The sequence below is a fragment of the Lissotriton vulgaris genome, unplaced genomic scaffold, assembly GCF_964263255.1.
Source record: "Lissotriton vulgaris unplaced genomic scaffold, aLisVul1.2 SCAFFOLD_3193, whole genome shotgun sequence".
NCBI classification, from domain to species: domain Eukaryota; kingdom Metazoa; phylum Chordata; class Amphibia; order Caudata; family Salamandridae; genus Lissotriton; species Lissotriton vulgaris.
In genome coordinates, this window is record NW_028254210.1 from 38,782 (window position 1) to 110,870 (window position 72,089).

Genomic DNA, 72,089 nt, shown 5'->3' on the forward strand with positions numbered 1-72,089 from the left:
TCGATCCTACCGAGGGATAAGATGGCGGCCGCTCAGGACTGTTTAGAATGTTGACAGACACCGGGGAGCCAATCAGCTTCGCATCGCAAAGTTCCGTTTCGCGAAAAGTAAGCGGACCGGAGCGCAGCCCGGAGCGCTGTTACAGATATATATCTTGTTTTGAACGTTAATTTCTCAAAATCCACTGGAGCACATATATTGAGACCTAGCAAAGGCACATCGGGCTAACAGTCCCTACAATTTTGCCAAGTTTCGTGCAAATCCATTCAGCCGTTCGAGCTAAAAGTGAAATTAACATGGGAAATATATGGAAATTAACATGGGAAAACATGGGAAAAACATATGGAAATTAACATGGGAAAAACGCGTTTTGGGACCCCCCTTTTTTCTCGGCCCCCCCTTGACGAAACCCCCCCAAATTTTCAGGGGCTGCTCAGAAACAAAATGTGCCATTTTCCTGAAAATTTCAGCCGATTCCGTCCACAAACGCCAAAGTTATCAGACATAGAATTTTCAAAAGTCCCATAGACAAAAAATCCTAACTATATATACCTACTGGCGAGACGCCAGTAGGTAATAAATAAATATATATATATATATATATATATATATATATATATATATATATATATATATATATATATATATATATATATATATATATATATATATATATATATATATATATGTATAAAATTTCTATGGCAAAATGAAACCCCTCATTTTGGTCCTTTTCAAATTAAATGTATTAAGTGTTACCATTTCATTACAATCAAGATGACTTCAGGTGTGCCATACTTTTGTCATAAGTAAGACTGTTAGCGTTCTAATTGTTCTTTAGAACACTCTGGGACATTCTGTCATTGGGCTATAGTTGGGCTACATCTGGCTGATATTTGGGCTACATTTGGGCTCTTTTGTCTCTGGTGGCCATCTTGGGAGACTGCATATCAGAATTTTTTTAATGAAATATAAGAGGATTTGAGAAGTCACTCAAAATGTGCCCTAATTTTTCTTTTTTCAGCACTAATCATAATCTCTATGGCAAAATGAACCCCCTCATTTTGTTCCTTTGCAAATTAAATGTTTTAAGTGTTAACACTTTATTCCAATCAAGATGACTTCAGGTGTGCCATACTTTTGTCATAAGTAAGACTGTTAGCGCTCTAGTTGTTCTTTAGAACACTCTGGGACATTCTGTCATTGGGCTATAGTTGGGCTACATCTGGATGATATTTGGGCTACATTTGTTTTTTTTGTCTCTGGTGGCCATCTTTGGGCTACATTGGGCTACATTTGGGCTCTAACATATATATAGCCCAATGTAGCCCAATATATATTTTTTCAAACTTAATTTTCACAAAAACCACTGGAGCATATATCTTGAGACATAGCAAAGGCACATCGGGGTAGCAGTCCCTACAAGTTTGCCAAGTTTGGTGGAAATTCATTCAGCCGTTCTGGCTAAAAGTGAGTCCAACCGCCCTATAAAAATTAACATGGGGAAAACACATTTTGGGACCCCCTTTTATCTCAGCCCCCGCTTGACGAATCCCCCCCACATTTTCAGGGAAGGAGCGGAGTGGAGCGGGCCATCTTCTTTGAGAAATTCGCGAAGATTCGTCCACCGGCGCCAAAGTTATTCCCAATAGAATGTTGCTGATTTCCTATGGAAAGTAGATCCTAACTATAACTACCTACTGGCGACCGCCAGTAGGTAATATATATATATATATATATGTATATATATATAAATATATATATATATATATATATATATATTTATTGATATATATAGAACATCATATGCAAAAATAAAAATATTTACAGTTTATCGCAGTTTATCATTTCTTTGATTCAACAGGAGGAAACAGATTTATCGAAGACATAGAGATGATGATTGGAAAAAAACATTGGATTTTCTGGCTGTGGTGGAGAGCGTGTTGGTTTGTCATTTCTCCTTTGCTTTTAACTGTAAGTTATGTACAGACTGGTAGAATTTCTTGGTAATGATAATGTACTTTTTTACAATGTACAGGCACAGACATAACAAGAAAGGATCTCACACCTTTGGAATAATCAAATCTGACAGTTAAACTATTAAATGTACGAAATGATGAAATGATATTTCATAGAATAGAACGTATATATATATTCAATGTTGACATTACTTCGTCGTTCTTTATGAAGAACAGTATATTTTATCATTTTTCCTTTCATGTGCTTTCAAGCAATAAAACCATATCAAGGGCTTGTGACTATAGTATTATTGAATTGTTGTTTTCTTATTCATTTTGTAAACTGTGTCGGTAGACAAATCACAAATTTGCTAATTAAATGCCAACCACCATTATTGTAAATAGTTTTTGCCACTGTGGTCCCAATTAACCCCCCTTTCGCCTATTATGTTTTTGGCCCTTCCTCCCTTCGCTGACAGTTTCAGTGGTAAAATGATTATATTTTCTCTTTTGTCCGAAAGCAAGACGATGTTTAAGAGTCGTGTGTTCATTGTTCCTGAACAGGGAGAAAGTTCTCCTATAGTTGTCACATTAAATACAACCTGGAAATATTGGGAAATGTTGTATAGGGATGACACTGTATGGCACGTCTAGTGAGACTATCACATTTTATTTAAGCTGTTTATTTCAATGTTTAAATAGCTTGGACCAGACCCGAAGCGTATCAGAGCTCTTCACACTAGAACAGTTTCATGCACACATTTTGTTTCGTTTTGTTTCAGTTTAGTTTATAGAAGCCACAGGAGGGTCTTCGGGCAATATTTGTAGCCTTCCTGAAGACTGCGGGAGGCAGGCCCATTCCTTAAATAGTCTCACCGAGTCTCGTGAGATTTCATTCAAGATCACACCACACAACAGCTGCGTCTTCTGCATTGTAATTTACTGATGAACAATTTATGTCTAAAATTGTGCAATTTTTCCATATTCTGAAGAAGCTTCTTGAAGAATCGTCAAGGAAGAAATCTCGTAGTAAAATGCAATATAAAATACACACAAATAGGTAAAAGAGTTTAAAAGGCGAGGGATGCCAATAGGAATAAATGTTTGTAAGAATAGGGTCTGGTTAAGTTTCGTGGTTAAATTGAGGCTCTACTTTTTCACCCCTTGCTTTGCTGGATGAGGCATGTTAGACTAGACTGCAAGAGAGAATATCAGCACCCTCAATGGGGTTTCCTGTACTGTGCTACAGGTGCAGGGGTGGTACAGTTTAGTAGAATGTTGCCTCTCAAACAAAAGGGGAAGCACGTTAATGTGGCTCTTAAAAAAGTCGATACATACTTCTGAAAAGCTTTGATAAATAAAAGCTGCAGAATGTCACATTTGTTTTTTGCAGCAGCAAACGTGTTTGTCATGATTATGTTAAAAATGCACTGCATTGAAACCCTCAACGCAAGTATGTTGCCCTGTGACCTTTTACAGTGGTTTGGAACCTGCTGCCTATTAGCTAGTTTTGTGCTACACATGTACCAAATACCTATATGATTACAAATTATATTGAACTCTGCCAAGTAAAAAAAAAGAAGTGCCTCGTATGTGGCCCTCCTTTTTTATGGACAGCAACTTGTATAAGCAGTTGTTACTTGCTTGTGATAATTTTGGATTAATCAATGGAAAGAATGTGGACTCCCTATAAACTACTGCTGTGAGCCATCGGAATCTGCATTAACGGACATCACAACATATCTTAACTTGCTACTGCCTTCATGTTAATTTGAATGTACCTTTTTGGTTGCAACCGTCCAACGGTGTCCTCTGTATAGACAGCAACTATAATATTGCATAGCAGATTCAAGATCAGTATCATAGTGCCATATTTTTCAGTTTAACCTCACGATTAAGGCACTTGATGCCCAAAGGCACCACATTTGCAGATTGAAGCAAATATTATTTTACCAATAAAGAAATTGATTATGGAGTGGACACTCCTAATCTTGCTGCTTGCATCTATGGTTTTTAAATTAGGTTATTGAAAGTTACCTCAGCACTGTCTTTCAGCATGTGTGAAACTGAAGTCTCACCTAATAAGTTTCAGGCCTAACGTGAGTCTGAATGGCTCTTGTGGGATGGAATTACATGGCTTAAACAATTTCTGCTGCCCATTTGAATATCTATCCTCATTTGGCTTACCCTTTCATTTTTTCGCCATAAAAAAAGTCTGGAATTCATCTGACTATCTCGAGCATTGTTTGTCATACTACCATATTGAATGTTAAACAGTAGTAACCCATATACTATCCAAGCTGTTTTTATTTGCAGACACAAAAAAAGGGAGCCACCCCACTAGCCAAGAGACAGGGTACCACAGGTAAAAGAAAGAGAAGACTCTCTTGGGATTAATATTAATCGCCGATAAACTCAAACTTTGAGTTTATCGTCGATTAATAATAATCCCAAGAAAGTCTTCTCTTTCCTTTATTTGCAGACAGACTAAAAGAAAAATGAAGAGCTATGGACCGCCGAACCTATGGTGGCGGTAGGACCACCACCACGCTGTGGGACCGCCTGCTGTATTTTGAGTGTGGCCGTCAGACCGCTACGAGACCGCCATCTCTGCCAGGATCAAGAATCCTGTGCAGCGAGGTGGTGCAGACAGTGGCAGCAATATGCAAGCAGTGCAGCTGCAGCAGCTCCGAGCATATTTCAGCTAATGCTGTTGATTTATCTGAAACCGTGCTTGGAAGCCCTACCCTTTCCAGATATGGCACACACACCTCTCTGTGGAACAAGCAGTATAGACGGCTACCACCTATTCCATGGCTCAACCCAGACTGTCCACCTGGGTGGGGGAGAAAAACCAACGCCCCGGGCCTGGAAAACCCGAAAAGAAATTCACTAGAATCCTGATAGACAGTTCAAAATTACGCTCTCCAAAAGCTGAACCCTTACCAATAAAGGGACCACAGTGCTTTGACTGTGGTCACATAGCCCACTTTTGTCCCCAGAAAAGAAAACAGAAGAACCAATGGATGTAAGCTACCTCCCCAGACAAGTGCTGTATACAGAGGAATTGGGCACCGGTTTTTATGTAAGTTTAGTCCTCGAAGGGATTTACGTTAAAACACTCCTGGATTCTGGTTGTAGGCAGTCAGAAATTAAAAGTTCCCTAGTCAGACCTGAAGCCATATTAGTACACAGACAAATATCCATCAGGTGCTTACATGGGAATGTCAGGACATACCCAGCAGCCCAAGTAGGAAGATTACCCAATGGGAGGGTCCGACAGGTCACCGTAGGGATATTGCCAAAACTACCCGAGAGCATGGCAGGGCGATGTCAACTTCCGTTATGCCCAGAAAAATAACCCTACTCTTCAAGTAGCATGGCCAACATGCCCCAAACAGTTACTTGTACCTCAGAGCTTCAGAGACCAGGTCATGTTCTTTGCACACAGCCATCTACTGGCCGGCCATACTGGGGCCCAAAAAAACAGCCAGACTATTCCTGAACATTTCTATTGGCCTGGTATACATGCATACATTGCTAAGTACTGTCAAGAGTGTGAAGTGTGCCAAAAGAAGAATCCACTACCCTCCCCCTACTCTGCTCTTACAACCCCTACCGATCATCGGGAAGCCATTTGATTGTGTAGGTATGGACCTCATAGGACCCTTACCTTGATCCCGAAATGTTAATCAATACGCCCTTGTCCTTATCGACTATGCCACTAGATACCCGGAAGCTTTTCCCTTGCAGACCTTAAATACCTTTACCATCTGTGAGAAACTAATGGAACTCTTCTCACTTGTGGGGTTCCCCCGGGAGATCCTCAAGGATCAGGGCACACCATTCATTTCATGTCTAATGGGTCAGGTGTGTAAGTCGTTAGACATTACACAAAGAAGAACATCAGTATACCACCCCCAAACAGATGGGTTGTGCACACGGTATAACCGCACTATCAAACTGATCCTCAAAAAGATGATGACAGCAGAAGGCGTAAACTGGGATGCGTTACTACCCTTGGCCTTATTTGTCATCCGCTGTCAAAAACAGAGCAGTCTGGGTTGTTCCCCATTCGAACTCCTGTACAGGAGACAGCCACGTGCTCTCTTGGAGATGACCAAGGAAGCTTGGGAAAAAGAGAAACCTGAGGAGAACCGAACCTTCCTTGACTATTCTCAGAGACTAAAATCCCGGTTGTCCAAGTTACAAGAGTCTGCCCGTGACAACCTTGAGAAGGCTCAGATGCAACAGCAGGTGCTTTACGACAAGGACAAGAGGTGGCGACATCTCCAGGTGCATGATTGGGTGCTAGTCCTTTTACTATCCTCCCTTCCCAAAACCAGAACAGAGTGGAAAGGCCCTTATGAGGTGATTGACAAAATTGGCCTAACGACAAACCTTCTCCGCCTCAGTAAAAATAAAACACAGATTTTTCACAATAACCTGCTAAAAAAAATGGATAGGACCATCCCCAAATCCACCCTGATCTTAAACACAGAGCCTGACAAGACGTTATCTACACTTCCCCAACTGGACATAAATGAAACCCTTCACGGGACACATAGGGAGTCATTAGAGGTCTTGCTCTCCTCTTTTTCTTCTATATTCTCTGATAATCCAGGACGAACCACCCTGATAGAGCATGCCATCCCTTCTATACTGGTAAAGGGATTATGCTCGCCTCGGGGATAATACGACCCTCCAAAAGTGATTGGTCCTCACCTGTGGTCCTTGAGCCACAACCAGACGGGTCTGTGAGATTTTGCATAGACTTCAGAGCTGTGAATTCTATCACCCAGTTTGATTCCTATCCCCTACCTCGTGTAGACGAGCTAATTGGACAGCTAGGTGAAGCCCAATTTATAACTACCTTGGTTCTTACCAAAGGATATTGCCAGGTTCCCCACAAGATCAACCAAAAACATCCTTTTCCACTCCCTCTGGCCTGTACGAAATTCACTGTTGTTCCCTTTGGCCTTCATGGTGCACCGGCTACTTTTCAACACCTCATGGACGTAGTACTGGAGAACATAGGGGATACTCATATGCGTGCCTCGATGACATCATAATATACAGTCCGGACTGGGAACAACATTTTTCCCATTGTCATAAGGTATTCCAGGCCCTACAAGAGGCAGGTTTACATATCAATCCCAAAAAATCCAGGGTGGCCTACCATGAAGTCTGCTACTTGGGGTACCTCTTGGGGAATAGCATAATAGAACCCCAACACGACAAAATAAAAGCCAACACTCCGTTCCCCATGACCAACAGGGGAGTCAGAGCATTCTAGGGGTTACTTGGGTACTACCGCAGATTCATTCCCCATTACTCCCGGATAGCCTCTTCTCTGACCGATCTCCTACAGAAAGTCATAGGGAAAAAGACCTCCCATCACCTCCCTTGCCTGCCCTACATGCTTTTCATAATCTAAAGCAGTCTATTACATCCAGTCCTGTTTTAATATTCCATGACTTCAGAAAGCCTTTCATCCTCCAGACCGACGCTTCTGACACAGGTCTGGGTGCTGTCCTCTCCCAACTAACTTAGGATGATGTTGAACAACCTATAGCCTTTATCAGTCGCAAGCTGTTCCCCCACGAGAGAAACTACCCTGTCATCGAAAAGGAATGTCTGGTGGTTAAATGGGCTATGGAAAAAATGCGATATTACCTTGAGGGTTCCCCTTTTCTCCTGTATACTGACCACGCTCCCCTTTGTTGTGTTGTTGGAGTAACTCACTCGAAGACTGGTAGGTGCTTATCTCTTTCTTTATTTGTTGCGTATCTCTGCTCCCACATGCACGTCCGTGCCCTCTGCAATCGTGTCGAGTAATGTCCTCCCAACTCCCTGACCAAAAGTGGTGTCCGGTCTCTGTCCCCTCCCCTTGGTTGAGTGAGTGCTGGGTCCTAGTGCCCCTGACCCAGGTCACTACAACTCCCCCTTTGTCACGAGAAAGAATGTGATGAGAGAGAGATCTATCTATGTGTCGAGAAGAAAAGAGAAATAGAGAGAGAGAGAGAGAGAGAGCGAGAGAGAGAGAGAGATCTATATATAGAGGAAATGGGAAGAATGGAGAGACATGTATTCATCCCCATCACTACATTTCTTTGATCAGTCTTTTTGCCCTTTTGCTCACTATTCTTGGACAAGTCCCTTCTTTTTCTTCCTGTGATCTCTCTTCTTGTCCTTCACTCTTGTCCATACCTCTTCCTTCATTGTCTATTGCTCTGTTTCTCTCCTGTGCACTGATGTTATCTGCTACAGTGTCCTCTCTGTCTTTATCTATGTTTTTCTCTCCTTTGAAGTGAGAACTGTTTCTTGTTCTTCCGTAGGGGCCCAACTCCGCCGTGATTATTTGTTAGCTGATCCTTTGAAAATGGACTGTCAGACTATCTCTGTTGTCGCTGATGCACCACCACTTCGTCTCCTTGCTTGAGGTGTACCAGGGTGGCATGTCACCTGGTGTACGCATACGCTTTCATTTTCTCCTTTGCCTGCTGTTCCTTGACAGCAATGCTGCTGCGGTCTGGTGTCCTCTTCACCTCTAACTGTGGTAGCCTCATCCTGCTGTCCTCCTCTGCACTAATACAGCTGGACATCGTTCTGTGGAGCTATGGGGGTTGTTCCTATAGTCCTTTAGTACTTGACAGAGTGTCTGTCCTATGGAAATCTGTGCCAGCTTTGCTCTTTGGACTGCCTTTTTCATGTAACCATGTACCTTTCCACCATGCCATTCGCTTGTGGCCACAGAGGCGTTATCTTCCTGTGATGAATGCCTAAGTAGGTCATGATTTCTTTGAACTCCTCTCTTGAAACCGGAGGGCCGTTATCTGTCTTTAGTGTCTCAGGTGATCCCCAGGCTGCAAATGTGTCATCCACTATTGGCAATGTCGCAGATGCTGATGTCGAGGATATGTGGCATACCATGGGAAACTGTGAGTGTTCATCAATGATCACAAGCAGGTAGTTATCCGTGCCTAGCAGCCCATAGAAGTCTGCTGCCAACATTGTCCACACTGTGTTTGGAAGTTCTGAAATTTGTAATGGTACCGGCTTTGCTGGCCATCCTGTCGTTGGGCAGTTGTGACAGCTCAAGATTGTGTCTTCCAACATTCTGTCTAGGCCTGGGAACCATACTTTCTCCTGTAGCATCTTCTTTGTTGCGACCATGTCTCTGTGTGACTCATGTGCTAAACTATCAGTCCATCAACATAAGCCACTTGATATTAATATCCTTGTTCCTCGCATTAGTCTACCATTTTCAGTCTCTGATAGTTCTTCATGTAGCTTTTTGAATGCTATCATTTCCTCCTTATTTACTGCGTCTCCCATTGCGCAGTTGCTTTTGATGTGTATCCATCTCTGCTGTCTTGTTGTTGCTTTCACCGCTTGCATTGTGTCATCCTGTGCTGCCTCCTGCTCTAGTTCAGCCAGTGTTAATGGTGCTGGCGTGTTCTGTCGTAGCACAAAGTTGAGATATTCTTCTGCCATTCACTCCTGCCATTCACTCCTGAGGCACAGCCGGGAGCTTTTTTAAAAATTGTCTGTACTTCTTAAAATACTTTGTTTCACTTGAGAGTCACGAGTTAATTGTGTGGTGTTGATTTTAAAAACACTCACGAGCTCTCCTGACGGTCGCTGGCACACCGCGCTGCGGACCCTAGCGCAGCTGCGGCCCTTCGACAAACAACCCTCAGCTACCACCATCACAGGCGTGCAAACCGGCCACGCTCCCCTGACCTATATATAGCGCTGACACACGAGCGCTTAGGCAGAACCTTCACTTCACTCCTGAGGCACAGCCGGGAGCTTTTTTTAAAATTGTCTGTACTTCTTAAAATACTTTGTTTCACTTGAGAGTCACGAGTTAATTGTGTGGTGTTGATTTTAAAAACACTCACGAGCTCTCCTGACGGTCGCTGGCACACCGCGCTGCGGACCCTAGCGCAGCTGCTGCCCTTCGACAAACTACCCTCAGCTGCCGCCATCACCGGCGTGCCAACCGGCCACGCCCCCAGCGAGGCCACGCCCCCTGACCTATATATAGCGCTGACACACGAGCGCTTAGGCAGAGCCTTCACTTCACTCCTGAGGCACAGCCGGGAGCTTTTTTAAAATTGTCTGTACTTCTTAAAATACTTTGTTTCACTTGAGAGTCACGAGTTAATTGTGTGGTGTTGATTTTAAAAACACTCACGAGCTCTCCTGACGGTCGCTGGCACACCGCGCTGTGGACCCTAGCGCAGCTGTGGCCCTTCGACAAACAACCCTCAGCTGCCGCCATCACCGGCGTGCAAACCGGCCACGCCCCCAGCGAGGCCACGCCCCCCTGACCTTTATATAGCGCTGACACACGAGTGCTTAGGCAGAACCTTCTCTTCACTCCTGAGGCACAGCCGGGAGCTTTTTTTAAAATTGTCTGTACTTCTTAAAATACTTTGTTTCACTTGAGAGTCACGAGTTAATTGTGTGGTGTTGATTTTAAAAACACTCACGAGCTCTCCTGACGGTCGCTGGCACACCGCGCTGCGGACCCTAGCGCAGCTGCGGCCCTTCGACAAACAACCCTCAGCTGCCGCCATCTCCGGCCTGCAAACCGGCCACGCCCCCAGCGAGGCCACGCCCCCCTGACATATATATAGCGCTGACACACGAGCGCTTAGGCAGAACCTTCTCTTCACTCCTGAGGCACAGCCGGGAGCTTTTTTTAAAATTGTCTGTACTTCTTAAAATACTTTGTTTCACTTGAGAGTCACAAGTTAATTGTGTGGTGTTGATTTTAAAAACACTCACAAGCTCTCCTGACGGTCGCTGGCACACCGCGCTGCGGACCCTAGCGCAGCTGCGGCCCTTCGACAAACAACCTTCAGCTGCCGCCATCACCGGTGTGCAAACCGGCCACGCCCCCAGCGAGGCCACACCCCCCTAACATTCCCCTTATCCAATAAATCATGTGCATGTGGAGGAAGCGCAGCGGACGAGCGCAGCGGACGAGCGCAGCGGGCGCGCCAATTGCGCGCCGAAGGCACGCTTAAGGCAAGCTCGTCTGCGCTCGTCCGCGCCGAGTCCGGGCCTAGGGCCACCCCCCCTACGCCCCAGACCACACTACCCAGGCAGTACAGCTCCGCTAACCTCCAAGAACGTAGGCTCCTTCAAAAGAAGTGTAGCCAACTTCCGTTCCATGCAGAAAACCTTCCACACACATGCAACATGTGTAAATCGATCCTCAAACCCCAGCCACCCGCAGACCAATGCCACGAGTACTGCATGTTCATGCTAAATTGCAGATCCCTGCCCAAACATAAGGACGAATTTGCACTCCTGATGGAGGAACGCATGCCTGACATCGTTTTCCTGACGGAAACGTGGCTCACCTCAGACTCTGACCCGGCCCTGGTCACAGCCCTTCCACCTGGCTTTCTAATCCTCCGCCAAGACCGGCCTAAAGGTAGAGGAGGAGGACTAGCAATCATCTACAAAGAGCAGTTTCTTTGCCGAGTCATCCCAGAAACCATCCCGGACTGTGAAAGCCTAGCCTTTAGCATCAAGCTCTCGCCGAATAACTGTTTTTCAGGGACCCTCATCTACCGACCCCCCGGCCCCCCAAAACAATTTCACAACCAACTAGCACGGATCGTGGCCGAACGAGTCAGCACCTCCGCTAACTTCACTCTGCTAGGTGATCTTAATTTTCACTTCGACTCTAAAGCAGATCACACGGCAACCCTTATTGTAGACGATCTTGCGGCGTTGCAATTACACCAATTGGTCAGCTCTCATACCCACACTCAAGGCCATTTGCTGGATCCAGTTTTCAGCAACTGTTCTAACCTGAAAACCGGTGTACCACACCCCCTCCCATGGACTGACCATCTACTGGTCCCCCTCTCTTGGTCTACTCCGAAACCCCCAGCCGCTACACCCACGGTAAGAATATGCAGACCTTAGTCTCGCCTGTCAACTGAGAAATGGACCACTAAATTGGCCAGCAACCCACCTCCTCATAATGAGGACCCATGCCGCGCAAACCTGACATACGAAGAATGGATCACCCACTCACTCGACCACTCCCTACCTAAAAGGAAAACCACTACAAAACGTCCCCACAAATCTGCTCCCTGGTATTCAGAATCCCTTAGGACAAAGAAACGCCAGTGCAGGCAAGCTGAAAGGAAATGGCGCCTGGATCCCTCACCAGAAACCAAAACGCAATATCGTAAGCTACTTAAGGAGTATAAAGAACAAATCAAGGCCAGTCAAACAGCATATTTTTTGAAAGAAATCATCGCCGCCAAATCCAAACCTAGAGAAATCTTTCACATTGTGAAAAGCCTCACCAAACTACCACCCAGCCTTGGTGAAACCAAGTCCACAGAACACTGCAACAAGATGGCAGACTTCTTCCTTCAAAAAATCACTAACATCTATGAATCCTTCCCTCCCGTGCTCAGCACCCTGCCCACCCTGAGCGACTCAGGCCCGACACCCCCTCCTCTCAGCCTCCCCCCACATTGGACCTTTTCACCCCCCTCAACCTCACGACTCTGGAGTCCACGGCACGGAAAGTTAAATCTGGGTCTCCTGACGACCCAGCTCCGCCAGACATCATTATGTCAGCTTCCGAAATCACCCTCCCCATCATAATGAACCTCCTTAACTCTTCCATCACCACCAGCATAGTCCCGCCGAAATGGAAACAAGCGTTGGTTCGAGCTTTATTAAAGAAGCCAAGCCTAGATCCCTAAGACCTCAGTAACTATCAGCCAATCTCCCTACTACCCTGGCTGAGCAAAATCCTGGAGAAACACATCAACAGCCAGCTGGTCAATTACCTAGAAAACCACCACCTACTGGATCCCACTCAAACAGGCTTCAGACCAAAACATGGCACCGAAATCGCGCTCCTCATGGTCACCGAGGAATCCAGGACCATCCTGGATCAAGGAGGATCAGTGGCAGTGATTCTCCTTGATTTAAGCGCGGCTTTCGACACAGTTAGCCACAACATACTGCTGAACCACATGGCGGACATCGGCATAAAAGACAAAGCATGGTCCTGGTTTGATTCGTTCCTGAAGGACAGATCCTTCCGGGTATTTGATGGAGAATCATCATCAACCAGCAGACCATTAAGATGCGGAGTTCCACAAGGCTCCTCATGAAGCCCAGCGCTCTTTAGCATCTATATGAGGCCCCTGGCTGAGGTTGTTCGTCAGTTTGGAGTTAAAATCATATCCTACGCTGACGACACTCAGCTGGTGGTCTCATTAGCGCAGGAAGCCAACCTGCCTACTAGGGGAGGGCTCAAGAAATGCCTAGAGGAGGTCAAAAGTTGGATGTCCGCCTCCTCGCTCAAAATGAATGGGGATAAAACAGAACTAATGCTCCTGGGCCCTGCCAACCCTACCTCCCTCAACACCCTATGGCCACCCTGCCTGGGCTTACCCCCAGCCCCCAAGGACAACATCAAGAGCCTTGGGGTATGGCTGGACAGATCTCTGTCTTTTAGCACCCAAGCCACCAAACTTGCAGCCACCTGCTTCGGCCTCCTTAGGTTGTTAAGGAAAGTTCTCCATCTCCTACCGATGGAGGCAAAACAGGTTGCCATCCAGGGCCTTATCCAGTCTCGACTGGATTTTAACAACGCCCTGTACCTTGCTGCCCCAGAATATACGCTGCGGAGACTACAAATAGTACAGAACTGCGCCGCCCGCACACTACTCCAGATCCCCCGAAGTCAATCAGCCAAAACTGGGCTGACCAAACTACATTGGCTACCCATCCGCCAAAGAATACAATTCAAGGCCCTATGCATCGCCCACCAGGCCTTCTGGAAAACGGGCCCCCTTATTACCCTCAACCTAGTCTCGCACTACCAACCTACTAGGAACCTCAGATCAACCCAGACGTATATGGCCACAACACCTAGAATAAAGAAATCAAGAACCGGCGGTAGGACCTTTGCTCACAACGCCTCCAAGCTATGGAAAACTCTCCCCCTCCATCTGAGAGCTAACCCTAATCTCTCCTCATTCAGAAAACAGTTTAAACATTCCTCTTCAACCTCCCTCAATAACCTCCCCGGTCACCCCTCTGGATATGATGACGGTTCTCAGTGCTTGGACGCCCCCGGGCAGCAACCGCGCTCTACAAATCGACATACAATACAATACAATACAATTGAGGTCTTCTCTGGTGTCTGTGGTAAGGGGTGTCGATACATGTAGTCAGCCGTGTTGTGTTCTTTGACTGGCTTGTGCACTATCTTGAAGTTGTAGTCCATCAGTCTTATGCCCCAGCGCTCAATGCGGGGCGGCATCTTTGCATTCAGATTGCCATATATTGTCACCAGGGTCTGATGGTCAGTTACGATAGTAAATTGTTTTTCATAAATAAACATGTGATAGTCTTCACACGCCCATACCACTGCTAAACTCTCCTTTTCTAGTTGGGAGTATGCCCTTTTGATGTCCGACAGACTTTTGCTTGAGTATGTAATAATTTGTCTTGGTGAGTCTCTACCTGGCAAGTGCTGTGCTAGGATTGCCCCTAGTCCGACCGGGCTGTCATCTACGGTCAGCTCGGTGCATAGCGACAGATCGAAATAGGCAAGATGATCTACGGCCATCACAGCATTTCTGATGGCCTCAAATGCCCAACTGCACTTTTGTGACCAGATCAACTTCTGACCCTGTTTTGTTAGATTACGCAGTGCTGTGCTCACCATGACGAAACCCTTTATGTAGCGGCACAGTAGCTGGCAAGACCAAGAAATTACTTCACTTCTGCAACATCCATTGGAGGACTCACCTTTTTCAAGGTTTCTACTTTGCTGGGGTCCGGCCTCATTCCTTTATTGGAGAAGATGTGCCCAAAGAATACCAGTTCACTTCTTCCCTGCTCACAGTTGTCAGCGTTCAGTGTTAGTCCTGCTTGTTCCAGCTGCAGGTGTACTTCACGTAGGGCACTGTCATGTGCTTCATCAGCCGACCAAACACCAGGATGTTGTTGCTATACTTTAAACTGTTCTTCAACAACCTTATTACCTGCCTTATTGTTTACTGAAATATCTCCGCAGCAGACGATATGCCGAAACTCAGACGCTTGTAGCGGAACAGGCCCTTGTGCATGGAGAATGTGGTAATGAGGAATACAACTATTAAGGAAGGGTCTAGGGGACAATGTTTACCGACCTGTCAAGTTCATACCCCTAATGAACTACATTACAACAACAAAAAAACTTGAAGGCCTACAAAGTTGAGAAAAAGAAGTGGCCACAAGAAAATCTCACACACCACTATCACGACTAACGGTGAAGGACCATCAGTTGTAAAGAAGTCCTATCAGCCCACCCATATGGCGGAACATCGTCATCTAGGACTTTTATCAGCAGGTTCTTATATGGCCAAGCCTGAATGTTAGTGCTTGGTGCCAATAGATCCAGAGCTGAAAGAAGATGTGTCCTCACTGAGAGTGGTACTGATAGGGTGCAGTGCTCAAAGAGATAAGTGAGTGATTAAAATGACGGTCAGGGTAGAAAACATTTTTTTTTATTGATATCCCCCTGGACATCAGGTAAAAAAAGTGTGATGACAGTGTAAAAATATCACTGTACAGTGAGCATATAGAATCTAGGCCTAGATCTAGTGGCACCAAGCACTAACATTCAGGCTTGGCCATATAAGAACCTGCTGATAAAAGTCCTAGATGACGATGTTCCGCCATATGGGTGGGCTGATAGGACTTCTTTACAACTGATGGTCCTTCACCGTTTGTCGTGATAGTGGTGTGTGAGATTTTCTTGTGGCCACTTCTTTTTCTCAACTTTGTAGACCTTCAAGTTTTTTTGTTGTTGGAATGTGGTAATGAACCTTGATTTCTCGTCGAACTCTAGTTGATGGTACCTTTTGTACAGGTCCAGCTTCGAAAATCGGCAGGCACAAGTGAGACAGCTTATCATGTCATTTAGGTGTGGCCCAGGGTGTACCTTTAACTCAATGGCTGTATTTGGTATCCTCATGTCCACGCATATGCGAATCTTTGAGGTGTTCTTCTTTGGGAACGCCACTATTGGAGACACCCAGGGAGTCGGTCTTTCTGCAGGCTCAATGATGTCCTGTGGCAGTAGACTTTGTATTTGCTATTGAACCTGAGGTTGTAGGTGTATGGGCACTCATTGGTGATGCTAAGCCACAGGTTTGATTGCCTCGTTGATGTGCAATGTAATTTGTTTCCCTTTCAGTTTCCCTTGGCCTTGCAGTATTGCTGGATGTTCTTGTAAAATGTTCAGTTTCTCTGACATGTGGTAGCTCATTGCCAGGAGGCCCATTACCTGCTCTGTGCATTGCTCAGCAGGCATGGTGCTGGGATGTCTCCCTGCTGCACATGTATCTCTTCTCGGCATGACCTGTCCCTGTACATCAGTGTCTCTGTGAACTTCCCCATGTTTTCCACTGGCTTCTTTGAGCCCCAGGTGAAAACATCGACTGTAGATGGTGATATTGGCGGTCTTATCTTCATCTTCTAGAACTCCGACGTGCACATTATGTTGCACGTGGCCCCACTATCAAGCACAAAATGTGTACTGTGGCATCCTACTTAAATCTCCACTGTTGTTGTTGTGTTCTTGATGTGATGCTTCTCCATAGTCTTAATGTGCTCTGGCCTTCGTTCTTCCGTTCGTGTAGCCAACATCAGATACAGTCGTTTTGCCCTTTCTGATGCGACTTTTCCTTCGGATTCATTTGAGGAGCTGTGATTTGCTGTTTCCATGTGCCTGGCATATCTGCTCGGTACTGCTCGTGGTCTTGAGAGTCTTCCTCAGTCACATTTGAACTGTCTACTCATGCAAGCACTTGCAAAGTGATTGTCTCTGTTGCACTTCCTGCATTTCTGGCCCATTGCAGGGCATGCACCGACGTGTGGGAATTCAAGGCTGCACCTGTAGCACGTTCTTTCCTGCCTTTTCATTGATGGTGACGGTGTGCTGTCCTTCTTCTGATTGTTTCCTGTTACGCGGTGCGCTTGTTCCGCCCTTCTATCTTTACCTAGCTCCATCTGTTTGGCATGCATTGTTGCTCTTGCTTCTGCTTGGGCCATTGTCAGTATTTTCTCCAGCGTCGTTGGCTCCTTCAAGATACGTGCGCTGAACTCCACAGACTGGCAGCCTTCAATAATGCGCAGTAGTATCGCTTATTCATTGTCAAACTTGTCAAACCCGCAATATGTTACTAGTTTTCGCAGTCTTGTTGTGAATTCGTCAAGGGACTCCTCTGCTCGTTGATACGCTGTGTTGAATGCGTACCTCTCGAAGTCGATGTTTCTTTGCGGGTCAAACTTCTCCGTGAGGCCCTGTATCAGTCCCTTGTACGTCGCTAATTGATCGCTGGGGAATGTTGTGAACATGTCCTCCACTTCATCCCTCATGAAATCTAAAGAGAGCAACATGATTGGCCTCAGCGATGTCAGTGGCACGCATGTAGCGTTCGAATTGCCAACTCCAGCATTCCCACCAGATGCCTGTTTGTGGTTTCGATAGGCTGGATGGTAGTGGTCTGCAAAATATTGCCTCTGCACTGGTCTTGTCACCTTTGTTGGCCATCTTCCTTCTTTCCTTCATGTTTCCGTCTTCTTCTTGTTGTATTTTGTTCCTTATTTCCTCTTTGTGTTGCAATGTCCCTTTATTTCTTTATTTTCTTCTTTTCCTATGGCTTTTTGTTGATGCCTGACTTAAAAATGGCCACCTGGCCCTCTCCAGCTTCTCATTGGCTGTCCTGCCTGACTAAGATGGCCACCAATACTTCTTTGGGCGAGATTTGCTACCTGCTGACTTGCCTGACTTTAAAATGGTCGTCGGGACCTTCCTCAGCTCCCCATTGGCTGTCCCGCCTGACTCCAAGATGGCCGCCGAGGTCTCGCAAGATTTCGGGTTCAATCTCAAATGCGGGACGCTCAGGGCTCTCCTTCAGTCAGCGGGCGGCTTTCTCCACGATCGGTTGCTTTTTTTTGTATTTCCCTCACCTCACTCTCCTCGATGCGGCCGGGGTGGGGTCCCAATGTCGCTGTCGACGCTGCACACGGAGCAGGTTGGGCTCCTGGCTCTGTCTATCTCACGATCAGGGTGGGCTCCCGATTTCGCGTCTTCTTTATTTGTGGCCCGATGGACCAGGGTAGGCTCCTGTTTTTGTCGTCTTCTGTGGTCTGTTGTACTCCTGACGTTGTCTCGTCAATTGGCGGACCAGGGTGGGCTCCTGGCTCTGTGTGGACCTAATGGGTGAGGCACGCGCTTCGTCGCTTCTGGTGGTGACTCCTGATCTCACCTGCTCGTCGCCAGTTGTCTTGTTGTTGGAGTAACTCACTCGGAGACTGGTAGGTGCTTATCTCTTTCTTTATTTGTTATGTATCTCTGTGCCCACATGCACGTCTGTGCCCTCCTCCCTCATGTCTAGTAATGCCCTCCCCACTCCCTGACCAGAAGTGGTGTCTAGTCTCTGTCCCCTCCCCTTGGTCGAGTGAGTGCAGTGTCCTAATGTCCCTGACCCAGGTCACTACACCCTTCAGTTGTTAAGTCGCATCAAGGGGAATAACACCAGTGTCCTGAGGTGGTTCTTATCCCAGCTAACCCACAGCTACAGACAGCTAACCTGATACCTCCAAGAAAACAGAATCCTGGACCTTTCCCAGTCAGAGTTCCGCAGCAACCACAGCACCGAGACTGCCCACCTCGCCGCCACCGACAACATCAGGACCCTGCTGGACAACGGTAAGACCGCAGCACTCATCCTCCTAGACCCCTCCGCCGCCTTCGACACCGTCTGCCACTGCACTCTACGCTCACGCCTCCATGCCGCAGGGATCCAAGACAAGGCTCTGGAATGGACCACTTCCTTCCTCTCCGGTAGAACCCAGAGCGTCTGCCTCCCCTCATTCCGTTCCAAAGCCTCCGAGATCATCTGCGGCGTACCCCAGGGATCCTCCCTCAGCCCGACACTGTTCAACATTTACATGGCCCGCTCGCACACGTCGCCCGACAGCACAACCTCACATAATCTCCTATGCCGACGACACTCAACTGATCCTCTCCCTCACCAGGAACCCCATCACCGCTAAAGCCAACCTCCACGAAGGAATAAAGGCCGTCCCCAACTGGATAAGCCGTCTGGAGCTGAACTCGGACAACACGTAGGTCCTCATCCTCAGGTCCAACCCTTCAGCCTGGGACGACTTCTGGTGGCCGACGGCACTGGGAGCAGCCCCGACACCCACCGACCACGCACGCAACCTGGGAATCATCCTCGACTCAACACTCTCAATGACCAAGCAAGTCAACGCCGTCTCCTCCTCCTGCTTCAACACCCTCCGCATGTTCTGCAAGATCTACAGATGGATCCCAACAGATACAAGAAAGACAATCACCCAGGCCCTCGTCAGCAGCAGACTGGTCTATGGAAACGCCCTCTACACTGGGAGCCCCGACCAAGCTCATAAAACCACTACAGCGCATCCAAAACGCCTCGGCATGACTGTTCCCTGATGTACCCCGACACAGCCACATCACCCTCCACTTAAGAAACCTGCACTGGCTCCCTGTCATCAAGAGGACAGCCTTCAAGCTCCTCATCCATGCATACAAAGCACTCCACAAGACCGGCCCAGCCTACCTCAACAGACAGCTCTCCTTCTACATCCCCAACTGCCAGCTACGCTCCGCCAACCTCTCACTCACCACCGTTCCGCACATCTGAAGAACAACCAGAGGCAGAAGATCATTCTCCCACCTTGCCACCAAGATATGGAACACCCTCCCACTGAGCCTACGACAGACCCAAGACCTGCTGACCTTCAGGAGGATACTCAAGTCCTGGCTGTTTGATCAGCAGCGTCCCCCCCCCCATCCCCAGCGCCTTGAAACTGTTGCGGGTATGTAGTGTGCTTTACAAATGATTGCTTGATTTATTGATTGATTGATCCCTCCAACCCTTTACCTTTGAAGACCGACACCGGAAGGGCAAGCTCAATGCCAACGCTGACTTCCTATCCAGTGTCAGTCAGTTCCCCGATCATGAACTGTCTAGAGGGGAGATATGTCAGAATGTGTCTATCTGGGACTGGGAGGAACAGGACTCTACTGACCAGTTACCTCCTTATGTTTCTCCTGTCCTTTGTTTTCAGTCGCCGTGGGAATATTCTGTGCAGGACTGTCACGTCCCCTTTAACTGTGCTCGATTCCAGGAAAACCCGAACCATGTGACTCCGTCACATGTTCCAATGGGGAGTCCGTATGGTGAGGAGGCGGCCCATTTAACCGTAGTAATGGAGAAGAGGAGAGTCGTCACCTCGGAACACAGAAGTGAAGCCTCCTCAAGAAACCTGGTAACCTTCCGTCAAGCTCCAGACCGGCAGGACAAGTGGCCATCGTCCCTGTAGGATCGGAGGGGAAGAGAACCACAGACTTGCACCGGAGAAGCTGTCAGGATCCTCGTGAACGGGAGCCGGACCCCATCCGGTACTATGAACAAGCCAGTCACGCTCCTGGAGTAACGTCGCTACCAGAGGTACGGTATACACCTGTTACAACGCATTCGTTACTCCGCACTACCATTACAACGCAACTTTTACAACGCATACCATTACAACGCATTGCGCTGGGGGGCGCTCTAGGATAGGGAATAAGTATAATTTACTATCCAACACCTTCCCTAGGGTCCACGGGGACTGGAGTTAGAATAGTAAATTATACTTACCACTATCCAGCACCTCAAAGCGCTATGCGTTGTAATGGTATGCGTTGTAATGGTCGCGTTGTAACGGTAGGTAGTTGTAATAGTATGCGTTGTAACATGGTACATCCAGAGGTACGTGCCCACCTACGAGGTTGGTTCTCAAAAGGGGGCTCGCCCGCCGACAAACCACTTTGTAAACCTGGGGAGGAAGGAGGGACCTAAAGGGCTGACCCCGTTATTAGGAGAGTCCCGGCAGGTGCTCCTGACCACTTGGTGATGGGCAGGGTGTTCTTTCCTCACACCTTTCCCTAACACCCTCACCTGTCCCAGAGAGAGAGCAGGAATATCCAGTAACGGACTGTACCCTACCTCTCATGTCAAGACGGAAAGGGGACCTCATCACATTACAACTGGTTTAATAATGGATTGTCTCTGAATAAAACTCCTTGTTTCGCTACTCGAGTATCTTGGCCTCTTACTGGTTATTCACACCATAGTTAAAGGTCTTGCTCATGAAACGTTCTCTGCTGAGTTGAAGATAGGAGCAGCCATCAGTTACTTAACTCAACTTCAACTCCTGCTGTGTTCAAAAGTCAACAAGACTACACCTTTACAGTGAGCTTATAATGATAAATAATTGACAATAATAAGTAAGTAATGTGACTTACCACTGCCCGCCACTGCCACTGGCACACCCCCTTCTGCTGCCGCATCTGCAGACTTGCTGGCCCCAGCCCTAGCCCTAGAGATTGCTCATTTCTTAGATGCCATATACACCTCCCCGTAATAATTGTTTCATAGCAAAATTAAAAAAAACACCACACATATCATTCACTACAATTCGGATACATTACAGACAGTATCTTCTATCAAAAATATCAGGTTGGGCATTTTGTTGGTGGAAATGTTTTAAAAAGCCTAAAGTCAAGACAAGAGACAAGCTGTTAAGGAGTAGCTGGAGCTATTGATTGATGAATCTGATGATTTGAGAAAAAAATTGCATTTGGCCTTGGTTGGCAAATGCAATGGGGCCGTCATTCTCGTACTTCCTCCCAGACATGGTGCACAGTCTTCAGTTAACCACCTGCTGCTAATAATTCTAGGCCTAGATAATAAGAAGACTTTTGGGGTGTCCAACATAACCATTGCCACTCTCTTGTTCTAGTGATTAAGCCTTCTCATCTATTACATACGTAGAATACCTTACTTGGGCAATGGGCATGCAATCGGCACGACATAGGAGTAGTAGTACTATGTGACCAATGGGTTCTCTGAGTATTAGAGTACCACCACTAGGCAGTCTACAAAAGAAAAGAGGGAAAGCAGACTGAAAAAGCAGATGAAAGGAAGCTACAGACAGACTAGTAACCAGAGACAGTTTGACATAAAGTAGAGAAACATGAAATATAGAAAATAAGTAAATAGGATAATGCAGGGATAACAAGAATTTAGAAATGGATACATTGAAGAGGATTTAGAAAAAATATATAAAACGATGAACTTCACATTATTTAAAAAGGAGCAGAAACATTAGGGGAATAACTGTATTTCTGTTAACACCAGGAGGACTTACAGGGGCTAGCAGAGCCATTGGTTGGGGCACTCTGGGAGGCACCTCCAGCCACGGCTCCCGGATCCTCACCTGCCTCAGCCCACTTCTTGCCCCTGGATGCTAATGTAAAACATAAAGACAAAAAAAGATTAGTGGTATTAAATTATATCTTCCCAAAATATATTTGAGAGGTGAGAGAGGGGAAGTGGAGGCCCTTTTTGAGCCCCCTTCAAGGTTGTGGCCACGTTCACTGTGATCTGGAGAACCGTCTCAATCAGGCACTGATAAAGGAGGAACAATAAAGTGAGATGACGATGTTCCACGTTGGAGTGGCACTTTTATTTTCACAAAACACATGTATATCAATAAGGCATATTGCTAAATAACACTCTTTAAGAAAAACCTGGCTTCACTCTGCCAGGAGTATATGCAAGATATCAATTGTTTCTAAAATACTGCGATGCAAACAGAAGTGGCTATCTACTAAAAATATAAGTTTAGTTTAAATTGAAGCTTTAAGAAGGCATTAAAACCTGTTCAAGAAAATACTTTGTCTTCACACAACTTTCCTGAAGAGAACCATCATTGCAGGATTAAGCGCTTAGGCAAGACGAAAATATCACAGGCTAAGATCCTTAAAAGGCACAATTGAATTTTAGCTGGATTATACAGAATACATTTTTATCAGGCCTAGTGCTTTAAAGCATCTACCTAGGGAGAAGAACCCTAGAGGATCTAATGCTAAAAAGGATATTTAAAAATGCAATTAATTAGGTATGGATGAAAAAAAAGCACGTGGGAAAGTCTAGATAGTTAAGAGAGTTTAAGATGCTATCTTATTCGGGAGGGCATCACCTGATAGAGTAGGCTTTGGCAGTCCCAAATCAGATAGTCGGTCGACCGGAGAACCACCAAAAGACAGCTTGGAGAGTTCTGCCTTCTGATTGTGTTGCTGAATCTTTTATACCTGAAATTGCAGAACTGACACTGTCCTGACGTATTTTCTGACGCAGGTGGCTTGACCGCATTGTCCTAGGACAGTGGGGGCGGTCAGGTGTCCTAACAGTTGGTTGGCCATGCTTGACCGCAGAACATAAACAAAGAACATCTTGTCCAGTACATATTTCTAAAAATGTATGTGAGAGCGGAACTTACGCCAGGTGCTAGTATTGCAAGAAGTTGCGGCTTCTTTTTCGGCAAGCTAAGTTTCAAAACAATATTTCAGTAAAAAGTCTCAAGATGTGCCAACTTGTACCAGCTGGGTCTTGTGTACGCGTGTGTGGGCGTTGGTCTTGATGCTGTGGAAAATTACTGTACTTCATGTCAGGCCAATTTACCACGTTGTTTTTCAGTGCAACAGAAATGCATGTTTAACATTATTGTGGGCCTAGTGCATTTTGTTAGCCTAAGGCATGTCTTTTTGGCCTTTGTCTTGGGTCTATAACCCCAGGATTCAGGTAATTTGTGGGATTTTAATTTGCTGATCATACATAGCAAAATGTGAGGGTTTTAAAGCATTTTTTCCGGATTGTCTCGGGTGGTGCCATGTGGGTCCTTTGTGCTCCCAAGGTAGATAAGAAGTGCTCTTTTTAGTGATCAGATGGTAGAGCCTGATTTTAACCCTTCATCATCTCCCCGCTCTTGTTCATTTATGAACACACTCTTAACTGAGTATCTCGGTGACCCTTCATCCAGTTAGGGTTTCCAGGGCATGTCGTTAACATAACACTTAAAGCTGCCTTCGAACTGCTCTTTTTTCTTCGCTCTTTCTCCATCTGGCCTGGCAATTATGTCGGCATATTCTGCACCTGATTCTTTAAGCAGATGCTCGTATTGGGCTGCTGCAGGGCTCTTGCCCAGGATGTCTCTACCTGTTGGAAGTGGGGGAGCTGTGGGTATGCCATAGTGAGTGACAGGTGCTGCTACCTCGCTCATTTCTAATTGTACTCCAGTCCCATCCCCAGGAACCCGATCCATGTCTTCATACTTCGCTACCTGGTAGATCCCTGTGCTAGCATAGTTCTTCCCTACAGCTTTGGTACTTAACCTTTTAATACATTGACTCCCTATCTGAAAGGCGCAACACAGAATTATCATAATCCCAACTATGGGTATCATTAATTTCAAGATTGCTGTGAGCCATGAAGGCATCCAGTCAAGATTGAACCAGTCTGTCGGAATAATGTCCGCAGGGGCACCTCCTTCGTTGGTCATTTCTCTTCCGAAGTTAGTCAACTCCTCAATGGCCCTTGCTATTGATCCGTTATCCTCATCGTTTCCTGGTATGAAAGTGCAGCAGGATTTTCCGATTTGATGGCGCAAACCACCATCTTTGGCAGTAGGCATGTCAAGGAAGTAGCGATGTTCCAGAACCATTAGTCTCAATGGGCGCAGTTCTTCCCTAATTGCATTCAGTCCGTCCCTAGTGCTGTTGATGGCTTTCGTGACCTCATAGCGCGTCACTTCCAGCCAGCGAGCATTAGCCTGAGTTTGGAACATTAGAACTGCCCCTCCGAAGAAAAGCTGGGCCTCGTTGAAGAGGCGGAATTCTTCTGGAACTTTACCAAGGGCCTCAGCTGCGAAGTACTCTGCTGTTCGCCGGTGTCGGTGGAGGAATGTCACGTCACCTGTCATTGGGTGTGACAGTATGTGGGAAGCATTCGATGCCGGCACAACCAGATGTACTTCATGCAGAGTCACCAAAGAACACAGTCCGAGCCACTGAGGAGGTAGTTGGAGATAGAGGTGTTCTCCGCAAGCCCAATAGTAGTCCATCAGGGTGGAGGTGCCGTACTGCATATGGAAATTAAAGATATTCGAATTGCAGTCTGTGTTACGCCCAACAGAGACAGAGCCATTACCTATGAAACAAAGAGAAGGATTTTTTAGTTTAAATGTTTTTTTTATGTTTGTACATTCTTTCCCCACCCTAGGTGTATCTGCTTCCTGCCTCATTCCAAACTTGATCGCAGTTATCCTCAACATCCCAGTCAATGTTTTCTTCCCATTCAGTTTCACCTGCCCAGGGGGGACCTAGAGATGCTGCTTTGCAATATACGTAGTCAGGTTTATGCCACTCATTGTTGTAGTAGGCTCGTGCCCACAGCTGTAGGAGTGTTCTATTTTGGCATGCGCACTCACTGGGGGAATGACCATTGCTCGTCTTCTTCTGTATTAAAAGAATTGCCAATGCCAGGTAGGGGCTCATATTGGCAATTGAAGTCCCCAGCAATGATCAATTGACTATTTCCAGAAACTGTGGGAATAAAGGTATCGAGCAAGGCCAGTGTTATAGATTCTTTCCCAAAGACTGACAGGGTGGGAATATACATTAACAAAGGTTACCCTAAGATTGGTCTGGAACTTAAGTATGACACATAGCAGATCTACAGATGGGGTGGGCACTTTGTCACCGTGCAGCCCAGGTGTGATGCTACCAATATAGATAGGCCCCCATATGGTCTGCCCCTTTCCCCCATTGTTGCCAGATGATTGAATGAAGCAAAACCTAGTCTTAGTGTTTCCTCCCTGGCCCATGTCTCCTGAAACAGGCATATATCGTACTGATCTATGAAAGACCCCCAATCGGGGAAGGCAATTTTGTTGTTAAGACCTGCCACGTTCCAGGACAGTATTCTAATTTTATCCAGCTGCGTAGTTACCCCCTACCCCCCCCCCCGAAGAATCTATGGTACCATGGGCTAGATGGTCAGGAATAGATATAGAGTAGCCACCAGATTCACATAACCGCTTATGTGGTGAGGGATCCTGATTCCGTGACTCCATACCCGCCTCCATAAAGTCTGTGGACTGTCCCTGGGCCTGAGTAGCATCGGATGCGGTCACTGAAGCCTGCGTTCCTGATTTATAATTAATAAAAGCTTCCGGACCTCTCAGTCAATCTACGCCCTCTAAGGGGGCGTACTTATTGGCCACCGGGATATTGAATATGGATGTAACATTAGTGGGCACCAAATAAGGATCCATGCGCCACCTAGCACAGTCCCGGGGGAGGTAGACTTCACCAGCACTTCGTGGGGCAGGGTAAAAAAAATCCAAAGAGAGAGTTCTGATGGCAGATCGATGGTCCAAAGGGTAGGAAGGATAGGTCATCAATCTGTGGACCGCTTCAGGGTACTTTAAAGTAATATTCACACAGTCTTCCGAGATTGTTTTTTTTGTGGCCACCCTACGCACCATCAAAATCTCACCAGCCCTGGTATATGGAAAATGCTTGTGCCTGGCCAACCCAAACAGTATCTTATTTCTAAGATCTAATTGTGACTCATTTACGTTGTCTTTAAGTGAGGGAATGCCTGCCCAGATAACAACATAAGGTGCTGCAGCTGGAGGTAAGTTGATGGTAGGGAGGGGCGATCTTGAAATGAACTGAAAAAGTAACTTATATTGCGCAACTAAAACCCGAAGACATCAAGGCGCCTATCAAGAAAATTTCAAAAAGGCAAAACAAAACTACAGGTAGGCTTTAGCAAATAGCCGAGTCTTCAGAACCTTTCTAAAGGACTGCATAGTGGGGAGGGACTTAATTTTAACAGGTAGAGCGTTCCACATTTTCGGAGCTAGGCTAGAGAAGGCTCTGCCACCCCATTTGGCTCTGCGGACGCGGGGTACAGATAGCAGCGATTTATTAGTGGAGCGCAGATTTCTGGTGGGGGTGTAAGGAGCCAAAGGATCTCTTATCCCACCTGACCTATTTCTTGCTAAGGCCCCATAGGTCAGACACATTATTTTAAAGGAAATCCTGTCCTCAATCGGGAGCCAGTGTAAAGATTTCCGTGCAGAGGTGGCTGACGCACGTTTGGGTAAATCTAACACAAACTTGGCCGCCGCATTCTGGACCATTTGTAAGCGCTGGAGCAGCCCCTTGTTGAGTCCTGCATACAGCGCATTACAATAGTCAAGTTGGTAGCCTATGAGTGCGACCACGACTTGCTTTCTCGCCTGCTGAGATAAATAGTGCTTAATCTTCCTCAGGATGTAGATTAAGCCCCAGCAGGTAGAGATTGTTCTATTCACCTGCTGACGCATACTGAGGGTAGGGTCGATCAGGACTCCCAAATTTTTAGCTATTTCCCTATGTAAGGGGAGTTCCTCCCTATATCCACTCGTGGCTGTATTCGCCAAGTCCCCATTATAAGTTGGATTTGCCCCCAGTCGATGGGTTTGCCCTGAATCCTCCCTCCATACTTTGGGGCAGGACTCTGCCAGGGCTTGCCCAGCCAATTGGGGGGTAACCTTGTCTGCCTTATCAGTAATGGAAGATGCATCTTTAGGGTTTATAGGAACCAGGGCTCTGGCTATTCTGTTCATTGATGGATTGACTGAGCCCCGGTGGGTATCCGGTGGATCTCAGCCCTTGCTTGCTGCCTGGGTAATGGATTTGTATTGTAGCTCTGTTGCTTACTAGCTTGTGTTTTACCCGCGCTAGCCACAAAATTTTGTACCTGTGCATAGAGGGGGGCAATCTCTTACTTTACAATGGCGCTGCATTTGGTGAAAAGATCTGATAGTAGTGCCTGGGCCCAAGGTGGATAAGGTTGTGGCGCCAAGGGCGCATTATTGCTACCACAGGAATTCTCTAGGCTGGGACCATTAGAGTTGCCCTCCGCATTGCCCTCTCCTGCTTTTTTCCCCTTAGGTCCCCTTGATTGCCCTGTTTTCGTTTCTTATCTCTCTTTGTATTTTTTGGTATTTTAACAGGGACAGGGGTAGGTTCTAAATAAGAAGAGGATATTATCCCTGAGTCACACAAGGGGAGACTTTCAATGACAGATGAATCACAGGGGTTTACAGAGTTAATTGAAGTTGTCGTTAAAAGGGGAGGAAAATCGGGGGTAACAGATAAGCGTCTTTCCGTAAGTTCAATTTCCGTAGTGACTACCCCGGTCGCCTTTTGCAACATTAGGTCAATAGCTGTGGGCAGAGTTACTGGGGGAGAATCTGGATTGTTGTGGGACCCTCTTTCTGTACATGCACGCTTCCTTTGGATTCGCACAGGAGCATTGGTTAAAGGCATCATGCAGACAGTTCTGTTACCTTAGTCCCAGGAGCAGGAATCAAGGGGGTTGGCCCAGCCCAGCCACTGCCTTCCCCTGACTGCCACAGATGGCCCACCCTTGTCCCGAGCATCTCCCGGGCGCCGTCCGCGCGCGTCCCGCGTTGCGTGGGGTGGGCGCACTTTTCAAGTGCCGCTCGTCGCGGTAGTGGCGTTGATGCCCTGCGCCTCGCAGGGTCTTCCGGGGGTTGTAGTGCCAGGAGCCGTTCCCCTCACGGTGTCAGGGAGCATCATTAGGCTGCCTCGCTGTCCGGTCATTTCCTCAGCACAGGATTAGCCGTTTCCCTCACGGCAGAAAGGGCAAGGCAAGAGCCCTAGGTAAGCGCGTCCCGCATTGCGTGGGGCGGGCACGTTTTTCAAGTCCTGGTCGTTTTGGTAGTGGCGTTGATGCCATGCGCCTCACAGGGTCTTCTGGGGGTTGTAGTGCCAGGTTTTTTAAATGGGATCACAAAGAAGGAAATCCTGTCCTCTGTGTGTCGATAGCATTTGTAGCCGTGCGTGAGAAGCTGAAGGTGAATTTTTGGTTGATCGTGAGCCAGTGAGTGTACACTAATTAAGCAAGATAGCCACAGCACGTTAAAACATTTGGAAAACTGAAGATGCATTCTTATTTTTTGACATATGTCTTCAGTTTTATTATTTTTGTAAGCACAAGTCAGGCGATTGCTTTCCCTGCTTTATTCTCTTATGTATGTGCACTGTAATGTTCAATGTCAATCCTAACACACACTCCAGGTACCAGTACCAGGAGTGATGATTATTACATTAAACAACAAACAAAATAAATTACAGGGTGTGAAATTGCACAAAGGCACCAGCGACTAATTTAAGTATTTACTGTGTAAACTGCTGTTGTACAATTTTTTCCCACGGCATAGCATTATCTTTCTGTTTACCTTATTGATACCTAGATATTGTGGGGTAATTTGGGCACCTGGTGGCATGAACCAGGATAAATCTTTTGCCTGAAGCAATCTGGGGATCAATAGGCCCAGTAATGGCAATGTCTACTCTCTCAAAGGGTGTTCCAGTGACAGACAAGGAGTGATTAAGGGGTGCTGTCAGCCTCCGCCCTATCTTCCCACTGGCCTGGCAGGTCACACAAGTCCTATAGAACACATCTGAGGAAGTCTTGATCTTAGGCCAAGAAAAGTGGGGAAGAAGCATTTCAAGGGTCTTGTCTTGGCTCAGTTGTCCTGCCAGTGGGATTGTGTGAGCCTGCTCCAGTAGGAAGGTCCTGTAGTATTGGGGGAGCACCAGGGCCCTTACTGTTCCATGCACAGTAGCCGAAGGCTCACCATAAAGGAGTTTGGCATTCCAGTAAATGTGTTGAGTTTCAGAGCCTGCTACTTACCGTTCATCCAGTTGCCTCATGCCCTGACATTTTGTGCACACTCTTTGTGGCCTATAGAACTCTTCCTTGGTGGGTACTCCTTTCACATGCCATCCAACAGGGTCTGGTAGGTCATCAATGGGAGCAATGCCCTCCACAGTGGGCTCTGTGGCGGCCACTGCAGGTGCCCCAACCACCTCACTAGGAATGCATTCAGTGGCTGGATTCCCACGCCTTCTCTCTTTCCCATTCTAAGCAACTGGCTTGGCCTTTTTCCAGGCTGCAGCCCTATTCGACTCGCATCCTGGGCAGCCCTGGACATTTTGGATACAGATATTCTTAGGTAACCCTAACATTTCCAGGTGTACCTTGAGCTCCACTTCCTTCCAGGTAGGGTCTAAAAGGTCCTCACCTAACATAGTCCACAGGCATGACAGGGCTCACTGCAACTTTCAGAAGACCTGAACACCCCCCCATGGAACAAAAGCCACTGGATAGTGACCCTCCCTGTTCTCAGCCACTATACCCTGGTGGAATTGGGTATCACATGCTCTGGGTACATCAGCTGACTCCCTACCATACTCGTGCTGGCAGCTGTATCCCTTGGAACCTCAACACCTTGCCATTGATGGTAACCCATTACCTATACTTTGTATTTTTTAATGGCACATGGAATTTAGGAACCATCTCACTGTCACCCAGGGACAGTAGGGTAACCCCACTAAACTCACCTCAGTCCTAATGCCAACAAAAATAATCAATAAAAAAGGAGGTAAGCAGGCAAACCTTTTGGGGGAAGACCACCCTAAGGCTGACAGGTCTAACACACTGTAAGCCAAGTTAAGAAATCTATCATTGGGTATAAACTTGAGAAAGCATGGAAAAAATCCTGGGCTCCTTCTCCTTACCATGTTCCCAAAACAGGACTCCAGACAAGCTTAAACCAGCACTTACTATAGAAGATGAGAGTCTTTCATAGAAAAAGAGAAGCTTGAAGCTCACATCTAGAAGAGAACACATACATGAAAGCAATTAAGCCTTTTTTTATAGAAAGTTTCATCAACAAACATAGGACCTTTACTTCCTTGTGCAATTGAAGCCGAAAGGGTTCACAACCTCAACCGTAAATGCCAGCACATCTCCAGCGAGGTTGCAAACTCCCCTGGGATCTCCTCTGTGTTCCTGAAAAGCCAAGATGGAGGGCACAGGAAGTGCCCATATTCATACTGGGGGTGTCATAGTCCCCCATGAACTCTCACAGAGGAAGTCTTACAATGCCCTCGTCTGGCAATGTCTGTGGAAACATGCTAGAGACAGATCTGCAAGGTATATGCGTGATGTAAGTAAGTGAATGAACATAAAATGTGTGCATCATATGCACCTTATTATATTGCAATGAACATTAGTTATTTTTAAAATAAGTTTTATATGTGGCAGATTGTATATAATATACATAAACGTACAAGAGTGTGTGTGACATAATCATAACCTGAGATATACAATTTAATAAATATGTATTCATATTAGGGATGTGCAATGCTTCCTAATCCGCTATTGAATTTGTGTTATAATTCCAAACCACATTTTTTATAGTATGTGAAGTTTGCAGATGGTCTCCAACTTTAATCGCAATTACCTGTTCGAGATGTATAACACATGAGAGAAAACATTTTGAGAGAATTTTCCAACAAACCCTTATTCTGGAAAACGGTTACACTAAAAGTTGAGGGGCATATTTATGAAAAAGTCATGAAGTGCAGCAAATCTCCTTGGTGCACTGTGGGATAGGGAAAGGGCAGATATGTGCCATACTTGACAATAGATGGTGCATTCCTGTCTTTTCCCTGCATTGGCGCACAATGTGCTGCCTAGCACCAATGCAGGAACTACTGCACCATGGTGCAATGGTGCCTGCATTGTAAGCAGGATTGTTTATGTGCAGATGCGTGCAGGAAGGGGCACTTTCCTGCACAAAAACAATCCCCTGAGGCATTTTCCTCTTTCTATGTGTGCTGCAGAATGCAGCACACATAGAACATGCCAGAAAGGCAGAGCTCAATTTTTGTATCTTTCCCTATGCCATGAACAAGTTTTAAGTGTTCCATTCACTTCACTCAGGAAGGGCAGTTACTCCAACCCTTTGCTTGAGTGCAACTCCAACCATTACTACAGTGGAAAATAGTTGAATCAGAATTTGTGCTTGGCGAAAGCTCCTAAGTTTGTCGACATTACATGTGCAAGCCAAATTATGCCTTGTGCCATCTACTCCCAGCCCCTTGTGCAGGGCTGGGAGTAGTTGAAAATAATATCAGCAATATACATCGTAAATTCACTGTTCTTCTCTTTTTGACAGGCGATTCTAGTGTGGTCTCTGATAACATTTGATACACCAATGTATGGTTCCATTAAATATCCTGTCTGGGGGATTATGACAGGATGGTGCATTCTCGCGTTCTGCCTCCTCCCAATCCCACTATTTGCTATCATGACAGTCGCTACAACTGATGGAAACCTGTGTCAGGTGGGTGTGGAAAATAATAACAGGTTGTTTTATGAAAACTAGATTTTTTGAAGGAAGAACTATTTACGTCCAGGCTTCTAGGTTTAAAGTGACCCGAGAGGACAATAATGGCTTCTTTGTGTGATATTGGTTTTTAGCTGAACAACAACTTGTAATGCTGTCTTCAGAGCAGCTTTGATGATGACTGACTTTAATGACTCTTTATTAAAAATGATTGCAATACATAAGCAAAACTTTCAATATCCTTTTCCATGCATCGGAAGGCCCTGGTCGTCCAACGTCACAGTGGGCGTATGCGTTGGGCAGCCCGGACAGTCCGAACTGCATATGTGTCATTATTTTCCGCACCGCGGCGGAATATCCGCCGCGGCGAAGAGGTTAACGAGTGGAATTTAAAACTAATAAAATCTTGCCAGTGACATAAAGTACATTATGTAGTCATTACAAATATTAGACAATGAAAGCCAGAGTAACAGTCGCTGCCCAAATACAAATATAAGAAAGCCAACAAACATAAGCACCAGGCGGTAACCTTTGACTATCCCATGCCAATGCTTGTCTTCTATTGAAAGGCTATGAAAGCAATAACTTCTTTATTCTTTATTAACTTACCAACGGAACTCTACAGTGCAAAACACGGAACTCCAAATCAGGAAGATGCTGGGATTCTGAGGTCCTACTTTTGATGATGCACTGTTTCACAAATTAGAATCCCTCTAGCCTTAATAAATAGAAATACCAACGTAAGACAATTCGCAAGGAGCCTCATGTTTAGACAATAAATGCTCCTAAAAATGAGCACAGCTGAGTACATGACTTGTATTGCAAATAAGACATGTTTACATCACACAGATGTGTTACACGTTTTTTGGCTCAGGGAGATTAGGTGATTTGCCCTGAAGCCCAAGGCACAGAGGTAAGGTTGGGATTAGAGCCTGGTTACCCAACTGCAAAGTCAACACCTGTAGCTGCAAGCCATGTCTGCTTCCTCTGACAGTTATATGGCTATTTTATAACAAGATCCTCAATGAAAAATCTGACTTGAGCTCAACCGACTTACTCTCAATATAGTTCATTCCTCCCCTAAACTCCTCGATGCCAAGGCTACCAAGGCCACATGTATAACAACTACAGTTGCCCAGAAAGTACCAGCAGAACACCGTATCTTTAAAGCCTGGGGAATTAACACCACCCCTCACCAAACCCCAGGATACCCGTCACCTCTACTCGCCCTCATAGAACCGTATCTACACAGGTGCACCAATTCAGTGCTCAGAGGGGCCCTGAGACATTCACAGCAACAGAGGGCAAATTAGATGGTGGATCAACAAAGATAGATCTTAAGCAAGACCACCACCTTGTAGTAGACCTTGAGGCCTTGGGTCAATCACCAGAACCTTAATCACCCTCTCTGAAGCACAATGACTATTCATACAGCAGGAAGGCAGCATAAGATCCAATGATATCGCACTTTGCCTATGCTCATGGAATGTTAATGGCCTTTCAACAAAAATATGGGATCCGGAATTCCAAGGGTATCTCAACTTATTTGACATAATCATGGTGCAGGAAAGATGGCTTGCTGACCCACACCATCTACAAGGCTTCATGTGCTTCGCCACATCGGCTGTAAAGGCCGGCAAAGTCGGCCACCCCTTAGGAGGGCTGGCAACCTACGTATCCACGACCAGCATAGCATCAGCAGCATTAGTTGGCTCTTCTTCAGCAGCCGCCACAGCAGTCAAGGTCACCATCTCTCTCCCGGGAGGACAAGATGAGGTATTAGTCAACACATATATCCATCCAAAACATAAAGCCAAAGACTCGGAAAAGCTAATAGGCCAAATAACAAGCTACATAACTGAGATGGAAACCCAAAACTTTTCTGGGGATCCTAAACCAATACCTCTTTGGCACGTCATGGGGTAAGGAAGCCCGCATCCAAACCGTATCCTGTAACATCCCGACTCAATGTGCACCGTCACATGGAAGCAAGAGCTGCAAGGACTGTCATCTCCTGGAAGACTTTGAACATCTTTGCTTTAGGGCTCTCAATGGAAGTTTCCCTGGAGACTAACCCCTGTGCCTTCATACTACTCCTCTTCCACATTCTCAACATTAGACTATACTTGTGCAAGCCTCTCGCTGTTTCCCTGTATCCTTGTGTTCAGAAGTTTGGACAAGGAGAACAGCGATCACTGACCACAAGAAACTTTGGGGCATGTAAATGAAGCCTTTTTCGCGTTCACAAACAGGCCGATCTTCAGAATCAGCCCGTTTGCGAACAGGAAAAAGCCTTTTGGGATGTATGATCCCAAAAGGCCCTCGCAGAATAGGTAATCGCGAAATTTGCGGTTCCCTATTCTGCAAATGCATTTAAGGTATCACAAATTGCGATTCCTTAAGTGCAATTCTGGAAGCACCCAAGTTGTGCGATTTTGCCTTTAGAAATCACAAATTACCACCCACTTTAAGAGGGTGGTACTTTCCGATTCCTTTGAAAAATGCCCTTTTTTCATTTTTCAAAGTGCCATGTGGCGCACATACCTGCCCTTAGGGCATATATGTGCACAACATGTGCACAAATGCCTATTTCAGGGGTGCAATAGTGTGTCCTTTTGACATCCTTGAAATTGCATTCGCATTTTCTGAGTACCTAATGGGTATTCGCAAATTGCGAATGTCTTCCCATTCATTCCTATGGACCTCCAGGCCCATAGGAATGAATGGGAAGGTATTGCTTAATTGCGAATCGCAATGAGCGATTCGCAATTAAGGAATACGTAGGAATCACAATTAATATTGCAAATCCTACATTCATTGCCGTTTGCGAGTCCTTAATAGAGAATTAATAAAAATCGCCATTAAGGACACGCAAAACGCTTTCTTGATACATTTGCCCCTTTCCTATTAGCAACTGCACCTCCTTGTATCCTTCGGCTCCATTTATACCTCAAACACTAAGAGGATCAAATGTGCGGCATCAAACGTGGACTTCCTGTCAACAACAGCAATTGAGCTTTTAGAGTCACAAGCAAAAGGCATAAAGGGCCACATAACTAACTGGGAATGCTTCACTGCTACACTATTAAACCTCTGTGCCTGCTCATTCAAAAAAGACCTTTGCCAGGCACCTGGCCAGAGAAATAGGATCCCGAAAGTACTTAGGGACCAACTAAAGTATCTAAAAAAATTAGTAAATGGCACTCTGGGATCTTCGACTTCTCCTTCGACAACAAAAAAACTCGCTTAAAAAAAAATAATGGGGAATTAATAAAGATCAAGAAGAGGCAATTTGGGCAACGCTCCTCCACGATATCAACCACAAATATAGCGTTTGCTTTTGGAAAACAGTGAACACTATAATCCACCAACAGCACAAGGGTATTTCTTCACATTTCATAGAAGAAACTTGGCCATCATTTTTAACTGAGCACTACAATCATCAAACTGGGGGAAACCGAACAATCGACATAAATAGATTGACACCGAGGGAACTCTTAGGAGTTGACCTGAAGGAGGCGCCGGCACCAAAGGAGGCGCCGGCACCAACCTCGCCTGACACAGATTATACACCTGTACACGAGGCTAGTATCTCAATGACACTTTTAATAAAGAAAGAAATTGCTAAAGGGAGAAGAGAAGAGGCTCCGGGTCCGAACAGTATTCCACCGGCATTGTTCAAACAGAGGGCGACTGATGGGCAGGTACCTTAGAACCTCTATTTTCGGAAGTCAGATCATTAAGCAGAATATCAGAATCATGGGAGGGCTCTATGATTGTACCGATTTACAAGAGTGGTGACAAGGCCTTGCGAGGCAACTACCATTTGGTGGCACTGATTGACGATGAGGCAGAATATTTTACGAGCACCGTGCTAGAGGATCTTACATCCTGGGCAGACACCAACGAGATAATACTGCTAAACAAGACAAGTTTCTGAAAATTGTTGGGCACAACAACAAATATCCTTGCAGTCTCTCTACTCATTGACGCAGCCAATATCACAGACCCATCATTACATCTGTGCTTTATCGACTTTATCGCTGCCTTTGATAACGTTGAGAGAGGAAGACTGGGGGAAGTTGGCCCAATGGGGAATTCCACAAGCAGTTTCAAACATTTTGTCACTTCTTCACACAGATACTTAGGTCCAGGTGAAATAGGGAGCGGGGACTCACCTCTCCAGAAGATTTCCTACAACCAAAGGCCTGAAGCAGGGCTGCATGTTAGCACCCACCCTGTTCAATCTATTCACTGCGGACCTCCTGCAAGCACTCAACATCTGCAATTCCTATCCACCCAGGCTAGGAGGCAAAATATTGACCAATCTCATGTATGCAAATAATAATAATAATAATCCACAATTGTTAAGCGCAAACAATCACCCGTAAGGGTCTCCAGGTGCTGGGGGCTGTGAGGACGATTAAGCGAGCTATTGACCAGAGTCACATGGTGCTGGGCTAATCTGCTGCTGGCGCTGGGGATCGAACCGTGACCCCATATTCCAGCGTCAGTCGTCCTGGCCGCGGCGCCAAACCTCTCCTGATGTAGTCCTGCTAAATCACACCCAGGTTGGCTTGCAAAATCTTCTAAATGAAATGCTACAGCGAATAATCTAAAAATCAACTTCAGGAAAATAAGGACAACAACATCAACAATAAAAGGAGTCGGCAGAGGAGCTGGCATCTTGGTGGTACACAAATAGAATCAAGAATCGACTACAAGTACCTAGGTGTCATCATCGACAAGGAAGGGTCTTTTGTCTATCTGAAAGAAGAAACTAGGACAGGGATGGTTATAGCAATAACAATGAAAAACCTTCATCACAACTGATGGCGCCCACACTAAGCCCACTCCTGAATAAAGCACAGGTCAAACTACTACCTACAATAACTTATGGCAGCGAAGCAATGCTGGGCAGAGACACCAAACTACTGGACAGTACCTTAGTTAAAGCGTACAGAATCATGTTCATTCTCCCAGACTACACCTTGCCAGCTCAAATAAGGCTGGAGTCCAGCTTACTAAAACAACCCCTATCCAGGCATGGCACTTACATCATTTTCTGGAACAAGATCAGATCCTCCATCTCAAACTCCTTAAACCAACTCTTATGGCAAGAACTCCAGCAGAGGGATATCTCTCCGGTAAGAAGCTATCTACAGGAATCTCTGGAAACTGCTGGGCTCTACAACCTCTGGAAAACACAGCTTCATTATTCAACCTTCAAGAACCTGGTTTGGAAGTCTGTAAAATGACTCTCATTGGTGGAGGATAAGGCTACCTTCTCAGCCGGATCCAATGCCTGGATGACCCTAAATACCCATAAAATGCTTGCACCTCAAAAATATTTTAATCAGGTTATCCTAAATTACAAAAATTATAATGTCTTAGGCATCGCCTGGGCCTTCTCCCATGCGCCCAGAACCTGCCACCCTGGCAGAGGGTGCCTACCCAAACTTCTTGGAGCTTGTGTGACCCAAGAACAGGAGACATTCTGCATTATTGTGTACCTTCAAGGAGCTACTGCAGGAAAGGGTACAGCTGTTAAAGGCCACCTCCAAACAGAGGGGTATTTGCTCCGGGAGGCAAGCAGTGCTGGCATGCTTTGACTCAGGGGCCTCACAATTCAATTGTAGATTGGTAACATCTCTTATGCTAGCCAAATGAAAAATGCCACAAGCTTCCATCTGCAGAGGCATCCAGGCTTCCAGCTGAAGATTCGCCGGGAGTCCACTACGCAGTGTGCATAGGCAAAGAACTCGGCACAGGGACTTCATGCAAAGACCCCGATTATTAACGACAATGTCACACTTGTAACTTTATCAAGGCAAAGAACTCGATTCCAGGAGACTTTTAAAGGAAAACCGTCACGCTCTTAACATCATCAAAGTAACACTCTAAACTGCTCTAAATACCGACCATGGCATTACTTGTATATAAGCGCACAGTGCACTGTATTTTTCTGCTCTCCTACATTCCTGCAGTAGACAGACTCAGTTATTTTGAAAAACAAACTCAATCTAAGATATAATTGAAGCCTGACTGAGTAAATCATTTTGGAGATGCAATTTTAGAGACCTTCTTTCTTTGCTCTCCCTTTTTTTTCCTGTGCTCTGTAAGCACCAGCAACCAATCGGGCATCGGGCCGAATGCAAAGATGCCGATTTTTTTAAAGGAAAATGCTGCTCTTTTTAAAAACCTTGCAGCAACCATAAAACGGGTCACAATGAGCCATATTCTGGACGCCTCATGCCTGCTAGGCTTCCCTTTCAAGCATGTATACATTGCACTGCACTTTATTATGAGTATCAGGCTGAGTGCAAAGAAACGTTTTTAATTTGAGAATGCTGCTCTTTTTAATCACATCATAGCAACAAACAAAGCACTTTAAGATGTATTACCTTTTATTAGTTCCATGCTGACTAGGTGTTATTACCAGATATGAATGCATTGCACCGCACTTTACTGTGTGCATTAATGGTTTTATTGGTGTGTATCAATAGTTTTATTGGTGTTTTATTGTATTAAAAGGTTTTTTAGTAACTATGTAAAAATAAATAAACTGAAACTGAACAGACTTCAGAGCTTGTCAGGGGCGTCTCCTCCATTAGGGTGGAGGAGAGTTGCCCCACTGCATTCTCGCAGGGCGAGAAGCAGAAACATAAAATGGTATTTTAAATACCATATTATGTTTCTGCTTCTCGCACTGTGAGAAAGCAGGAGGGTATGCCTGGTTGGGGGTGGGCAGGTGGGCGGGTCACGGGTAGTGGTTTGCCCAATGCTGTGGGCCCTGACTGATTGGTCGGCCCTCTGGGGCCGTCCAAACCAGTCATGCACACGCTCTCCCTTTTCTCTGTGTAGGCTGCATACAGCCTACATAGAGAAAATGGCCTCCCTATAGGCACCCGCCTGGGTGCCGTCCCCAACAATCACAATGCTGCAATGGCTCAGGGGAAGTTTGGAGGCTGCCAGGACCTGAGGCAGTGCGGGACCCAATAAGGTAAATTTCTTAAAATGTTTATTAAACCCGTCCCACCAACTGCGACTGGAGATTGTACAGTGTGAAGCCACAGGCTAACGGCATTCCTTGCTTGCCGATAATAAGGTGATACAGGCCATCTTCTGTTTATGCAAAGTCAGAGGAAATCGGCTAATGGCATACAAGCGTCATCTACAGTAGGTCACCAATTCCACACCATATTGAAACACATTCTTGTTATACATTCCAGTGGCGTGGCAGTGATGTTGTGTGTTTTGTGGACCAATATAAAAAAACTTCAGTGAAAATGAAAGTGTTCAGTTAATTAACGCTTTGATAAAGGTGCGATAAACGAATTCAAAAACATGAAAAGTAAGAAGCAAGTGCTGTCAGTATTCTATGCAATAGACATGCATCTCTAGGAAAAATAAAAACAAGTCAACACCTGCTTGCGTGCATGATTCTCAACACATGATCACCCAGCAAACACATAACCAAAATATGGGACCTTCTGTGCAGTGACGCACCAGACATCCTCTGCATCTGAGAGACCTAGCTCCACCCCTCATAGGCTCCCGGCATGGCTACAGCAATCCCAGAGGGCTACAAGTCATTCGACAGGAACACCTTTACAAAGCCAGGAAGAGGATGCGCTATCATCTTCAAGGAACACAGCAAATGCATAATATTCACAGAGAACGCAACCCCATTCAAACTGCAAATCTATAAAAAAATTCACCCTGAACAGAACCCTTGCCTAAAAACAACTGGATCCCGGGCCATCTTTACCAACCTCATCACCACCGTCGTTGCTCCACTCACCATTGACTCACCAAGCTAGTTTCAGAACCAACTCACACTGCATGACACACACTAAATGCCAGCTTCACTACAAGTGACAGCATTAAATGCAACTCCACCACACAGCACACATGGACCGGCCACTCCATTATCCACTTCCAAGTCAACACACCTCAAGTCAACTCACCAAGCCGCAGCTGGAGCAAAATGACAGCAGCAGATTGGCTCAGCACCCTCAGCACTGATCAGCCTAGCCCCAGAGACAGCAGCAACAAGGAAACAACTGGATCAAGAACTTAGCGTACTCCCTTGCACTCATCAAACCCAACAGGCATAGTAGATCTAACAAGCAGGCCGAGGCACTAAACAACACTGTAAACAGCTAGAAAGGAAATGGAGAGCCAGCCACGACACCACCAACACAACTATCTCCAAGGCTGCACTTAGACACTATCACAAGCAAATTAGAGACACAAAGAAGCAAGCATTTGCAATGCAATAGGTCTCGCATTAATTAAGTTTGAGCTATTGGCATTGCTAAATATTGCAACACCAATTGCAACAAAAGTCTATAAATTGTAGGCACAAAAAAATGTGTATTAATTTTTGTAACAATGGTGGCATGCTGCGCTTTAGATGAATATGTTTAAAAGTAAAGTGCGCCATACTTTGATTGCTATATTAGTTAATAATTAACAGTTAACAATTGATGTGTGCACGGATGGCTGGTGGTGTGTGTACCTGTAGAAATTGTGCACTGATGGCTGGTGGTATGTGTGCCTGGTGGAAGTGTGCACTGCCAGCTGGTGGTGTGTGTGTGTGTGCCTGGTAAAAGCGTGCACTGTTGGCTGATGGTGTGTGTATGCCTGGTGAAAGCGTGCACTGACGGCTGATACAGGGTAGTTAGGGAGTAGTTTACTGACTACAGGTGAACACCTACAGACACCCCGGTGCAGGTACCTACCTGTGCACTGCACACAGGGCAAAGTGGGGAGACAGGTAGGTGGTCATTTACTGGCTACATGTCAACACCCACGGACATCCCAGTATAGGTACGTGCCCGTGCACTGCATACAGGGCAGGTAGGGAGTAGTTTACAGATTACTGCCTAACACCTACGGACACCCAAGTGTAGGAACCTGCCAGTTCATTACACAGAGGGCAGGTAGGGAGTAGTTCACTGGTTACTGCACAACACCTTCAGGCAACCCGGTGCAGGTACCTTCCAGTGCACTGCACACAGGGCAGGAAGCGAGTAGTTTACTGGCAACAGGTCAACACCTACAGAGACCCCAGGGCATGTGCCTACCAGTGCACTGCACACAGGGCAGGAAGCGAATAGTTTAACATGTACGGGCACCCCAGTGCAGATGCCCGCCAGTGCACTGCACACAGGGCTCTGTCACCCTGTCTCGGTTTTGCCTAACTCTCAACCTCCATCTCAGTCTCTCTCCACCTTCAGGGCTGGCTAAAAACAAAGCCGATCGTGAAGCCTGAACCTCTGAGATGCAAACATCATCTACTTGCTAAGGCGGGGCACCGGCCCCGCCTTAGCAAATAAGCCGACTGCATGGCAATGGACGCAACGCGCATCTCCTACTGATCAGGGAGTGGAGTCCAGGGCACAATGGAGCAGGGAGGAGCACCCATCAGAAACGAGTTCAAGAAAACAAAGGCGGTCCAGACAACGTGTGAAAATGTGTACACGCGCTCACAGGATTCTCGAGTCTATTAGTGGTGATAACACTTTGCCTGGGTTGGCTGAGAAACAAGAGCGCATTAATCCTATTACAGGGATTCAGAGACCGCTGCAGGGGTCTGAGCGGTGGGTTGAAGGGTTTCCGGCGTGAAGTACACTCTCCTCCCACACGCACATCCACAAAGCCTGGTGTTAAAGGTCTGGGGGGCAGGTTTGGTAACCAGGCATGGGGCTGCCATGCTTGTGACTTCCCGCGCGAAATAGCACCGGAAACAGTCTGTCCAGCTCGTTGAATTACATCTGATAGGAGGACAATGTCCTGTTGACCTGCGCAGCTTTACCCAGGCACTCACAGAACCTTGCAAGTTATTTATGGATCCCACCCCTACAGCCCAAAGCAAACCTAAGGGGGATCAGAGGCTCCGAGCTAACAGACGTCCTAGGAGTACCCACCCTTTAGTAAAGAGATTTCTATTAGAGATACCTACAGACAGACGCGCAACACCCATTTGGCTCACGAGGCTTTAGCCCCCCCCCCCCGTCGTGTGTGTCAGCCCGGGCTGACACAGTTTTGCGGGCTGGTGCCGTCTAATTGCAGCTGCACCCGAGTACTTAAAAGATCTTTAAAAGACAATTTACTTGTAAATTAGGCATTTGTTGTGTTTTCACCCCTTCTTTCAGTCACACTGTCTATGGTTGAAAGAATTAGCCCCCCCCGAAATATTTTTCAACCCCCCCACGCCCCGCCCCCCCTCGTTCCCCCCTGAAATTTGGCTCTAGTTGCCCGCCTGCCTACAGAGCACCCCATCCCCGAGGCTGACATTATAACCTCCTTTCTATCCAGAGCCAGAGCACCCAATGAGCAGGGACAGTCATAGACCCAGCCCCCCGCTTTACAACTTGTAGCAGACTTATGAGGACTTCACAGCACCTCCAGGACACAAGCTGTGTTCTCCTCGACAGTTGCATCCGTAGAACTGCTCTAACACTTATTCGAAAAGCAATAACCGCCTTCGTACTTGCTCTTCTATCACTCCGAGAGGTTTCAGAACAGCCACACACCCCTCTTAAGCAGCTATAAAATCAGTGTTAACCCCCCAAAGACAGTCCACAAACTGCCAGAGAGACGTTGGGTTTGCAGTGTAAGCCCACAGACGGTGGGATAGAGGTAGGTCGAGCCTCGAGAAAAATGCTATGCATGAAACAGTATGATAATATGAATCTTTTTAATACGAATCATGTTCTGCTGTCTGAGGTGTTTGATGTCTGTCTGTTTTTGGTATGGGACATGTCGGCATGCCTGGCCTGTTGTTTTATTTTAGCATGCTGTCTAAAACTGTCACCAGAGATAGGACTGAACCTCCTTCTTTTTTCATCACTTGATCACTTCATAAGATGTGTCCTGAGGGGGCTCCACTGCAAGAGCAAACAGCAGGGGCGATAGAGGGCACCCCTGTCTTGTACCCCTATGAATAGAAAGTGGCGCCGTAAGCAGACCATTAACCCGAATCCTGACCTGCGGCCCTACATATGGAGCCATGATCCTCGTGATCATCTTCGGACCCAGCCCAAACTTTTGCAGGACCGCCCGGAGGAAGACAGAAGGCAGGGCGGGAGTTTCCAATGATGCACTTTCCCCACAAGATGCGCGAGCTTACGCACATTGTCCGCTTCCTGCCCGTTGTGGATGAAGCCGGCCTGGTCCGGATCCACGAGCCCTGGTATATAAGGATCTAGGCATTTTGCGAGTAGCTTAGTATAGATTTTAAGTTTGGTGTTCAGTATAGCTTTGGGGCGGTAGGATGCACACAGCGTGGGGTCCTTCCCAGGCTTTGGTATCAACACTATCTCCGCCATGCCCATGTCTGAGGACGGTCCCTCGATATCCGTAAAAGAATTCAACAGCTTCAGAAGGTAGGGTCGAAGCTGAGACTGGAACATGCGATAAAAGGACAGGGGTAGGCCATCCGGCCCTGGTGTTTTCCCCAAAGGAAGGTCCCTCACGGCTGCCGTTATCTCCTCCTGGAGGATAGGGACCTCCAGAGTCTTCGCACAAAGAGGATGCATTGGCGTCCCCTCGTAGCTATTCAGAACATCCGCAACCGCGTCTGGAGAGGGAGTCTCCCTCTGGTACAGGGCGGCATAATAGCCCCGAAATGCCTTGTGTTTGTCTCTCTCCGAGATAACCATAGTCCCATCCGGCAGCTGGACATTGGCAATGTGGGCCCTGGCCGCACGCGCTCTCAGTCTTCCTGCCGGTAACCGGCCCACCTTATCTCCTCCCTCAAAAAATCGCTGCTTCAATGCCAGCAGAGAGTGCTCTGCCCTGTTGGCTCGCAAAAGCCTGAGCTGCCCTCTCAGGTTGGCGAGCCGCCGCCTGGACTCTTGAGGTTCTTCGGTTTCTGACTTTGTCCTGTATTTAGCCGCCATTTTGTGTCTCGTCGCCATTTTGTGTTGCCCTCACTCAGGCAGCACGGCGAACGAAGTGTTTTTGCCTTTTCCAGCTTCTACGTGTCTCTTCTGTTAAAGAGTAACCCCCTGCCCTTGTTTACGAAACCGATGTCAGGGTCTGGCCGAGTTTGTTAATCCATGTCTGGGTTGATTGATCCCTGTCTCGACTGACTAATTGGCTTCTCCTATTCTTTCCTTACATTATCTTATCCGACTGGCCTTCGCTATTCTCTCCTTGTATTCTCTCATTACACAACTATCCTTTGAGGCACACAAATACGTCCTGCCACCTGCAAATTGGAATGTCGGTACTAGCACTGAATAATTTGTGGGGAGGGGTAATACATGGGGTTTGAGAGAGGGGTGTATTTGGGACACCTGATAGCTTGTTTTCCAACTTTTCCTATTGGTTTGTTTTGTATGTACAGAGAGTAAACGTTGTAAATATGTGTACTATAAAAGATTGTGCGCCACGGACTAAAGTGGCAGTCTCCTCAGAATATACGCTGTACGCACTTGTGGGACCACTGTGCTTGGCTGCAGCTAATAAACCTGGTTTTCTACGCCCAACAGAGTGTCTCGTGTCTCTGTTTGACAAGGCAGGTGAACTCGGGGATTTAAGGCGTGCCCTGCGCCGCCAGGCCCATAAGGCTCGGTTCTTCAACTGGCGCCCAATGTGGGGCGGCTTCAGTGGTAGCGGTTCAGCCCGAGGGTCGTGAGAAGCCCCCCAAGAAAATTCTGGAGGATTCGCAAACCACGTCAAGCGACCCCTGTATGTCGAAGTGGACTGAAGGTCTTTTGCAGCGCGGCTACTCCTTTCCGATGGCTGTTGCTGCCCTGCCTTGGTCCCTTTGGTGATGGCTGGTATCGCGAGACGTTAGACGGACCTCTGTTGGCGTGAGAGACCATTTAGTTAAGTATTTGTGGGTAGCGCCCACTTCTTTGTTTTGTTTTTGAGTTTTGTTATTCGACCATTGCTATAGCCAATGCCAAGGGGTGAGTACGTTTGTGCTGTGTTATTTGCTTTAACCCCTTGAAGTTCGTCAACGGACCCGTGCATTTAAGATGCCTTGTTTTAGCAAATTTAGGAAGTTTTGTTGTTTTGGTTGTAATAGGGATTCCCGGCTTGAGGACTCTTGTCCGATTCCTCTGGTTAGAACTCCCACTTATGAGCTCTATTCTAAGCACGGTGTTGGTCCCATTGCCTTTAATGAGGCATGGATCCGATGTACGAAGAAAGATGGTGTTTTACAGTGGCCACAAAATGGTAGCTTTGAGCCTGATATATTAGACAATCTAGAAGCAATTTTGTTCAAAAGAAAAGCCCGGCCGGCAATGTTTGACTCTTTCCGCCTTTGGCGTAAGGAAGCCAAGCAGAGAGAAATTAAGCAGGCAAAAAGAGATAGAAAAGCTCAGGATATGACGATCATACAGGCTGCCCAGCAGTTCAAGGACAATGAGACTGATCGAGCGATTGACGTCTCAGACAGACATCGTATGGCAATAGATAGATGTTACCCCGTGTTGCCTACTTCTCCACAGAATAAAGATCTTGATGAAGATCCCTTAATGTCCCATTTGTTGAGATTGCCTCCGCCTTATGTACCAGGAGCTAATGCACCCATATTGTTGCCACCTGTCCAACAACCTGTTGTTCAGCCGGTTGGTCCTGCTCTTCTGCAATTGCCTCTTCCTGCATTGCCACTCCCGCCTCCTTTGCCACCAACTTCTGTTCCTCAGTCTCCTTCATCTTCGGTTCCTCTTGTCGCGACAAGCTCTTCTCTTCCTTTGCTTAATACCTTGTCTCCAGTTTTACTTGGTATCAACCAAGCGGTTGGTTGATACTGTTTCTGGTCTTTTCTCCCCCCTCTTTGGGTCTTTTAATTGGACTCCTGCTTTTTCTCGAAGACAATCCCGTAGTCAAATCCCAGATTCTGATGAACGAGTTGCGTTGGACTCTCTTGCTCATAAATGGATCATGAGTGGTCCACAGAATAGTGTACTCGATATTCTGAGTACCTTTCTTCAGTGGAATACGCCCACGCAGAGATATGTTTTTATTATCATGTGTGATATTCTTGTCAAAGGATGGGAGAATATGGAGTTGGATTTAACTCCTCAGGGTCTGTTGGACGTGCAGGATAAGTTTGATAAAGGACTTATTGTGGGTTCCGAAGTTGAGGACGCTGTAAGGACACTTGTCACTTTCAGATCTTTATTTTCTTCTCACACTATTCTTGAATCTGATCCTGCAGTTAGACAGAAAATGAAACATTATCCTATGAGGGAAGTTCCTCCAGTATGGAGGGAAGAGGTTCCACAGGCAGGTGCTGTTCCGCCTATCCCTGCTCATTTCCAGCGTATATGGGTACATGTCCCTTGGAAACGATCTGAAGATCTGGTGCTCAAACAGTCTCTACTGGACCCTCGTAAAAATCCTGCTGTATATTATAAGGAGCTGTCCCAGACTGTTGATGCGTGTATTATGAATTTGGCCGATAGTGATATGCCGATGGGGAATGTAGTTCCACAAGCGTTGTGGGCTCGGATTCGTAGGGAGGACCACGACCATGCTTTAGATGGTAATTGGGCCGCTGTAACTGCCGCAGATGCAGCACAGGTGGGTGGTGCTAAGCCAGATGACTTGATTGCACAGTTGCCTGGTAGAATCATCACTTTAATGAAAATGATGGTGCCTGCCTTACGTGTTAACTGGGATAAGTTAGCTGCATGTAAGCAGAAGAAAGATGAGAGTGTTTCCGATTTCTTTACTCGTTTTGAGGAAACGTTTATTGATCATAGTGGTCAAGATATGAGTACTGAAGGTGGACAGCGATTATTTGTGGATACATTTGTATTTATTTTACTTCCAGAATTATCGCATAAGCTGAAAGATTCAGAGAATTTGTGGACTGTTTCTTCGTCTGCACAGATATTAGCTACTGCTCAGTATTATGAGAATAGGGATAAAGAAGAGAAAGATAAGATTGATAAGAAGACTAAGGAATTAAAAACAAAGTTTCTTTTGCAACAGGCTTATCCCCCTCGTTCTGCCCAGCGCCAGTTTCAACAGCCTCCCCGGCTTCAGAGGCTGTTACAAAAATCTGATCCTTTTGTTCCGCGACCTTTGCTTGGTCCTAATCAATGTGCCTATTGTAAAGAGGAAGTTAATTTTAAGAATAGCTGTCGGGTTTTATTGCAGCGTAATGGTGGATTCCCAGGGCCGCAAGGCCGTGATGGTTTTCAATCAGCACCTAGAGGTAGAGGGCGAGGTGCGTTGCCTCAAGGACAGCGTTCCTTTCCCCTCAGAATTCTTTGAATTATTATGATCAGCAGAATACTAAGTCTGCGCAATATTACAATGACGATTATTGTGTTGAAGACGAGGCTCAGGATTTCCACACTAGTTAGGACAGCCATGGACAAAGTAAGGGAGTTGTATCAGTTCCAGTGGATCAAAATGGACCTTATGTTGAAGTTGTTGCTTTGGGTGTTGCAGAGCTATTTCTTTTGGATACTGGTGCAATGAGAAGTTCTATTATTCACTCCCAACTCCCTGGGGCACCTTTGTCTGGCTTAACTAACGTTTCCGTAGGATTCTCTGGCGCCCCAGTTAGTAACCCGCTTTCTTGTCCTTTGCCTCTTTCGATTGGTCCTTACAATCTGGAAGCTCCACTTATTTTAACGACTGGTTGCGGAGAGAACTTGTTGGGTTTGGACTTGTTGAAACATCTTCATGCAACGTTGCATTGTTCACCCTCTCGTGTGCATCTTACTTTAGGTGAGAAATTGGTTTCTCCGATTTATTTATCTAAAGACCGATTCCCACCTGAATTGCATTCTCTTCCTGCTACGCTTTGGGCTACAGGTCCGGATGATGTTGGTCTGCTCCAGATTCCGCCTTACGTGGTTACTATTAAACCAAATGTTAAATTACCACGTATTCCTCAGTATAAGATTTCCAATGATGGTGAACGAGCTTTGTTGGCTATTATCTATGATCTGGTTCAGAAGGGTTTGGTTGAAGAGACGAGAGGTAATGTTTGTAACAGTCCTGTTCTACCTGTCCTTAAACGCACTGATCCTTCTCAGCCTCCTGTATATCGCTTTGTGATGGATCTTCGGGAGGTCAACAAAATTGTTGTTCCCCAGTTTTCTGTTGTCCCAGATATCACTGCCTTGCTTACTATGATACCCGCTTCAGCGGCATGGTTCTTGGTTATTGATCTCAAAAATGCTTTCTTCAGCATTCCTATTGCTGAGGAAAGTAGGGATATTTTTGGCTTCTCTCTTGGAGGCCGAAGTTTTCGATTCAAACGTGCACCTCAAGGCTATTGTGAGAGTCCCTTCATTTATAGTCAGGCTTTGAAAACTCAGCTCGATGCTTTCACTTTGCCCCCAGGTGCCACTCTTATTCAGTATGTGGACGACTTGTTAGTAGATGCTGAATCAGAGGATGTTTGTAAGGATGTGACTGTTTCACTGTTGCGTCATTTGTCTGACCTACATCACAAGGTGTCACCCTCTAAGTTACAATATTGACGCCAAGAGGTTACCTATTTAGGTCATCTCTTGTCGAAGGAGGGAAGACGATTGACCCCAGAACGAATTCAAGCAATCGCGCGAATGTCTGTACCATCCACACAAAGGGAGGTGCGTGCCTTTCTGGGCATTACCTCTTATTGTAGACAGTGGATTCCGAATTTTTCTTGTTGGCTAAACCTTTGTTGGCACTTACTCTGAAAGACACACCTGTGACTTTAAGAAAGCGCCCGTCTCCACTCCTAAAAGGCTTGGTGTCCCCCAGCCTGAAGCCAGTCCTGCACAATATCGCCACACCCACCATTTTAGAATCAGCTGCAGCCCAAAACTGGAGAGAATATTTAGGGTGTGCCATGCGCTTCGTGTCTGCTTGCAACAAGTGAGTTTCCTGCAGGAATATAATGTTGGGATTCTGCTGGAGGAGGTAACGCAATGTTTGCCTCCGCCTATTGGGGCCTAGGCAAGGTCGTGGTCATGGTGTGTGTCAAGCGGGCCCACCCATGCCCCCCAACTCTACCACCGCAAGGACATAGACTCCGAAAGGGCCTCCCCCACCCTTGCCCACTCAGAAGGTCACGGCCACCCGATCCCCCACCCATCGCACACAGAAAAAAGAAGAGGGAGGAGAAAAGAGATCAGTAAGGAGCCAAAAGAGGGAGAAAAGGTCAAGAGCCCCAAAGGCGGCCAACCGGGCCACCCAGCAATGGATGTCAACAAAAGCCAACAGGGCCAAACTGTATTGCACCAGTCACAGGGCATCCCCTACCCAAGGGTTCAGATGCACTCAGAGATGTCACTCCCTTTAGGATCAGCCTGGGGGAGGCCTATGGTTGTCTCAAGGGCTAACAACATTAGAGCCCCGGTGCCCCCACCACCCTGGTCAGGAGCTGGAGCGCAGGTGTAAGGCTTACTACCCAGGACAAACCCAGGGGAAAGGAATCATTATCAGCAGAGGTGCAAGTATAGATATATAGTTTACTGCTGGTCGATTGTTCATGGGGTGGATGGGTGTGAAGGCGGCCCGTCCCAGTCCCCCTCAAGGGATTTGATGTGCGCTATAATGTCTTGCTTGGCCTGCAGGGCAGAACGCTCGTCCAGTGGAGGGGAGCGGCGGTGGCGCTGCACAGCAGTCCAGGACAGCCTAACCGGGACCCGCTCCTGACGCCGCTGCCGAGAAGGGCTGTTTGATGGTGACTCCGGTAGTCTAAGCAGCTGCGCAGCCTCCCGATAGGACCTTATTACTCTGCGCTTGATTTCCCATTGGAAGATGAGGGCAAATGGATGGCCCCACTGGTAAGAGATGTTGAGGGCCCGTAGCTTCTCCATCACTGGCCTGAAGGCTCGCCATCTGCACAAGGTGTTGGCTGCCAGGTCCTGAAAAATCTGTATCTTGTGCCCCTCATAACTGAGATCTGGCTTGTCCCTTGTCGCCTTCAATATAGCCTCCTTCTCAGTGAATAAATCCACTGTGTCAAGATGTCTGGGAGAAGACCCGGTCCTCCCCCGGGCCGAGAAACAATGTGGGCCCAGTCCAAAGCTGGCGGGGAAGCGTCCTCATCCCCCCAAACCTCATGGAGGAGTTGCCCCGCGTAGGTCAGGATGTCCTTCCCCTCTGCCCCGATAGGAACCCCCCGGATACGGAAGTTGTTACGGCGACTTCGGTTCCTTAGGTCCTCCTGCTTGACTTGCAGCTCTATGTTTTGTTCTTCCAATGCTGCCAGGCATTGCCACAGTTGCTCCTGATCCTCCGTGCTAGCATCTACCTTTTTCTCCAGCCCATCCACCTGGTCCCCCAGATCGGTGACCTCCTTCCGCAGTTCCCGTACACAGGAGTGCACCTCAGAACGTAAAGAGCCTATTTCCATCTTGAGTTCGGACATGAAGGAGGTCATAAAGGCCTGGGTCACAACTGTGAGTCCCCAGCAGCTTGTGGTGGTCCCTCGGCAGGCGTCGCGCACCTGTTTTGCCCCACATTGCCACAACCATGTTGTCCCTGGGGGTCGCCGCCTGGTCGGCCTTACCCCCTTTGGAGCTTGTCATCGCCAGTGTCCCCAGGCCTCCCAGCGCGGGGGGACAAAATGGTGGGAGAGCGCGCGTCTGATCTCGCCGTTCACCTAAAGTCTGCCCGGTGCTCACCACCGGCCGCAGGCCTCAACACCTCCAGGGGGCAGTGTCCGCCTGCTCTACAATCAGGAGCCCCACCACCGGCACCCCTCCGGCAAGCTCCACAGGGCCGGTTCAATGCAGCCGCTCCGCCCCCTCCCCCGGCAGCCTCAGCACGGGTCGCCGGAGGCTCCAACAGATCGCTGACCGACGCAGCACCTGCAGCCTCCTTCAGCCACCAACGAGCAATGCCCCCACCACCACCGCACTGCTCGGCCCTTCACTCTCCGGGGCCAGGGGGGCTGCCAACAATCCTCCGGGGCTGGCTCCAAGAGCCTCGTCCGGACCTCCACCTCCCGACTGAACACCACTCCGCAGGCCGCAGGATCTCCGCAAGAGCCGGAGGATCAATGTCTCCACCCCTGCTCCAGGCCCCCGGGTCATCACCAGCCCGGACTCCTCAGACGCTTCCCCGCCTCCACAGATGCGGCGTCGCTCCCCGGTCCAGGGATACGCGGACCTCCAGGGGTTGGTAAGCCGCAGGGCAGACACCAATACTGGGACCACAAGACGGCCGCCCTCGCCTCCGGGCCTCTGACCACCCTTCGTCTTCTGCTCGCAAAGACGCTGCAGGCCAGCAGACCGTTTCACTGTAGATGCCCCTGGTCGCTGTGGTCACCTTCCACTCCCGGGGTGTCAATTTCAGCACCCCAGCTCCGCTCTAATAGCTGAAGTAGCTCCCCATAGATACATCTCACCACATCGCTGGTAAGACCACGCCCCCTCAATGGTTTTTTGACATCTATTGGGAAATACACTACTCTACCTTTAAGACCTTTTTGCAGCTTGTTGGGGGTAACTTACATGGCTTTGGCTCCATATATAATACAGCCTGAAATGGATGTATAGTTTGGATAAGAATGAACTCATAAATATATAAACCTTGAAGTTGTACTACAATGGGAAACAGTTCTAACTTGTTATGCACAGCTCTAGCAGGCCTTTTATTATCCTCTAATTTATTGGAGCAGTACTTACATATAACTTGTCGTGTGGACCAGTCAAATCTTTCTTGTACAAATAAGTACAGTGCAAACATTCGCCAGTTATCATTATTCTCTATTTCACTTTTTTAATATAAGTCAACAGTCTGCATTTGATTCTGAAAGTAAGTATGTCAACAGCATATACAAACATACTCTGGTTTTTCAGCACATACTGTCCTAAATTCTGTAATCTCTTCTTGAAAACTATTAACTGTTGTCCCTGTGCCCTGTTCTACAACTCCTCCTGTTACCAACTCTTCAATTTCTCTACAGCCATGTTCTGGTCCTAAGAAACAAAACTGCACATCATCACAAACCTTTTCTACCTCTGGTACAGTACCGTGCAAAAATGCCCTATTCATTTCTCCTAAACGTAAAGCAGCACTTTTCACATAACACAGCCTCCTAACTAAAGTTTGTATTGTTGAGTGGTGTACAGCTAAAATCCTAAAATGATGAAAGGTGCTTTGGCACACTTTCTTTGATAAACAAGCTAGTGAGTGTTACTGCAAATTTGTATGCTTTCTCATCTTGCAAGAATCCAAACCATATTTTATACTTCACCTTGGAAATATACGTAGGAATTTCTTTAATATATCAGTGGATTGCTGTCTAATACTAAAAACACTACTACAGTTCGAATTGTATACAGGGGCCTTGCTATTTTTCCCTTGTACCTCTTCTGCAATGACTCCTTCTACATTTCTGGGTACCATCACCTCTTTTGCTATAGAACTGCTATTCTTCATTTCATAATTTCGTCCGCTTTCATCAATAGCATGAACTAATCTGTTATCCTGGATATAGCTTTCTTCATTAAAGAAAAACTCTGTACTAGAAGTCTGCATTCATTTTCCACTAAAAACTGTACAAACGTTACCTCTATTCACTAATCTTTTCTTCTGGTTTCGTCTCTTCATGCACATAACTATTTTGTCAAGAGTCTCCATTCTATGTAGAATCAAAATGAAAAGCTTCCCCTTCAAAGCAAAGGCCTTATCAACTACTCTCTTAACTCGTTCTTTCTGTTTCATTGCCTCATTACCTCTCTCCTTCTTCTATACTTCATCAAAGTTCTCTGTAGATGTATAACCACTCTACTACACAACATTCTGGCTCTGATTTCCTTAAACTGCTTCTGTCTCCTGGTTGAGGTGCGTCCATGTCTATTACAATCTTTTCTGTTCTTGCATTGCACGCTCTCTCAACTCTTATTGTTGCTCGTAGTCCTAATTTCAAAACACAAAACTTTATTTATTAGGTACCTTTTAACATTTTAGCACCATCTTGTACAACACAGCCTCAGCATATCTCACTTCTCACTTATACATGGTGAAAGAACATTTTATACTTTCTGTTAAAAGCCCCATTTTCTTTCCAGACCATAACTTTTTTGACACACCGGCGCCATAATGTGGTGCTCCATATTTACAAAGCCACGTAAAGCGACTCTGTGTAGCTTTTCATGGCCTTATAAATACTGGCGTTTTTCAGGCAGCACTTTGCGTGAAAGAAGCATGCCATGTGTGTTGCTGTGGGTGTTCCCATGCAACACCCCATGGATACTGCCACATACACAAATTTACAACAGGTGGTTAAGCTAGCAATGCGTCGGTATCCTACACCTACCCAGGGGCCTACACTGGTGTAGGGAGATGCAACAGGGAGATATACCTTTTTGTCCTCATTTTTTCCTGTTTCTATATGTGATGCATTCTGCAGCAAGCCTACAAAGAGGAACATTCCTCTCATGATTGTTTTTTGTACAGCAAGGTATCCTTCTTGCACAAAAACAATTGTCCCCTCGACACAGGTACCCTTACACCATGGTGCAAGGGTGTCTTTATTGGTGCATGGCAGCCAGTGGTGCCCCAGCACAAGGGAGAGCATAGGGATCCATCATATTGTTGAAATATGGCGCAGCCTTGTGCTTTGAAAGTAATGCAGCATGGCGCAGCCGAACAGGTTGCAGCTCTGCACTGCATTACTTTCTTTAAATTTAGCCTCAAGTGTACAAGTACATGCAGTGTCTCAACACTATAAATACAAAAACACAACATAAGAGCTATTGGTTGCCTGACAACCACTGTATTTGTGGCCTATTTACTACTTCAGTACTGTACTACTTAAATACAGCAGAATTACATTTTGGGTAACAGTGCACATAATAATCAGCACATTAATGTCTATTAAAGTATATACCTCACTAATTCTTCCAACTGCATGCAAAGAGTACGTCACAGCTTGCATAAATAATTCACCAAATGGTTCTAAAAGACTACATATTCCTCAGTAAAATGTGTAAAAGCATAGGTTTGTGGTTAAACACATGAATACTTGCTGAATGATTGAGTTGGCGCATATATAATACCTACGTGATTCTTTAAGGATACCGGTAGTGCCTAGATGATTCCCTTAGTATATCAAAACTCCATAGATTGTTCCATATCTGCATAGTTACTGCCTGCATGTTTATATGAGTATTTGCAACGCAATACCCTTGCACACAACAAGATCATATAATAAATTGTGTCAGTGTAGACACTTGTACAATAGAAACAAAGCCTATTAGTAGACAAAATCTTTTTTTTTCATTAAATCGATTGACTGAAATGTGGTGTTTTAATGTTCTTAAAAGAAATCCAGCCGACACGTGTTTTGTCGCATGTGGGACAATCTTCCTGCGACTCCTCAGGGCTATAATAAATATTGATGTCACTAGGGAAGTCGCTCCGTCGGTGATACTTCCGACCCGACACGGCCCAGGACTTTAGTGGGTGACGTAGAAGTATTCAATGAAAGATATCGTATATGTGTATGGTGCGCGGTCTGTAGATTTGAGGAGCACTCGCAGTTGTGCAAGTTCTTCTTGTGAAGGTCCTCAAAATAGTGGAATTGTTGGAGTCTGATTTGGTAAGCAAACCGACCATAAACGAGACGATGTGATAGAGAGTAGAGCACTCTGGGTTTAAAAAGGGCACCGTTTCATAGTTGGGACGTGTGCGTCTTCACTAAGCACTTGTATTACAGGGGTCAGTTTTTCTGCAATTGCGGGTGCCTTGGAGCATGAGACGGGTGCGTCTACACCTGTGAACGGTTCTGTGTTCCGGATGCGGTAAATGTTTATATGAGTATATCACTACTATCCGGCTGTTTGGATGAGTGCATGAGTAGTGCCTGAATGATTGGATAAGTGCATGACTAATGGCTCAAAAATTCAATACATGCATAGATACTGGTTAGATAAAAAATGAGTGCAATATTAGTGTCTGGATGATTGCAGGAGTGCATAGATAGTGTATTCATGATTTATAGAGTGCATGGATAGTGCATACATGTTTTTAAGTACATGCATAGCACCTAGCAGATGGGAGGAGTGCATGAGTAGTGTTTCAGTAATTGCATGACTACTTGGCTGCTGCCCATGTATTTTTGTTTAAGTGAACAAGTAGTACCTGGGTGTTCAGGTAGTGCCTGGCTAATTCAATGAGTGTATCAGTAATGCCTGCCTGATTACATGGGTGCATGACTAGTGTCTGAGTGACTCAATGACTCCATTTTTAAACTTTGAGAGATTGGATGAAATTAGATGTACTGCTGGGGTGATTGTATTAGTGCAAGGGTATTCCATCAGTAATTAAATGATTACATAGCTACTGGATGAATAACAGGTTTACTACAATAGTACTCTCTACGAAATTATATGACTGCATGAGTATGACCTGAGTGTCTGCTTGAGTTTATTCATGTGCCTCAGTATTTCAATGACTGCATGGGTTGCAAGTGTATGCTTTGATTTAAAAAACTTTCAAAGCACAAAACATTTTGTGAATGGGAGAGCTACATCATTTCTAAAATACTTCTGCTTCTAAAACATATATTCAACATTTTCTAAACAAAAGTTACACTCCAAATGAAGCTATCACAAGAACTCTCAAGGCATTCTGCACAGTTAGTTCCTCTCATTTTTAAACAAACCATGTACGCAATTTCTTTAAGAGATGTTGACCTTCAAAACATTTTGTCAAAAATGTATACCTCTCCGCATCTTTAACTAAACTCAAAAGGCCCACCGTATATATAGCTATCTGCAATCACAAAAATCATATCTCACCGTCTAAGCATATGCTAAGCGATCATATAAGTTGAAAACCACATTGAAAAACAATTTCCAATATATACCTAACAAGCATTACTTCTTTCTAATTCATATACAGGTAACCAACATGTTCTCATCTTTTATTTATGACTACACTACTCCTGTTTTAAAATGTTGCTAAAAGTACTACAACTTCCAGACTGAAAATGGCAGATGTATCTCATCTGCACATGATATTTAGACATTTAAAGTATTCTTAATTCCTCATTGCAACTTTCCACAATACTATACTATTATTTTTCAATAAAGTACGCCATGTAATAAAGTAGCACTAATTCCTTTTTTGCTTGTCTCCCAAAACATTCACTACTAAGCTGTTAAACACATTCCCTCTAATACATACAGTTCATCTGATATATTTTTTCATACTACTATAATACTCTTTTTTTATCAAATTCCCATATCCATCTTCATTTCTAATGACATTTTTATTAAGGATTAAAAATGTATGTACATACCAGTGAATTCAGTTTTTACATTATATTATGGGTTTAGCCCTTTATGGATAGTTTTTGCCCTGCAAGGATTTGTAAAAACTAAGCATAAAAATGATACACCACTGTCATACAAAGCAACCATGAAATGGCAACCTCTTCAACATTGCACTCTGTGATCAAGAGAAATGGAGCAAATGCAATCATGTCTTTCATTTAGATAGCACTATCTCCACTTGTGAATAGTTAGTATCTGTTAACCCTTTCCTTTCCAAAAGTGATTCCTATTGTGAAAAAAAGAACGGGAGTTCAAGCCTATATCTAGCTTCATTAAAAAAAAATTAAATACAACACAACAGTTCATTACATAGTCCTGAGTTGGAAAATAAAGCTTGCCTTTACTTAAATTGTGTCATCACTCATTAACTTTAAAAAAAGTTCTATCCCTTTAACACCCTTTCCCCCAATACACTCTTAGCTAAGTAAACCAAATTTTCCAGTGGAACCAAGAGGTCACATGTTTACAGCACATTCTAGAAGGAACATGCTACTTCCAAATGAGATACAGAAGGTGTGGTTTACTCCACAGATTCAAAAGCATTTCAATTTTTGTAATACATTTCTTGTTCTAAACCACAGCCAATAATAAGACTTCCTCCTCAGCCATTCAACACACTACCTAATTGTATTCTCTTTTATGCTGGCAACATCCAATGAAATATAATAATTAATATATTTGTAAGTCTGGAAGCCTGAAAGTGGTAGTCCTCTCTTGATTCCAATGATTTCCTCATTCAATGAGGTGAATTTTTGTGATTTAAAAAGTGTCACGTTGGCACTGTTTAATTTGTAATGCGAGCTGGAAAAAGGCTAAACGTCGAAACGCTTCCTCGTGGAATAAAAGCCATTTATTAATCCTGTGAGTGCAAGGAATTTCCTTATGGAGATGTGAGCATGATTTATTTACATAGACCCACCACCGTGTATTCTTCCACCCGTCTTGAAGAGTGCAGCGGCAGCCTTTTGGTGGACTAAGGAGCGGAATGTTTAACAGGCTCTTTGCACCGCCATGGCAGATGAAAAGAACTACCACAGACAAGGATTGCAATCATTGAAATTGCTGAGGCAGCACCATATACTGACTCCTGCAGTATGTGTTTGGGAACTGTCGTGGTTGGTGAGAGGTTGTTATTTTGGGACATTGTAAGAAGCAACAGTGCACTTTTTGAGGGAGAACAGCTCAAAACGTACCCATCCGTGGTTACATTCTCGGCGAGTGCGCTGCAGCGGGTGTGTTTATTGTCATGCAGATGGGGATTTAGAAAATTGCTTGGGTCCCTCTGTGTTGCTAAGAGGTCTGGAAACATCAGATATAAGGGAACAGGACATCGGTCTGGAAGCCTGAAAGTGGTGTCCTCTCTTGCTTCCAATGATTTCCTCATTAAAGTAGGGGAATTTTTGTGATTTAAAAAGTGTCACGTTGGCAATGTTTCATTTGTTATGAGAGCTGGAAGAAGGCTAAATGCCAAAACGCGTCCTCGCGGAATAAAAGCTATTTAATAATCTTGTTAGTGTGGGGAGCAAAAGAGTACTGACATATCAAGTGCCAGGGGTAAAGAAACCGAGAATCATCAATAAGTTTGTTACTTGCAGCACCCCGTAAACGGTATATTGTCTCGATTGCCCTTGCAGACTTAGGTATATTTGAAGTACCATTCATCAGACCAAGATACGGGTCTTAGAACATGCAAGGGCAATTCAAAATGTAGACATGACATACCCGTTGGCTAGCCACTTTAAAACTGAACATAAAAGTGACAGATCACTTTTAACATTCTTTGCACTTGACCATGTACCACTAAACCCTAGAGGTGGGGATAGGGCCAGTAGCCTAAGAAAGTTAGAATCTATGTTCATCATCGACCTTCAGATGAAAGTACCTGGGGTCTCAATTCTCATGACGAATTAACAGTACATTTGGGAGAATAGTTGTGTTCAATGAAGGCAATGAAATACATTTTAGCAACTTGAAATGCAATTCTTTAAATATTTTGGACAATATCTCTAAAGATTTATGATGTTCAGAGTCTGGTTAGGAGTACAAGAAATTTTTAAGGATGAGGGGTAAACTGAGACGATGTTGTATAAATAATTTGGGCATAATTAACGGTGAAGGCCCATTCAGGGCATAATGGAGATGAACTTATGTTTATTTGCTACATAACTTAAATGCATTATGAGGAAGAAATGCTAGCCCATTTGTGGGCTGAATTGGATCAGGGGGTGACATGATATTATGTTATGCACCAACCGTGGTATATTCATTCATTGATTTATGTGTTTTATTCAAAACGTATATGCACATTACAATATGTCTGCCATTGTTGACTGCAATGCCGTTCTCAGTGTTTACTATGCAGTGTAATATGATTGACATAAAAGAGGGCCGTTTCAGGCGTGCCATGTTACCATCGAAAAAGGCGTCCGCCGAAACGCGTCTGGTTACCGTGAGTCCATAAAATAAATGCTTGGTCTCTCCCCCAAGAGTGCTTTTCCTTGTGTGAAAGAAGTCTACACGGAGATTGCAGCAGCGATATAATATATATCTATACTACTATTATAAAGAGAGAACACAAACCTTTTGGCAAGGTAAACTCGGGAACCACAGCGCCAATCCACACACCCAATACATTGTTGTAACCCTCAGGGTGTGCAGATGGACATAGGCTATAGAAAATAAAAAAAATTGTAAATTTAAAAATATAACTTAAAAAAAAGTAGTGCCCTGAAAGTAGCGCCGGCCACGACGTAGCGCTGGCCGCAACGTACGTGATGACGAGGAGGAGCGGCGGTGAAGTGAGGAGCTCGGGCAGGAGCGGCGGCTCAGGTAAGGCCCTGGGACATGGGACGGGAGGGAGCCGGTTCGGGAGGTTGGCCCGGAACAACGGCGGTAAGGCTCAGGGTCTGGGGGCAGCATTTCAGGGACACGGGATGGGAGGGAGCCGGTGCGGAAGGTTGGGCCAGAACAACTGCGGTAAGGCTCAGGGTCGGTAAGGCTCAGGGTCTGGGGGCAGCATTTCAGGGACACGGGACGGGAGGGAGCCGGTGCGGGAGGTTGGCCCGGAACAACTGTGGTAAGGCTCAGAGTCTGGGGGCAGCATTTCAGGCTTGTGTGCACTCCCGCCCCGGACCCCACCCGCCACGACATTGTCCGGGACACAGACAATGTCGTGGCAGGCGGGGACAGGGCAGGAGTGCACGCAAGCCTGAAATGCTGCCCCCAGCCCCCTTCTGCCCCAGGCAACACTGGGGCGGGCTGCTAGTTTATATATATATATATATATATATATATATATATATATATATATATATATATATATATATATATATATAGTCACTGAAAAAACCATAGGTTATAGACCATATATAGGGGGTCATTAGGATCGCGGACGGACTTGAGTCCGTCCGCGACCCCAGAGCATGAGGGAACGTCCGCATGGGCTGCGGCGTTCCCTCTGTGCAGATTAGGATGTGACCGCCAGGGTGGCGGTCACATCCTCTATTTTTAACATTGCTGCGGGTGGAGCTTCAAGCTGCACCCGCAGCAATGTTAAAAATGCATGCACAGCATTTGCGTGCACAAAGCGGCAGGCACCGCGCGGTGCCTGCTGCATTGTGCACGCAAATGCAGGGGGGTACCATAGGTACCCCCCATGTGCACCCCCCACCCCCCACTACACCTAGGGGGCCCGCAATGGGCCCCTGCAGTGCAGTTACACATGCTTTTCCACGGCGGAAAAGCCGCCGCGGAAAAGCATGTTTCCATGCACATCCTAATCTGGCTGAAGGTGTCTAAGAGACACCTTCACCATTTTAGGGCTTTTCCGCCGCGGTTGTAAGCCAGCCGCGGCGGAAAAGCTGCGGACCTAAACCATGACCCACCAGCCATCCTAATGTGGCGGTGGGTCCTGGTGGGTCCGCAGAGGATTTTCCGCATCCTCCGGACCGGCGGTGGCTTCCGCTGGCCCGGAGGATGCGGAAAATCCTCCATCCTAATGACCCCCTTAGTTAGGAATTCGCATTTACAAAACCTTATTTTACTCACACAAAACCATTGAAATTCCATATATAGTTAGTTGCACTAACTATATATCGCGCACCCGCAATCCACTGCTGATGATGTCACATATTACATCATTCATGACATGGTCAGTGACATCACTGATGACATCACTGATGACATCTCAAATGACATCACTGTTGACATCACTGATGACAACATCCAGTGACTGTATGTTTCTGTAAAGTTAAAATATGTCTTACATATTGAAGAATGAGTGGATGTATAAGTGTCTGGATGAAGGATTTAGTAGGTGCATGACTGACTGTATGAGTGAGTGATTAAATGTGTCTCACTGAGTGCATGGGTTAGTGACTAAACTGTCTTAATTTGTGCATCATTATGTCTGTTGTTCTGTAAACTGTTGCATGTGTTGATAAGTAGCTATATGAGTAACTATATGGGTTGTTGATTGGTTGCCCAAGTATTTGTTTGGGAGACTGAGTGTGTGTGTGGGTGGCTGGGAGGTGTATGACTCTGTGCATAGATGTGTGAGCAGTTGATTCACTAGATGTATGGTTTCAAAAGTGCATGTGGAAACAGCTGTATGGGCGGTTGACTGTGTGCATGAGTGTATTGGTGAGTAAATGGATATCTCAGTGCTACATGTCAAAGTAAGTACATATGTAAAACACAGTACATGTGAGAGTTGACATATATAAATAACTGTGCATAAGAGCCAGTGAATGTGTGAGTGGCTGTATGGATCATTGTGAACTTGTATCAGGGATTGTATAAGAGAGTAAATATGTGTTAGTATATGTTTGAATAAGTAAAGTTTGTATAACTGTATAGTTGAGGAAATGGAGGTGTGATTGATTCTTTGCATGACTGACTAGGTGTGTGAGTAACTCCATGGATGAGTGACAGTCTGTGAGTGTCTGTTTACACTGATTGTATCTAAGGTTATATTAGAGTCTGAAGAGGTTCATCGTATTATCACATGAATGATATCATCAGTGATGTGATCAGTAATGTCAAATGAGATGTCATCAGTGATGTCATCAGTGATGTCATTTGAGATGTCATCAGTGATGTCATTTGAGATGTCATCAGTGATGTCATCAGTGATGTCACTGACCATGTCATGAATGATGTAATATGTGACATCATCAGCAGTGGATTGCGGGTGCGCGATATATAGTTAGTGCAACTAACTATATATGGAATTTCAATGGTTTTGTGTGAGTAAAATAAGGTTTTGTAAATGCGAATTCCTAACTATATATGGTCTATAACCTATGGTTTTTTCAGTGAATTTTCAAGGTTTTGTAAATGCTAATTCCTAACTATATATGGTCTATAACCTATGGTTTTTTCAGTGAATTTTCAAGGTTTTGTAAATGCTAATTCCTAACTATATATGGTCTATAGCCTATGGTTTTTTCAGTGAATATATATATATACATACATATATAAACATATATCATCTGTATATCTATATAAATACAAACATAAATGCATGCATACATATACTTATATGCATACAGATGCATGTTATTTACATGAAAGTTGAAAAAACACTAATAAAAGCAAAGCTAAAAAGCCACCTCATTACAAACAGAATGGCTTTAACTTAAACGAGGGCGAGATCTATTGCATTTTCAATGCTTGTTTACTTTGGTTCCATCAAGAAGGCATTCAGATGTGTCACACATTTGCCATAAATTCTGAATGTTAGCACTCTAGTTGCACATTAGATCACTGTAGTAAAGCTACTGCTCACCAGGGACGTCTGCTGCTGGTATTCAAAGTGCATGTTTCAGTCTGCATGTCAGAATTTTTTTAATGAAATAGAAGAGGATTTGAGAAGTCACTCAAAATGATCCCTCATTTTTCTTTCTGAAGCACTAATCATACTTTCTATGGCAAAATTAACCCCCTCATGTTGTTCCTTTTTAAATTGAGTGTTTTCAGACTTACCACTTCATTCCAATCAAGATGGCTTCTGGTGTGCCATACTTTTTTCATAAGTAAGACTGTTAGCGCTCTAGTTGTTCTTTAGAACACTCTGGGACATTCTGTCATTGGGCTATACTTGGGGTACATCTGGGTGATATTTGGGCTACATTTAGGCTCTTTTGTCTCTGGTGGCCATCTTGGGAGACTGTATGTCAGAATTTTTTAATGAAATTGAAGAGGGTTTGAGAAGTCACTCAGAATGTGCCCTAATTTTTCTTTCTGCAGCACTAATCATAATTCATATGGCAAAATATACCCCCTCATTTTGTTCCTTTTTAAATTAAATGTTTTAAGAGTTACCACTTTATTCCAATCAAGATGGCTTCAGGTGTGCCATACCTTTGTAATAAGTAGGACTGTTAGCGCTCTAGTTGTTCTTTAGAACACTCTGGGACATTCTGTCATTGGGCTATACTTGGGCTACATCTGGGTGATATTTGGGCTACATTTGGGCTCTTTTGTCTCTGGTGGCCATTTTGGGAGACTGCATGTCAGAATGTTTTAATGAAATAGAAGAGGATTTGAAAAGTCACTCAAAATGTGCCCTAATTTTTCTTTCTGCAGCACTAATAATACCTTCTATTGCATAATATACCCCCTCATTTTGTTCCTTTTTAAATTAAATGTTTTAAGAGTTACCACTTTATTCCCATCACGATGGCTCCAGGTGTGCTATACCTTTGTAATAAGTAGGACTGTTAGCGCTCTAGTTGTTCTTTAGAACACTCTGGGACATTCTGTCATTGGGCTATACTTGGGCTACATCTGGGTGATATTTGGGCTACATTTGGGCTCTTTTGTCTCTGGTGGCCATTTTGGGAGACTGCATGTCAGAATGTTTTAATGAAATAGAAAAGGATTTGAGAAGTCACTCAAAATGTGCCCTAATTTTTCATTCTGCAGCACTAATCATACTTTCTATGGCAAAATATACCCCCTCATGTTGTTTCTTTTTAAATTAAATGTTTTAAGAGTTACCACTTTATTCCAATCAAGATGGCTTCAGGTGTGCCATACCTTTGTAATAAGTAGGACTGTTAGCGCTCTAGTTGTTCTTTAGAACACTCTGGGACATTCTGTCATTGGGCTATACTTGGGCTACATCTGGGTGATATTTGGGCTACATTTGGGCTCTTTTGTCTCTGGTGGCCATTTTGGGAGACTGCATGTCAGAATGTTTTAATGAAATAGAAAAGGATTTGAGAAGTCACTCAAAATGTGCCCTAATTTTTCATTCTGCAGCACTAATCATACTTTCTATGGCAAAATATACCCCCTCATGTTGTTTCTTTTTAAATTAAATGTTTTAAGAGTTACCACTTTATTCCAATCAAGATGGCTTCAGGTGTGCCATACCTTTGTAATAAGTAGGACTGTTAGCGCTCTAGTTGTTCTTTAGAACACTCTAGGAGGCTGCAGTAGAACACAAAGGAATCAACTGACAGTCTCTGTCCTTGTTGGATGTACATGTTTTACTGAGAATGTCAGACTTCATTTTCACATGACTGAGAAAGATAATGTGAATTTACAGAAAATATGCTTTCAGTTTAGCTTATAGATCCCCTTCCAAACCACTGTGGGAAAATCATGAGATATTAGTTTTCTTTCAAACAATATTCATGATATCACAGCAGAAGGTTTTTTCACATGGTAAAATCACCTTAGAACCCACCACAATTCCTAAAACGAGTATGGTACCATCAACAAATGATTTATAATGTAACTAAAGTCCTAAAACCCTCTATTAACTACAATGCTTTTTAATGAGGTGCTATCATGTATATTGGTCCCAAGATGGCTGCCAACACTTCTTGGATGAAGTGCTGACAGCCAATCAGATCAGATGTGTGGTTAGGCTCCGCCCAGATATATATCTTTTTTTGAACCTAAATTACTCAAAATCCACTGGAGCACATATATTGAGACCTAGCAAAGGCGCATCGGGCTAACAGTCCCTACAATTTTCCCAAGTTTCGTGCAAATCCATTCAGCCGTTCGAGCTAAACGTGAGGCCAACCGCCCTATGGAAATTAACATGGGAAAAACGCGTTTTGGGACCCCCCTTTTTTCTCGGCCCCCCCTTGATGAACCCCCCCCAAATTGTCAGGGGCTGCTCAGAAACAAAATGTTCCATTTTCCTGAAAATGTCAGCCAATTCCGTCCACAAACGCCAAAGTTATTAGATATAGAATTTTCAAAAATCCCATAGAGAAAATATCCTAACTATATATACCTACTGGCGACCGCCAGTAGGTAATATATATATATATATATATATATATATATATGTATATTACACCAAACCCGTGCTTTTTACCTTGCCGAAAGCACCGTAGTAATGGACACAAACAAGAATTCTTTGCAGCAGACGAAGATTTATTCCATCATTGTCTTACAGGCAAGAATGCACTCGACGCGTTTCAGTGCTAACGCACCTTAATCATGAGTGTTTGATCTCATGCTACATAGGTTTTTAAATAACACGTGACACTGGTGTAAGTGAAGAAAGACTCGGCAACTTGTAAATACAAAGTATCCAAGTAATGCTTAACATCTATTCAGCCGAATAAATGAATGATAATGTGACAGATTAGTAAAGAAATGATAACATGCAATAACCGCCTCTCCGTGCTGCTTGCTAATATTTTTGCTTAGGATGACGAACCCGACAAGACTGTGTTTGTTCTTGCCTCTTAGCCTAATAAAGTTATTGTTGCAAGGCTTCAAGTGACTACTGTTCATCTAAAGTTACATCAACATTTTTGGGATGTTACACATCTCACTTAAGTAATTACACACTTATTATGATTTCAAGCCCCAGTGGGCATTTAAGTGAACAGTAGCACCCGTGACTACATTTAAATTCATTAATAAAGCCCATGAATAAGTGTGTAATTACTTAAGTGAGATGTGTAACACAGAGAGGCGGAAAACCCCCTTTTTTTTAATAATAAATTGCGGGGTGCTCGACCGGGTGCGCGCACACGCAATTTTTTTTATTAAAACAATGGTTTTTTTGCCCGTCGGAGTTCTTTAGGGACCTCCTGAGAAGCTCTAGGCGGTCAGGGAGTGTCTATCTTGCCTCCTTTTCACGTTTTGAAACTTTTGTGTGAATCGGGTAAAAACGCCATTTTGAAGCAACGTGTGCGACCGGGCGAGCGCACCCTGCAATATTTTTTTTTTTAAAAAGGGTTTTTTTCCCCGCCAGGATTCTTCTGGGACCCTCTGAGAAGCTCTAGGGGGTCAGGGAGTGTCTACCATGCCTCCTTTTCACGTTTTGTAACTTTTATGAAAATGAGGCAGAACGACATTTTAATGCGGCGTGCGCGCCCGGGTGCTTGCACCACATGCGCGCACCCGAGCGGGCACGTCAAGTCATGTGACTCGAAAACAACACTTTTCATTGGTTCATAGTAGTTTCTGTTCTAGAATCTTCAAAAACCCCACCCACTTCCTTCACTATCTGTTTCACTCTCAGGGGAGAAGGAGCCTTTGCAACTTTCCTGAGAATTTTCTGAAATGGCTGCAAGACAGGATTCATCTTCTGATTCTGGGGAAGAATATCGGCTACCTCAAAGAAAAGGGAAGGAATCTTTCATATGGAAATGTTTTACTTTTCCTGAAGGACTAAAAAAAGTGAATGCCCCGAAAGTCACTTGCACTATATGTGGCACTGTTCTCTCAAGAGGAAACCCTTCAAAAAAGTACTCCTTTTCAATACATACAATGATAAGGCATGTTAGACAAGTGCACCCTGTGTAATTTGAACAGGCATCAACAAGAGCTTTGGCCACACAAATACCACCAGCTGTGGCCAGCACATCATCTGGAGGACCACTTGCATCTCCATCCACTGCAGAGATGGACTTAAGACCATTCTTGACAAAAGTCCACATGAGATGCAACAAATGTTTTGAAATTATTGTGTATGGGGAGCAGAGCCTCACTCTGATCGAGCGGAGAATTAATGAACACCAATGCTCCCAGAGAAGATGATTTTTTTCAAAGTTTGGATTTATTTTGTTCCTGTTGAACATTTTTGCAGCTGAAGATTCCTGTTCCTGTTTGAAAAAATATATATAAAACTTTCAAAAAAGAAAATAAATATATAAAACAACAAAACAAAAAATAAGTTATTTTCAGAGCTAACTCACTTCTGCAAAAAGAGCTGTATTTCTAACACAATGTGTCATTATTTTTTTGAATGAATGTATAGTGAATAAATGAATTACTGAAATGACTGACTGTACGGGAGGAAGAGACTGAGGGAATGAGTGAAGAATGGAGAGTATGGTGCGTAAGGAAAGGTGAGTCAAAGAGTGACTAAAAAAAAGGGGACTAAGGGTAGGGGAGTGAGTTAAGGAGATTTAAAAAGTAAGGGAAGGGCACTAAGAAAAAGAGAGTAAGTGAGGGGTAGTGAAAGAAGGAGAGCGGGGGCGGAGACAGGGAAGGAGTGTAAGGGACGGAGAGAGGGAAATAGAGTAGGGTAAGGGAAGTGAAGGTATGAAAAGTGGAGTAATGGTGAGGGAAAGGGTATGAGGATGATAAAAGGGAGGTAAATGAAAGTGAGAAGTGGGGAGTGAGGGAGACAGAAATTGAGTGAGGGAATGGAGGGACTTTGGAAAGCATAGTGAAGGAATGTGACTGAGGATTTAAATAAGTGAAGGAAAGTGAGGGAGAGTGAGGAAAAGAGAGCAGAAAAGACATAGAGACAGGAGGAAAGGTAGTAGGGGAAGGGGAATGACGGTGAATTAAGGGCAGTGACAGTAACAGAAAGGGTATGAGGGTGAGGGAAGAAGAATAAGGTAGAAAGCGAAGGAGAGCAAGTGAGTGAGAGGGAGTGAGGCGGTTAGACTGAGTGACATAGACAAAAAGAGGGAGAGTTAAATGGAGTGAAGGGGAGTGGAGGACTAAATGAATGGGATTTAGCAAAAATGAATGACGAAAATGAAGTAAGGGAAGAGAAATTAAAGATGGAGTGAGGGAAAGAGAGTAAGGGGGAGTGAGAGAATTGATGCAGGTGAAAGATAATAGTGATGAACAGAGATAAGAATGGGTGAGAGTTACTAAAGAGCAGTGACAGGGTGAGAAAAAGAAGCATATTAAGAGACAGGAAACAGTAGTGAGTGAGAGAGAAAGATTTATGGAATAAGAGAGGAAAGAAGACTGGTGGACAAAGAGGCAGACAGTAAGAGACACAAACAAAAGAGAGAGAAGAAGTATGAAGGAGTAAATCAGTTATAGTGACTCAGACAGAGAAAGAGACTTAGAGACGGATGAAGGAAAGGAGAATTAGGGAGATAATAAAGGAAGGGGAGTGTAGAAAAGGAAAAGAAAGAGTGAGAGAATTGGAGTGATTGAAAGTCAGTGAGAGATGATGTAATAGAAAGACAGTAAGGGGGAGTGAAAACAGATTGAGCAATACAGCAACACAAGGTAGTGATTGAGGAAGATAGGAAAGAGAAGTGAGATACAGGCAGTTGAAAGAGAGAGTTACACAAGGTCAGTTATGGTGAGCGAAAAGTATTTTTGGTGAGGAAAGGAGTGTAGAAGTGAATGAAGGGCAGTAATCACAACGAGAAAAGGTGAGTAACATGAGTAAAGGAAGGTTACTAAGAGAGAGATTAAAGAATGGGAAAGACACAAAGAAAAGAAAGTGAGTGATGAAAAAGTATTTTTTGTTTGTCAAACTTACCTTAAAAATAATAACAACTTTATAGTATATTAAAAAAAATATATATACTATCTGTGGAAGAAAAGAAAAAATTTAGATATATATTTCATAATAAAAAAAAGGAGAAGTCAAGGAAACAGAAACGGAAAGTGAGGAAGGGTGAGGGAGAGAGAAAGAGAGAGAGAAAGTGACAAAGAAAGAGAGGGAGAGCAAGTGACTTACAGGAAATGAAGTGATTACACTAAGTGAGACAAAGGGAGAGAGAGAGAGAGAAATGAAGTGAAAGAAGTGAGAGAATTAAACGAAAGGGAGTTAGCATGACTGAGTGAAGGAGAGGAAGGGACTGAGGGAATGAGTGTGGAAAGGAGAGTATGGTGAGTGAGGAAAGGAGAGTATGATGAGTGAGGAAAGGTCAGACAAACAGTGACTAAAAGAAAAGGACTAAGGGTAGGGCAGTGAGTTAAGAGTAGTGAAAAAATAAGGGAAGGGCACTAAGGGAAAGAGAGTAAGGGAGGGTGAGTGAGAGAAGGGGAGCGGGGCAGAGATAGGGAAGGAGTGTAAGGTACGGAGAGAGGGAAGTAGGGTAAGGGGAGTTAATATTAAGAGAAGTGGAGTGATGGTGAGGGAAGTGGTATGAGGTTGATAAAATGGTGGTAAATGAAATTGAGAAGTGGTGAGTGAGTGAGAGTAAAATTGAGTCATAGTGACTTAAATTGTGGAAGAGATTTAGAAATGGATGAAGCAAAAGATAGTGAGAAAGGGAATTAAGAAAGGGTAGTGAACAAAATGGAGTGAAGGAATGAAAGAAGTGGAGTGACTGAAGGTCACTGAGGGATGATGTAATAGAAAGAAAGTTAGGGGGGAGTGAAAAGAGATTGAGCGATACAGCAACACAAAGAAATGCTTAAGAAAAAAGGAAACATATATAAGAAACAGACAATGGAAGTGGTAGAATATGACTTAGATTGAGTGAAAGGCAGTAACAGTGACAGAAGTGATAGATGGGTGAGGAAAGAGAGAAAAATAAGTAAGAGATTCTTCAAGAAGTTTTTTTTCTTTGTTGTACTTACCTTATAAATATAATATCTGTGGAAGAGAAGAAACAATTCAGTTATAATGTATATTTCTTAATACAAAATACAAAGTCATTTGTACAATAGTTTAATTATTTTATTTTGCTGTTCTCAGAATGTATTGAATTTCACTTAAAACAGTGACTGCAATACTACTCATCATATGACAGCGGGTAAAAAAAAACACAATCAAAAAGATTGTGTTTAATAAAACCCATACAACATTTGAATACATAATGTAAATATTCGAAAAAAACATATCTTAAATGTTTTTCTCTAATTCGCAATTTCTTGTTTAAGTATGCTACATCTCCAACAATCACAAAGTAATAAAACAATATCACTTATTTTTTATACCCTCTAAATAAACTTCCATACAAGCATGTTCTAACAACATTTTTCCGAAGTAGTCACTAGTAGTAGTTTGTCTCTATAGGGGCTGCAAAGACAGTTAACAGAAAGGTAGGAGAGAGCACATAGGAAACAAAATGGGTTCCAGAAATACAAAATGGCTCCCAGCTCATGACAACAAATCTGTCTAATATTGAACACATGGGCTGTGTTCTCTGTCTTAAAGAAATGACTGGGATAAATGGCTTTAGTAAAATGAGCACTTTTAAAGTTTTTCAACAGGATTTTACATGTAATCTACCATGTCTGTGTCTGCTTGCCCTATCTGTGTCTGTGCTCACACCATCTCACTGTCTCTACTGGCAAAAAACAGACCATATGTATATATAAGCAAGACATAACATTCCTTTTTCATTTCAGCAGCACACCCTGGATCTTTATTGCACAGCATAGAGCCTATTTGGGCACTAAGATGCCTGACAGACATGCTGCCTAAGATTCTCTAGCAGTACATATCATAAAGCCTAACTGACTTCAAGAATACATGTATTCCCATATTTTTAGAAAAACATCAACTAATCAAATTATTCACCCAGTTTCATTTAAAATCAAGCTTCACTCACAGTGTGATCTTAGACTCATGACCAGGATGTTACATGTAATCTACCATGTCTGTCTCTGCTTCCACTATGTGTGTCTCTGCTAACACCATCTCACTGTCTCTACTAGCAAAAAAAGACCATATGTGTATATATAAGCAAGACATAAAATTCATTTGTCATTTCAACAGCACACCCTGGATCTTTATTGCACAGCATATAGCCTATTTGGGCACTAAGACGCCTGACAGGCATGCTGCCTAAGATTCTCTAGCAGTACATATCCTAAAGCCTAACTGACTTCAAGAATACATGTATCCACATATTTTTAAAAACATCAACTAAAGAGATTATTCACCCAGATTCATTTAAAATCAAGCTTCACTCACAGTCTGATCTTAGAAAGTAGTAAGTGAGACAAAATCATTTATAGAAACAGAGAGGAAAGAAAAAGAAGAGTAGTGGAAAGAAAATAAAACAGTGATAAAAATAAGGATAGTGACAGACTGTGAGAGAGTGAAACAGTTGTAGTGACTAAGGCAAAATAAAAGGAGAAATACCGTGAAAAAGAGTGAGAGGCTCACCTTTAAAAATGTTTTTGAAGATTTACAACAGTGGCAGTCACAAACCAGAATTTTCTTATGCAGAATCTCTGAATAATGCTTCTGTCACTGCAGCCTCAGAATAATGGCACAGATTCCCTCTCATTGCAGACCCACATTCATGTACATAACCAATCAAATTTCTTCCCACACAAATTCAAAATCAAACTAACATTTCAATTGGTTCTACCTTTCAATATTTTCAAAGTCGCATACAGTTCAACCATCCCCCTCTGCCCTCTTTGCCTGTTACCATGGTAACACCTCATACTGTACCTAGCTGAAGACACAGGTCAGAAGTTCATATCTCAATGTTGCAAAAAGAACAGCAAGGCTGTTTGACCTTTAAATACACCTGCTTATCCACTGCTTTGTTAGTTATGATGATTTTTGCTCAACCAATAGCATTTTTCCTTTAAAAAAAACATTAGCATGCACTCTACTTTTTAATCTTGAATAGTATGAAACAACCAATCATTTCTATTTTTTCAATTGCACTGAACCTCATCCATATTTATTTTCAAAACTCTCAGCTTCTAACTGTCATTTTACTTCCAGAACCCATCTGAGTACTACTGGATCTGCCTTCAAATTGCTAAAAGTTTGGGTTATAGGACATAGCTATATTTTCTGGAGTAAAAAATATGCAGAAAATAGATACTTTCTCATCCTTGATTTACCAAATGTGGATATTATGTGGATTGGCCAGAGAGGATTGGAATGTCACCAATTGATGCCATTGGTAAAATCCTTTTTACATCTGCCACACCCTGACCTCAATATTGTGCACTGTGGTGGAAATGACCTGGGCACTTTGACTGGGGTAGGTCTGGAAATGCTTTTAAAGGACACCTTTGGGCGATTGATGTCACTTTTTCCACAAACTGCCTTGGTATATTCAAATATATGCCAGGGACAAAAATGGAATTGGTCCAACCAATATTGTCCACAGATTGAGAAAGCAAGGAAACATGTGAATAAGTCTGTTTCTGCTTTCCTCAGAGATTATGGAATGGGTTCTATGTACCACAACAACTTGCGTTACAACATGCAAGGCATTTATAGAAGAGACGGTGTACATTTCACAGATGACGGGAACAGAGTCTTTCTTTTGAATTTACGATTCTGCATTGGCACTTACTTGTAGGTATCAAAAACACTTTATAAACACAACATCTAAACTCTCAAACATGTTATTTAACTATATTTTTTTGTGTTTGTTTGTTGACGTGCGCGCACGGTGCGTGCACCTCGCGGTATTTTTTTCTGAAAAAATATTTTATTTTGCCCGTTGGGGTCCTTCAGGGACCCCCTGAGAAA

The 72,089-nt window shown here is 44.8% G+C and overlaps 1 pseudogene; it reads right to left on the reverse strand.

Moving 5' to 3' along the window:
- Positions 1–23,834: 23,834 nt before the first annotated feature.
- LOC147659641 (syncytin-2-like) lies at positions 23,835–25,319 on the reverse strand (annotated as a pseudogene).
- Between the last annotated feature and the right edge of the window lie 46,770 nt (positions 25,320–72,089).